This window comes from Melitaea cinxia, chromosome 24 (assembly GCF_905220565.1).
Source record: "Melitaea cinxia chromosome 24, ilMelCinx1.1, whole genome shotgun sequence".
Classification (NCBI taxonomy): Eukaryota; Metazoa; Arthropoda; class Insecta; order Lepidoptera; family Nymphalidae; genus Melitaea; species Melitaea cinxia.
In genome coordinates this window covers 6,443,013-6,504,861 of record NC_059417.1, presented here as the reverse complement: position 1 = coordinate 6,504,861, position 61,849 = coordinate 6,443,013, and the positions used below count along the sequence as shown (strand labels likewise).

The following is a 61,849-nucleotide window of genomic DNA, read 5'->3' as shown; positions in this document are numbered from 1 at the left end:
CTACTGACAATATTCATGACTAATACACTAAAAAAAAAAACAATATATTCCAAAAAAAAAACAGGTTAGTGAAAATTATTTTGCAAATATTTAACAAGAAAATGTTAAGCTTGTTTTGTTACCATGTGAACGAACCTATTAAATAAAATTTATTACCATTTTATAAATTTATGAATAGGCAATTGTAGCTCCCATTTTCACGTTTTATATATTCTACTAGCTGCCCCGCAAACGTTGTTTTGTCATATATTTTATTAACATTCTCAACCCACCCCCCATAACTTAGGGGAATGAAAAATAGATGTTGGCCGATTCTCAGGCCTACCAGATATGCACACAAAATTTCATTATATTCTATTAACCCTCTTGACGCCCCCCTCTCCCCTTATAACTTAGGGGTATGAAAAATAGATGTTGTTCGATTCTCAGGCCTACCCGATATGCACACAAAATTTAATGAAAATCAATCAAGCCGTTTCGGAGGAGTTTAACTACAAACACCGCGACACGAGAATTTTATATATAAGATATTTATGTATTCTATTAAAACAATCTATGTAAAGGAAAGATATAAGTGCTTGAATGTAGGTAATCAAGTTTGATTTCCTAATTAATGACTTGAAGAATAAAATGCCATCGTAACAATAGACGTTAATTATAATTGTTTGCTAGCAAACGAAAAAAACAGACTTCAATTACATCGACAAGTACCTTATACAATGTAAGTAGATGAAAAAAATTAAAAATCGCACTACTCGTAACTACGATTTTCGAGGGATCCTCTCGATTTCTCTGGGATTCTATCATCAGATCCTGGTTTCCTTATCATGACACCACCCTTGGGATACCTCCTTTCCAACAAAAAAAGAATTATCAAAATCGGTTCATAAACGACGAACATAAAATATATAGATATCGAAAAATCGGTCGAAGTGTCGTGAGTAACCTCCACCTTTTTTGGAGTCGTTTAAAAATATACTGTGTTGATTTGTTCAATAAAATAGAAATGCATGTTATGATGATATATTCTATGAAATCTTAAAAACTATCCATCTATTTATCAATGCCGCTTGTCAACGGAATATGATATCTTGTGGACGTCAGTGAATTTAATCGTTGTGCAACTGCAACTCAATTGGCCTCGGGGGTCGCTCTTGGCTACAGTGTCGGATTGTTTTCTCTTGTTCGTTCATGTGGATCTCGAAGATTCTATCAGGCAATGTGAGTACATACTGAGATTCATTGTAGACATATATGTACTTTGAATTAGGCTCACTTGACGTAATAAGATGGTCCTGTTAGTTTTCAGATAATGCAAAGACATTTCGATTCAATGCAAGACGTTTATAGGATTTTATAGGTAATTAGAACTAAGAGGAATGACTCATTTTTGTACTCCAGTCCAAATTTCCAAGGTACTATTCGTCATTCACATGTTTCCCGTCAACCATACCTATGTCAAAAGTTTTTCAACTAGAATATACCTATTTACTTTATGGAGTTTTAGAACGTACTCATCTGGACAAGTCCTTCTCCAAATTGGTCTTGGACAGATGTATGGCTACTATCAAGCCTATTATCCAAAGAACAGTGTTTTTTTTAATTCAATTAGAATTATCATGTTACTTTTCCTTCAATACAAAACAGGATTTAAGAAGAAAAACATATAATTTTTGAAATAGACTAATTTGTTATCTGTTTCTAAGCCTGGCCTGGTGACAAGAAACTTTTTAACATAATAGTTAAGGAGTTCAAAAGCGAATCTTTATGCGCTGTACCGATTAGTGATGTAAATTAATATTATCTCTATTTAATCAAGTAGACGTACACTAAACTACATGGATATATAAAAAAAAGTAATGTAAAAACTCGAAGTTTGGATAAGTAACTATAGCCTAAAACAGAACCTAGATATTAAACTGCGCTAACGGGCTAGTCATTCATGAAACTTATTATTTAAAAGCGCGAGTAATCAAAATTACCGTGTATTACTTAATTTTTAATTAAATATTCGGTTTGAAGATCAAAAATCTCGAAATGACCGTCGTCCGTTCACCCACAGTAGGAGTTAAGTGTGTATTGTAAACAAAACAATTGCTCGAGCAGCTGACATGAGCGGTAATGAATTAGAACTCGTTATGTGCCACATACACACTTATATATAGAACATACGCATAACAATGTAATGTATTACTTTGTATCTAAAAGAAATTACGCATTATTATGATTTTATATTTTTTTTTAGTTTTTACATTTAAACTGCACCAAAAAAAATTATAAATATTGGCATGCATAGTTAAATTGTAAATTATCTATATCCGCATGTAAGAGATATCTAAGAAAAGCGAAGTTTATAAGTATTTATTTATTACTATTGATTTATTTATTTTCCAAATTTATTGCCATTGCCTTGTATGTTTCCTCTAGCTTCAGAAATAATATGTCATTCCGATACACTAACTATGTAAACATTAGAGTTATTTACTCAACAAAAATATTATAGTAACAACGTAAGAGGATTCTTTTATACACACGAATTTCCTTTTAATATTTGTATTTATTGTGAATATAAAGACCATAATTAAAGTTAAAATAAATAAATATGTCCTTTGTTAACTTCAATTCAAGTGAAACGGCACGCTTCAGTCATTACCTACTAAATAATTCAGCGGTGATGTGTGAAAAAGTCCTTTATTATTGTTTTAAAATTTACAAACATGAAAATTTTGTATAAAATTTAGTATCATTTGTTAGATCTAAAAAATTAGGCTACCCTTCTTTAAAACCGTCCCTGGACACACTGAACTGAATTAAATCAACTACGAGATATAAACATAACACTAAAAAGATTATCAAATTCCAACTCATATAAATAAAGCAAGTAAGTTAAAAATTAATAACTAATAATATAATTGTACCGGTTTTAGAATTGTTTAATTGTTTTTTAACTAATTGTAGAGTTAATGAAAATTGTCATTAACTTATCATGAGCACGCGTTTGTATTTACCTTTTCTTATAAAATTAAAGTGACGAAAAAGAGCAGACTGCTCCAACTAACTTTAACTGCCGAACTAGATAGTACTGCAGGATATCATCATTAGAGGAGTTGCTGGTGCATTGTCAGCTTGTAACTAGTTTTTGGTGGTATAAACACAGGATTTAATTTTGTGGATATTTACGTTTCCGCCATCTTTTACTAACCTAGACTAGGTTAATAAAAGATGGGGCGAGGTGGCGAATGCCAGCGCGACCCCATCTCGCCCTACCCAGGCCGACGACTCACACGTGGTGGTTTTTTAGTCAGTAGGAGTCTGACATAACACTCTGGCGCCCCCGCGCTGGAGGGTATCCATAAAGGATTTTCCCCACATAAAAAAAGGTTAATAAAAGATGACAAGACAACATCCAACTGCTGGGCGAAAGCCTCCATTCTGTAAAGGATACAGACTGGAGGTTTACCAACTATGACGACGTCTTGGCTTGGTGTTACATCATGATAGCCGGTTCTAATGGAGAAGCATAATACATATCATTTTCTTAATATATATAATTTACGCGTCACGTTGTTTGTCCGCGATGGACTCCTAAACTACTTAACCGATTTTAAACAAATTAGCACATAGTGTGCAGTTTGATCCAACTTGAAGGATAGGTTATATTTTATTTTGATATATGTAATTATTATATTTAGGTCAGCTAGTCTAATAACAAAAATAAAATAAAATTCTCGTGTCACAGTTTTCGTTGCCATACTCCTCCGAAACGGCTTGACCGATTTTGATGAAATTTTTTGTGCTTATCCGGTATCTATGAATATCGGCCAATATCTATTTTTCATCCCCCTAAATGTTAGAGGTAGTCCACCCCTAAATTTTATTTTTTATATTTTAGACAAAAATTTTAATTACTATTTTTTTATGATACAACATTAAAAAATACATACAACCCTAAATTTTCAACCCTCTACCATCAACCCCTATTTTTAAATAGCGTTTAGCGGCAAGACAACGTTTGCCGGGTCAGCTAGTTATGTATATTTTTATAAGTCACAGGTGTTTGTCGAAGTCTGGGCGTTTGGGCTTATACATTGTGTGTGATCCCGACACAGGATTCACATTATACTGAGTGCCGCTACGAAAAGAACGCTTATTTATTTAGGCAATATAATATGCTCTTTCTAAACGATTTATTGAAATCGACATTATTAAAATTTACCAAAACTAAGTTCAGACGTCGCGTTGGCGCAACAGTTACAGCCATGAATTGTACCTGTTGCGCTGGCGGTTGCGGGTTCGATCCCTGTACATGACAAACATTTGTATTGGGGCCATACATGTGTTTCCCGTGGTCTGGGTGTTTGTGCAGTTCTTGTGGGTCTCCCCACCGTGTCTCGGAGAGCACGTTAAGCCGTCGGTCCCGGTTGTTATTATGTACACCTGATAGCGATCGTTACTCATAGTAGGGAATATATCCACCAACCCGCATTGGAGCAGCGTGGTGGATTAAGCTCTGATCCTTCTCCTACATGGGGAAAGAGGTCTATGCCCAGCAATGGGATATTACAGCCTGAAGCGAGCGAAGTTTAGGAAGATTTTTTTTAATTCTATTTCTAAGGAGATATACCTAATAAGGAATGTAAATTGGTTAAGAATTTTTTTAAAGCTAGTTGTTTAAACATTCTTTTTAAGTAATAATGAACCAAATTTAATATATATAATAAATAGTGTAGGTATAGGATGTCTTTTAAGTATGTACCTTATGAGGTCATTTGTGATAACGTAATACGATTTATTTAATCAGGTGATTATTGTTCTTACGCACTAGCAGTTTTGCTAGTCGGAACTAAGTTCACCGAGTTTGCTAAATTTGTTTAAAATAAATTCTAATATGTACGCACACAATACGAGACATTTATTACAATTGATCTTCAATTTTTGTAATTATTGCATCATTCTTGTATTTGTTATTAAAAATTTAAATATGCGCAAAAAATATATTTGTAGACAGACAAATATTATAGAACATAGTTCTGAGAAACTGAACGAATGTTCAATATAGTTAGTTATCTGCTCTCCAAATTCACTACAGATGTAAGAGGTATATACGTAGTATATATACGTATGTTTATATGTATTTATATACATAAATATATGTATATATGCATGTGAATGTGTGTGATACGACGCGTTGGCTGAACGGTCAACAATGGTTTGTGGTTGTTGCGCTGGCGGTTGCGGGTTCGACCCCCGCACACGATAAACATTTGTACTGACCATTCGATAATATAAGGGATAACACAGTTCTACTACCACCTTGGAACTTAGAAAAGACGACCGATGGCGGTATAACCATCAAACTGCTGGCTTTAAAATACCCAGGCGTCTTCGGTGCGACAAAGCCAGCCCCGCGGTCACTAACCCGCCTGCCCAGCGTGGTAGCTACAGGCAACACATGTGAGTTCACGCTATTTGTGGCGCGAACTTGTGGAGGCCTATGTCCAGCAGTCGACTGCGATAGGCTGAAGTGATGATGAACTTGCGTTGACACACTTGCTCCGTCTTATGTCAGGGAAACAGCCTTAAGAGCGGGAGCCGCTACGGAAAAGGCTGAAACGACTAAACGACATAAATATTCGTCACTAAATCCAAATTACATCTATCTGCCGTTTGCAATTGAAATCCCGAAACTTGGAGTAGCACGGCAAATTTTTTTTTAAAGAGATAACTCCTCGCCTTATTGCCTCTACTGTTGATAAGTAGGATGGTGCAATTTTTGCCCAGAGAATCAGTACAGCGATTCTACAGGGGAATGCTGCCACCATTCTTGGCACCATTCCACGCGGACATGTATTGTACCATACCTATCTGTAAATATTTAGTTCTTAAGTTGTGAATTGTAAATATGTTCAAATATTGTTTATGTATTGTCAACGCGTTGACGCAGCGGTCAGAGCAATGGCTGTTGCGCTGCCGTTGCGGGTTCGATCCCTACTCGCGACAGACATTTGTTGTGGCCATATTTGTGCTTGTTTATTGTGTGCGTTTCCGGACCACCGACGTAGCAGAAAAGCCTACTGGGGGCCGTTGAGTGTGAAGCGTTTTTGTTCTTGTTTATATTATATGTATAGGTACTAGCTGACCCCGCAAACGTTTTTTTTTTTTGATAAATAAGATATATATCTTATTAATCCCATTAATCCCCCCCCCCTACAACTTAGGGGTATAAAAAATAGATGTTGTTCGATTCTCAGACCTACCCGATATGCACACAAAATTTCGTGAGAATCGGTCAAGCTGTTTCGGAGGAGTTTAACTACAAACACCGCGACACGAGAATTTTATATATTAGATATAGTGTTAGTAGTGTATATATTATTATGTTTATGTTATATCCGCAATCTTTCTTCTTCTATTTCTGCACTAAGTACTTTGTCCCGCGTTCACATCATCTCTCACTACCCTGGGTTGACTGATAGAGATCTCTTTTAGACATAAGTTAGCCCTTGAAAATTTCTTAAGTAACTATTGTAAAATTATCTGGTGCATTTAAGATTATCGATGTAAATTTAATTCGTTTCTTTTTTGTGTTTTAGAAAAAAAAATTATAGTTATTGTACCTAATTGTGGCATAGGAATATGCGCGTATTTAAATAAAAGTTTTACGCGATTTTTACCAACTTCAAAAAAAAGGAGAAGGCTCTCAATTCGATTTAACTTTTTTTAACCGACTTCCAAAAACGGAGGAGGTTCTCAATTCGACTGTATTTTTTTTTTTTTTTTATGTATGTTACATCAGAACTTTTGACCGGGTAAACCGATTTCGACAAATTTTGTTTTAATCGAAAGATGGTGTGTGTCAATTGGTCCCATTTAAATTTATTTGAGATCTAACAACTACTTTTCGAGTTATATCTAATAATGCGTTTTTACTTGACGCTTTTTTCGTCGACCTACGTTGTATTATAGCGCATAACTTTCTACTGGATGTACCGATTTTGATAATTCTTTTTTTGTTGGAAAGGGGATATCCCTAGTTTGGTACCATGATAAGGAAACCAGGATCTGATGATGGGATCCCAGAGGAATCGAGGGAATCTCTCGAAAATCCGCAATAACTTTTTACTGGGTGAACCGATTTTGATCATTTTTAATTTAATCGAAAGCTGGTGTTTATCATGTGGTCACATATAAATTTTATCGAGATCTGATAACTACTTTTTGAGTAATCTTTGATAACGCGTAGTTACTTGAATATTTTTCGTCGTTCTACGTTGTATTACTTGTCGATGTAATTGAAGTCGGTTTTTTTTTCGTTTGCGAGCAAACACAATTATTTTATGTATGTTACCTCAGAACTTTTAACTGGGATTTCGATTAAATACTTTTTTAATCGTGTAAATTATTTTTTAACCGAAAGGTGGTTTGGTCCAATTTAAATTTAATTAAAATCTGACAAGTTATTTTCGAGTTATATCTAATAATGCGTATTTACTTGACTATTTTTTTGTCGACCTATGTTGTATAATACTCGTACCGTATAACTTTTCAATGGGTGTACCGATTGTTATTATTCTTGTTTTATTCGAAAACTGATCCTTGTCATGTGCTCCCATTTATTTGATTAATTAATTTGATTGACATATAATAGCTACTTTATGAGTAATTTTTGATAACGCGTATTTACCAGACTATCTTTTAGTGTGTCTACGTTATATTACTTGTCGATGTTACCGAAGTCTGTTTTTTTTTCGCTTGCAAGCAAATACAATAATCATTAGCCATAATATGTTAAAGTACGTAAGTCGGCTTAAGATAAAAACAGGAATATATTTCTGTTACGATTTTTTTAAGTATTAGAATACCTAAGTACGATTAGAAAATCAAGCCTTTTGATATAAGAACAGGTTGGCGGATTAACGTGAAATATTTGTTCCATTAGCTCTTTTTTTTGCTACCTTTAACAAGTATGTGATAATCTATGAGTAAAACAAAATTTACTAATGAGATGTTTATTTAGCGTGACCCTTGTAAGTAGGTATATTCGTATAATAATCGAAAATTGTCGCAAGATTAGTAGTTTTATTGTTGTTTATATACAAAAAGAATACATCAGTCAGTCCAGCCTATTGCAGTCCACTGCTGGACATAGGCCTCCCCAAGCTCGCACCAGACATCCCGGTTTTCCGCAATTCTCATCCAACCTACACCGGCAATTTTACGTAGATCGTCGTTATATGTATGAAACAAGCATTATAAGTATGATGATAAACTATTTCCCTACTATAGACCACCAACAGTAATCTAATAATTATTGGAAATCACCACGTCCATTATCTTAATAATAATTTATGAAATCATCAAACTTCGAATGTCAGTCTATTTAGCAGTTTTACGTGAAATATGAACAAACTTATGTACTTAAAATATATAATTAATTCAATAGTGACAAAACTTCCGTAAAATTTACGCGACGTACGTGTTTTTTTTTTGTCTTTACAAGTATTATTTATTAGCCGACTAAACAAAAATTTATTTCGCATGTTGAATATTCTCACCGTGGAATAGAGTACATACTAAATTAATCTCAAAGTCTCCTCGTGAGTAGAAGAAGAGTCCTCTTTCCACTCTAGCCCCGACATTTGCCACGGGAACATGATACTATACTTGAGTGCAGTATTATTTCTATGTGATGGTATTTCCCCAGTGAGCTTACTCAAGACTATGTTCATGATATGATAATTTCTATTGTGTCCTACCTCCATACAGTCTCCTAAATAAAAGTTTGCATGAAATAAAAACATTGGAGCATATTTTATACATTGTTATGAAACCTTTTTTTGGGGGACGAAAGGAAAAATGTGAGATTCCTCAAAAGTTTACTTTTTGAGTATTTTAACCAACTTCCAAAAAAAGGAGAAGATTCTCAATTAGGTTGTATTTCTTTATGTACCTCAGAAGTTTGACCTGACCAATTTCGATAAAAAAAATTTAATCGACAGTTTGCGTGTCATGTAGTCCCATTTTCAAGTTATATCTAATAATGCGTATTTACTTGACTATTTTCTTGTCGACCTACGTAGTACGTAGTATTATACCACATAACATTATACTGGGTGTACCTACCGATTTTGATGATTTTTAATTTAATCGAATACTAATATTTGTCATGTAGTCTTATTTAAAGAGATCGAGATTTAATTACTACTTTTTGAGTAATCTTTGATAACGCGTATTTACTAGACTATTTTTTTGTGTCCCTACGTTGTATTACTTGTCGATGTTTAACGTCAACGTTATTACCATGAATAAAATGTTTTTTTTAAGCTTTGACGCAACCAAAACTGGGGGAAATTACCAGTTTAAATAGGTAAGGAACCACTTTGTTCAAATTGAACGTTTGATGTAGGAAAAGAGAAATTATGTTATTTACAAAGTTACAATTATTTATTACGTAACGATCGCGAGTAACGTGGACTTACAAGATTTAAAAAAGTTTTGATTTAATTAAGTACTGGCCATGAGATAAAAAGAAAATAACATATATTATATAAATAAATTATTTTTCATTCAAACTTGAGACATAATTTACATCTTTGAATAATGAATTAATTTTTGTTATTTTAAATATTGACCGAAAAAAAAAACACATACGTACATAAATCTTAAGCAGGTTTATATCTATTATTTATACCAATACTACTTCAAACAATAACCCTCTTCAATATAAGTATGATTATTTTAAGACGATCTATACTGATTTATTTTAAATACAACTAAGGGTAACTATCCCCAAATCGTACATTTTTATTTCGTTGTTTTAGTGTTAAATTTTCTTTTTTTGCATGACGAGAGCGCTACGAATAGTGTGATCGGTTGAGGTGAACAGAAGTTGAGAGGAAGATATAAGTTAGTGACGATACAAAGAGAGAGAGATATTTTTCGTTATTAATTTTTTTTTATTTCAAAAATGCTATTTTTTACTAACTTTATCTAAAAATTTAAAAATTATTTAAAATTTAAAAATATCGTGTTAATGCAGCAGTCCGAAACCTAGTCTACATTTATTTAAATGCTGAAATATATAAAACCTAAAAACTCAATGATAGTAGATAATCATGAAAATTTTATTACAATAATTTCTACAAACAATTTAACTCGCAGCAGAAACTAAGATTGTTCCTAGAAAACGCTTATTTCTAAATCAGTGCTAAAAGCTCAAAGCTTCCTAATGAAGCTGTAATCATTGCGACCGAGGTAATGACCTCAAGTATCATTGCAGAAAAGATGCAGACTGTCATTTCTGCTAAGTGACTTCTAAGAAACGTCAATGTTTTACGTAAAAAGTATTTTGACTTTTAAAATAACGTTTAAAGTTTTAAGTTTGACTATTTATAAAAACTGTTAAATTCAAAAATATTGTCTTTTAGTTTTCTTGAAACTACACCATATTATAACATTTTGAAAAACAAGGAATAACAAAAATAATAGCTATCTATAAGAGATTTAATCTAAATATGAAATAAAAATACTCACTCAATACTGCAACAACAACTTGGTTAACTTTACTTCCCTCAGAATAATATTTTTTCACTGTGTATTTTAACATTTTAATTTTTTTTTAATATCACAGTTGAAATATATATAAAACCTCACGAAACTATTTGAAAATTACGTATATGTTTAAAAAAACGCGGGAACGCGCGCCTTGTCCCGTGGTCTTATTTCAAATGAGCTGCTTCCAAAGGTGATCTAACATCCAAATCATATATGTTACGGTCGTATTTGCGTTAGGTACGACTTTTGTAATGTAAGCTTTCTGAACACAAACATACAAATAATTATATTATTTAAATATATTGATATCCATTTTGGGTTTCTAAATAATAACCAATTTTTTTCATGTCGTGTTTTTGCCTTAATAAATTAATTTCTAAAAGTACTTCTATAAAAATAAAAAAAATTAAAAGATGTCATAAATAAAATGTAGTTTTTTAGCACTGTGTATATGGTCGAATTGAGTATACACATAGTCAGCTAGTCTTTTTTAAGTACATACATTTGATATATAAAATTCTCGTGTCGCGGTATTTGTGACCAAACTCCTCCGAAACGGCTAGACCGATTTTTATTCAATTTTGTATATATTGGGTAGGCCTGAGAATAGGTCAACATCCATTTTTCATACCCCTGGTGGTAATGGTAATGGTAAGGGTGACCCAACACTAAATACTTTCTTATGACAAATTTTTTATTTTTATTTTATTATGATTTAGCATTGAAAAATACATACAATTTCAAATTTTTACTTATTCAATGAAAAAAATGAAAAAAAAACGTTTGCCAGGTCAGCTTGTAGTGTAACTTTTTAAAATATAGTCTCATTGAAATAAAACAAATTCAAACAATATTTTACTCATTTATTAATTTTTTTTTTTTATTTTATATTTTATTATACACCACAGATACATTACAAACAATAAAATATAGTTACATATGTATTATGAAGTACAATGGGCGAACTTGTGTCTAACTAGCCATTTCTTTCAGACAGCCCAAGTTTACATTATAATTTTTTTTTTTACAAAATTTTTGAGCATATATTACGTACCAAATGTTTTCTTGTATAATAAAGAATGTCTTCATTTGATTTAAAAGGATTTTTGACATTTTAATTACAATTTGTAATTTAGACTACATAATTATGGAATATCGAACAAAATGTCAATCAAAACATGACATAATAAAGAACACGAAGAATATCATTAGATAATTGTGTTTGCTCGTAAACGAAAAAAGCCAACTTCAGTTACATCGACGAGTAAGTAGACGAAAAAAATTAAGAAACGCACTAGTCGTCACTACAATTTTCGAAGGTTTCCCTAGATTTTTCTGGAATTCCATCATCAGATCCTGGTTTCCTTATCATGGTACTACACTTAGGATATCTCCTTTCTAACAAAAAAGAATTATCAAAATCGGTTCATAAACGACGAAGTTATCCCCGAAATACGGTGGAATTGAGTAATCAGCTTCTCCTTTTTTGAAGTCGGTTGAAAAAAGGAAATAACTACCTACGAATCATCTAGCGACATCTATCGCGCGACATGCAAACTAGAGAAAAACTGACCCTACATCGTGCTATAAAAGTTATCAAGTGATTGAGTATATATACAAGAACCCGACAACAACCATTGGGGCAGTTGCCCGCCAGACACAATTCCGGTCTGGTCGAAGGATGCTCCCTTTTCAATGATGGATGAGGGACTTCACACCTCGTTCCTCGCAACCCCCAAACCATGTACTTTCTACAAAATATGAAAAAACTTTAAAAAGTAATTAATCAAGCCATATTCGACTTTTGCACTTAACAACGCATGTAGCGATTAATTTTTATTTACTTATACCTAAAGATTAATTTTGTCAAATGTCGATCGGTACTCGTCGTCGGCTTGTTACATTTTTTATTAAATATATAGATTTTGATTTTAACATTTTAAATTGTTATCTATAATATTAGACGTAAAATTCAACAGTTTCCAGGGTCTGAACAAGAACCAAGTGACCACCCTTGTTAGTAGAGTCATAAAAATACTTTTTGCTTTATTTAAACAATGATTATGTGATCGTATTGTGATATCGTGCACCTTATAATTGTGTTATTATCTTTTAATATCCCTTGTAGATTTTAAATTTTTAAATATTGTTTTAATTAAAATTATTTGTCTATGTTTTAAGTTTGAAAAATAAATATTACTTTTTCTAATTGTTATAATTATATTGGACTAAAAATCATGAAACCTGTGTAAACAAATTTTAATTATAAAACAAACATAATTTGCAATTCTACATAAAAACGATGAGAGAACCTGTTTTTTTTTTTGCTTAAAAATTTTAAGTTATACATAAATTATAATACAGAATTGTTCATATGTTAAAGAATTTTAAATGTTAATTATCTACTATCTATTTATATTTACATTTGATACAAAAATGTGTAGTCATATAAGTCGTCTGTTACCTATAACACAAGCATTAATTTCCTTACCTCAGGAATAGACAACCTATGTTAAGCATTATTGTTAAATACTGTTTTCTGATTATTTTTTGTGCAATGTTTTTTTTTTTTTTTAATTCTATAGGAAGAATGTGCTTGAAAACTTTGGAAGAAAATTCGGCTAGAATTTGTCCAACCGCTTTCGAGTTTTGCCAACCACTTTTGATTTTGCTAGAGCTATCTCTAACAAAAAGTTCGCTAAAATAATAAAAATAATAATTTGGTTATAATAAGTATATTCGTGAGCAAAAATAGAAAAATCATTTATAATATTCGAGATTGCTAATCTTATTATCGATTGTATACTGATCTGCGTGTGATATTCATTCGAAGACAACGAAATCTGAATTTAAAATATTGTTTAAACCGTCGTCTACGTCTGTCAAAACCTTATTTTATACACAAATTAATAAAGTAATAAAAATCTTGACAATAAAATAAATATCGAAATAGAATGTGCCAGGTTACCTAACTGGCATTTAAGATATAGGTAATAATGTTGCGTGAGGGTGATTCATAGCGTTTTAACAGCCGAACTTTTCTTCCAAAACAAACTACCTAACTACTTATTGTAGTAGGTATTATGTTACCGCTGTGCAATATTTTTTTTCATGTCATTTTCTAAGGTTGTCTGAAAGAAGCTGCATTTTTAGCGATAAAGCTTTTTTTTTTTTTTCGTTTACACCTAACTCTACTTAATATATTTTATTTGTTTTTGGTTACAGACATCTAAATTTGTAGTACGAAACCTTATTTGCATCCTTTCCCAATGTCATAATGTCAACAAAAAAAAAAACGATTCGTTAAAAATCAAGATTATCACACCAAAAGATTTTTTGAGTTCCCTTAATGATGTATGTAAAATAAAATCCGCAGTACATAACATCACATATCATTATATACACATACACATCTATTAATTTAAGTAAAACTTCTTTTTTTGAGATTAATTTTCTTGTCGGAATGTCGGTACTGAATCATTGTTGATTGCATGTTATAATTTTTAATAAAGAGATATATTTTTCATACAATAATTTACGATTTTCAATCAAATTAACATGCAATTGACATTCTAAGTTGAGAGCAGTTCATAGAACGGTACTGAAACATCAAAAGTTAATCTCGAATATATGTAGAATAACACCGGGAACCATGGTGTTTTTTTGTAAAAAAAAAAAAAGAAAAATATATAAAGTATTTTGAAATTCTGTTTATGGCTGTGCTTTTACATATAATACGTATACCTACTGTTTTATCATTTTAATTTGATTTTCTCAACTTCCGATACAAATAAAATAGACTTCATCTTTAAATATTTTTTCAAGTCATCGGCTAAGTGCCTTTTTTTTCAATCGATGCAACGTGATCAACTCTATCATATATTTAAAATTTATCTGAAGTTAGATGAGTTGATACATTTTACATAAATCCTTAAGTTTGGTAATTAAAAAAGCAACATACAAAAACAAGTATGAAGATATGAAGTGTGCCGGACCAAATGGTATTAGTTTAGATTTAGATCTCATTCATAATGTTCGTTAACCCTTCGTCGTGACTCGTTGACGAGTACCTACGACAAAATGCTATTCAAATTGGTATACGAAAGTATTTATAATTGCTCACGTAATGATTGTCTAAGTACACTAACTACCGGCGCCTTGACTGCAACGCTATAATTATAACTGATCAATTACTAGAAACTTTATGCGGTTTTACCCGTTTAGACAATGGTCCCCTTACAATCTTATATATAAAAATGAATCGCAAAATGTGTTGCTAAGCGCAAAACTCGAGAACGGTTGGACCGATTTCGCGAATTCTTTTTTTAAAATGTTCCTTGAAGTACGAGGATGGTTCTTACGGAGAGAAAAATTCAAAAAAAAAAATTTAAAATTTCCTGAAAAAGTCTAAAAACAACACTTTTCTATACTCCCATACAAAAGATTTGTGATAATACTTAAAAGTCAATTTGAACTTTAATACCATACGATAAAGTTTGTGTTAGGCGATACGAAGTTCGCCGGGTCAGCTAGTTTTGGGATAAAAGTTAGCCAATATCTACGCCTTCAATTACCTAGCTACTAAATTTCCTTAAACTCACTTTATTTTATTTATTAATTTACTTTTAATTGTACATAAAAAATGTAACATACAATGTATATTTATTATATAAACATACAATGTATATTTGTCTCATAAAATAAGTGATCTATTTCAGACAAAATAAAGTGAAAAAGGCGGAAAAAATGTACACAGTCTAATTATTCATAACCAATTAAACAATGTTAATTGTATTATTAAAAAAAGTGAATTTCAGAAATTGAAGGGTTAGTGAGAAACAACCATCCATTCATAGTAAACTTTCGCGTTTTTAATATTTATACTGACATGCGTTCCGACTATTGAATACGACAAATGAATTATTTTGCGTAAGGATTATAAATTTTAATGATATGTGCGTCATGAATTTAATTATAAGTATACATTCAGCGACTCATTTTTATATTATAAGAAGATTACTTCTTGCATACATATAATCAAACATTTTTATGTAGTAAAAAAGGAAAAAAAAAACAATAGTACAGAAATAAAATTAAACAAAAAGTAGTATTAAAATAAATAAACAAAAGAAAGACAAGAAATTAAATATTTAGTTAATAGGTATAAGATGATATGCACGAAACTTCTTATGTACACATATTTACATTTCCATCAAAGATGACTAAAAAAATTATGAAATAAATTGACATTTATTTTGTCTGATATATTGCGCGTCAAAGTAGAAGATTCATTTTTTGTTTAAATATTTCTGTGAATATGTCACAAACGAGCACATAAAAGCAATCAGTAAAACTGAGTCTAATTAGGAGATCTTACATAAAATGTAATAATGTTCTTGTTACTGTTATTATGCATTGGTCCATGTCTGGTAAGGACTTCAGACCTCCAGATTAAGATGCAAAGAGCGGATAAGATGTGCAGTTCCTATGGTTATCAAGTTTTAAACGCAAAGTTTGGGAAGGAAAGGCATTTGCTATGTTTAAAGCTGCAGGCTATAGGTACTTATGGAATGTTATAAAACATAACGTGTTACATTAGTCCCTCGAGTTTCATTATTAATAATATATAATGATTGTTTTGATTTTCATTCAGCTGGAAACATTCCATTGCTAGGCATAGGAAGGGAAGGTAAGACTTTAGATTAAGAACCGTCGAATTATCTAAGCTCAAAATTTGACCGTTTATCGACATAATTTCGTTCCAAAAAAAAAATAACCCTAACCTATCCAACTTCCAAATTAGACCGTTAATTGACATAAATACGTTACAAAAAAAAACAATAACCTTAACCTATCTACAAACCCCTTAACCTAACTCCAAATTGACGGTTCTTAATCTAAGCCCTAGTCGAAGGGGGAATATTACGTAACATTATTTCCGTCTTGTTTTAGACATTCGAGATTACTTGTATCTAAAACAAACTATCGTAACCTACTTGACCTAACCTAATGACTACCATACAAAATTAAAAAAACTTCTACGCTATGCAAAGCGCAATGAAATTTATTGCTTCAAATTTATTATTAGTTATTGATTTCAACGATTTTTATGTATTTTTTTTTTGCAATTATAGGTTCTTCACCCTTGGCGTCTCGCTCATGGTCACTACTTCTAAATCCTGATTTAAATGACGATTTCATTGGAAATCAGTTTCCTTTAGCAGATGTCACTATGGCGTACGGATTCCCAGTTGAGGATCCATCATCCGGATCAGCTGAAGGCTACATTGGCGATGATCATAATTTTTATGGTGTACTACATTTAGGTAACACTTATTAATTATTATTAATGCAAAGATTAAGATGAATAGTGTTGGTCGTTATTTAGAATTCTAGCCGTTTTCTTTCTTATTATTTTTCTGACTAAAACAAATTTTCGAATTAATAATTCAATAAATTTAAACATCCGTATTTTGATTAGCTCACCGGTAGTTTAGTTGTTAAATAAATAGGTCTGAAACTACAACTATCTACGGCAGTAAAGAATATAGCCCTCTCTTCCCGTGGGTGTTGTAAAAGGCGACTAAGGGATAACACAGTTCCACTACCACCTTGGAACTTAAAAAGCCGACCGATGGTGTAATAACTATCCAGCTGCTGGCTTTGAAATACACAGGTCGAAGACGAGCAGCAGCGTGCGACAAAACCAGCCCTGTGGTCACCAACCCGCCTGCCCAGCGTGGTGATTATGGGCAAAACACATCAGTTCGCGCCATTTTTGGTGCGGACTTGTGGAGGCCCATGTCCAGCAGTGGACTGCGATAGGCTGAAGTGAGTATCTACGTTCTACGACTATAATAGAAAGATAACGAGTGTAATATATGTGTGAAACATTCATGTAATTGAATAAAGATTGATTTAACGTAGTTAAAGAATTTGTATGATAAAAACTACAAGCATTAATTTATAATTACAATTAATGTCAATGGTGTAACTTTTATTTTACTTAAGGTAACCGAACTCTCTACGCTGATCCGTACGGAATAGATGATCCGAATAAATTTTTTGGTATACTGGAAAATGATAACATGGCTGCACCCCAGCGACCACGCCGAGATAATGCCCAGGTGATCAGGTGAAGAAGTCTAATATAATATAAATGATTTTGTTTTCATTTGAAAAATAATTAATGAAATGTTGAGTCACGGCCTACACTGAAGTTACAGTTGAAATTTAACCGTTTCAAAAGGTGATGATAATGAACCTAATATAATTTTGTCCGGTTTTTTATTGATTCAGCCTGTAATATCCGACTGTTGCGCATAGGGTCTTTCTCCAGATAGGAAAACGGTCCAATCATAATCCACCACTGCGGGATGTTTGTAATCGTATTGCGTATAAATTGCATTATAGTAATGGAAAATTTAATTCTATAGGACTTACCGACATTACCGTTTTGAAACTTCCGATATTTCAGTGACTTTACAGACACCATGGTATTTATTTATTACCGTAGAATCAAAAGTGTTCATAGTGACCGTGAAATTTCAAGTTTCAATCATTTCTCCAGTTAGGTGCAGGTTTTTACCAGTTTCCCTACTTCCCGTTTCGCATCGAGGAACGTCGGCGCGAGCCAGGTGTCGCGCGTGCTCGCATCTGCGATCTACTGCTGCTAGCTGATAAAGAGTTCTTTGAAAAAGTACATAAATTATCGATATCTATTTATATTCTCATTTTTATTATAATAGGAGTATTTACTATATTTTTGGAAAATTTCTTTAAACTATTTTAGATAGATAACTACATCACATTCGCTTTAGCCTATAGCACTCCACAGATCATAGGCATCCTCAAACACCGGGCCAAATATCACGGAGAATCGGGATATTAGAATAGATATATTAAATTAATTAATAATATTTATACAGTCAAAAAACAAAATCAATGACACAACTGACTATGAAAAGCAAAACCCACAAGTATCCTTTTACTGCCTTGTTTTTATATGGAATGTTATTTTATTTGTAGTCTGTACCATTTCAGGATGCAAACTCTAGCCTTAATCAAGTCGTCCGAAGAATGATGCATGCTGTTACACAAGCTGATATTATATTCAGAAATGCTGACTTCAATGAAGATGGTACACCAGATAATATTGGTATACTTAAAGGCATTTAAATATAATTACTCTGAATTATAAATTTTATTCATACGTTGTTAGGAAAACTATATTAACACATATTTCTTTAGGTTTCTCTGTTAAATACATTTTGGTCCTTACTTCCGAAGAGACTAATAATCGGGTCTTCGGAGACTTAGGGAAAGAACGAGCGGTAGACGGTAGAAATTACCTAATGCGTTTCGCAAGATTGAGGCGACTTTCCGAAGTCTGTCTTGGAGTCGCTTTCTCTGGTCATGCTTTTCATAATAGGACACTTGGATTGAGGTGATTAAATAAAGAAATATAATTTTCTGCTAAATATGCTTATTTATTAATTAATTATTATTATTACATTCGATGTTGGGGCCGTGCAAAGTATTCTATCGGGTCCTTTATCAGAATCTGCTAGAGTGATTTTTGATTTTTATAAATTATCCCTTTATATAACTAGATTTTAGTAATTGAGTAGTATTTTTGTTAAAGTTTTTTGTGCGTGTTGCGATTTTTTTGTAATAGTTACAATGGGACTGGCATATCCATGTACGACAAAGTCCCTAAAATTAATAAAATAATTTTTAAAAAAAATTTTAATATTACATGTTTTATCTTATTTTTGTTGTACATATCCCTGGTTCAATCCTGTTAATAAACCCTAAAGTTTACAATTTTACTCTTAAAACCTATAAATATTTTGGTGCTGTTTTACAAAGATTACTTAAATGATTGAACATTTATCAGTTAGAATTTAAATAACTAATACACGCTTTTCCACTGTGGGTTAGCAGAAATACTTTTATCAGATGTTCTTCTGAAGCAAGCAATGGAACACGACGAACGCTAGTATAAATTCTAATACTAATTAAAACATGTGACGTTAATAGCAATTACCGAATTGTATCCACTAGGCCTCAGTGCTTGTTTGAATTGTTCAAGTAATTTTTTTTAACCACCTTATTTCTCTTTTAATCTTATCATTGCTCTTCTGAAATACCAATTCCAGTTTTACCTCTCTTGGTAGTGGTATGGGCGGAGCTGCCGGAGGTCTATGTGACAGACGTGCGTACGGCAGATCTTTCAATACTCTTGCACTAGCACATGCTACGCTTAACGCTAACGAACGAGTTCCTGAGAGAATATCTGCTTTAACTTTGGCACATGAAATAGGTATTTCCGATACTCTCTCGTAGGTTTGTCTCTGATATAAAACAAACACCATATTATACCGTAGTTTTTTTGGTATTTTTACACTATAATTACTAACGGTTGTTATACTCGTATACCTATTAATACCAGCCGGTCATTTTGACCGATTTAGACTAATCTATAAGTTGTAAGTTGTCATAATTTACTTTTTTATTCTCAAATTAAAAAAATAATAATGAATGGTGATCAGTGTTTTATACATTATCACATATACCTATAATAAAAAAAGAAGGTCATGGATATAAATATCTACTCAAATAAATAAAATTGGAATGCCTGTTTGTAATATTAAAATAACCGCATATCCATATGTATTTAGTAAAATATACGTACAGTACATATACCAAATTAACATTTTTTACAATTTTTGCATGTATGTCTGTCTGTCTGTTTATTCCGGCTAATCTGAACCGATTTTGATGGGACTTTCACAGGTACATAGCTGATGCTAAAGTTAGCTACTTTTATTTAAGAAATTTATTTATTTTATAACTCTGTGCTATTCCGTTCTGCTCCGTTCTGTTCCATTCCGTCCCGTTCTGCCCCGTTACGACTCGTTCCGTCCCGTTCCGACCCGTTCGGTTCCATTCCGTTCCGTTCTGTTTCGTTCTATTCTGTTCGATTCTAATCGACTCTATTCGATTCTATTCTAATCTATTCGATTCTATTTGATTTTATTCGATTCTATTTGATTCTATTCGATCCTATTCGATTCTTTTCTTTTCTATTCGATGTTTTATTTTATAATGTATTTTCTATTCGATTTTGAATCGATTTTCTTAGAAAAAAGAAAAGAAGAAAATCGAATAGAACTGAAGAAAACAAAACACGGGGCTTACCCCAAGTTTTTTTCTGTCTGTCGGTCTGTCTGTCAGTCTGTTTGTTCCGACTAATCTCTGAAACGGCTGGACCTATTTTGATGGGACTTTCACTGGTAGACAGCTCATGTAATTAGGAGTAACTAAAGCTAGTTTTATTTTAGATTTATTTTATAACTCTGCGAACTGAACAATTACTTTTTTGTTAAATTCCACGCGGATAAAGTCGCGGGCACAGCTAATAGTTAAAAATATATGAAAACCTAATAGACCCAATTGTAGAACTTGTACGGTTTTCGAACATTTTTAGTGTTCGTGATATTATAACTAAACTATTTGACTGAAAAAAATAATTTATCTAATTTGACTTTTATCCAAGGTCACAGTTTCGGTGCTCATCATGACGACCACTTTCCTAATCGCGAGTGCCAGGGCTACCTTATGGGTTCACAATCATCACCTTCCAACAGCCACCACTTCGAGTTCTCTCTTTGCAGCAAACGACTCATATCAGCTACTTTGAGTAGTATGAGCTACTGCTTGTTGGAAGTGGATAAGCCTTTTTGTGGCAATGGTAATATTTCTTTTTGTTTTGATTTGATAAAAAATAGAAAATATGTACTAAAACCAACTAATAGCAGACTCTTGTATATTTCTATATTGTATACTTTTTGTATGAAATCTTAAGGTATTGTAGAAAAAGGAGAGGCTTGCGATTGCGGTCTCCCCTCTCACTGCATATTTAGAGATCCGTGTTGTACCCCACGTGCAGGAGGTGCTCTTGCATCTGAAGATAGGTTAGTTTTAAAAATGTGTATCAAAAGTCCTTTTTTTTCAATTTCGAAAGTAAAGCTAGCAAAGGTATATCGATTTTTGACCAATAATAATTAATATTCGGTCAATACTACAGTTGGTATATATCACAAAGTCGCTTCCCGCTGTCTGTATGAGATCTTTAAAACTACGCAACAGATTTTGATGCGGTTTTCTTTAGTAAATGAGTAACGATCGCTACCAGGTGTACATGATAACAACCGGGACCGACGGCTTAACGTGCTCTCCAACGCACAGTGGGGAGACCCACAAGGACTGCACAAACACCCAGACCACGGCAAACGTTTGTTATGTGCGGGGATCGAACCCGCAATCGCCAGCGCAACAGGTAAAATCCATGGCTGTTACCGTTGCGCCAACGCGGCGTCCGCCAACCGCCGCATATATCCGACAACCCGCATTGGAGCAGCGTTGTGGATTTAGCTCTGATCCTTCTCCTACGTGGGAAAAAAGGCCTATGCCCGTAGTGGGATATTACAAGCTGAAGCGTTCTTTAGTAAATAGAGAGATTCCAGAGGAAGGTTTATATGTATAATACATGCATACTATAGTAGAGGTGGAGCGATGTTTTTGCAACCGTGCGAAGCCAGGGCGGGTCACTAGTATATATATAACGATAATTGTAATTTAAACTATCAAAAATTTTGCATTACAGAGCTTTACACAAAGGAGGTTGCTCCGTTGCTCCTACAGCTATGTGTCATCCATCGCAGGGGCTCTGTTGTAATGCAAATTGTGAATATGCCAATCTGACTAAGAGTGGCATTGTAAGTATTAATATAACACTACAAATAATTTTATTGCTACGCGTGCTGACATTAAAAAACAGCAGTGAGAACAAAAAACGGTAATTAATTAGTGTAATTTAATTCGTTGTGTATTTTCTGTTCAAATGAATAAAAAAGAGAGGAAATAAGTTGTGAATTCCTTAATCAAAGCAGTGTTGTTACAGCAATACGAAAGATGCTGATTAGAGCATTTTGAACAATTCATAAATCAATAATTATAATAAGTCTTTGTACCTTGAAGCCCGATTTTAAACCAATACATTTTGAGGACTTGTATAATATAGTAAAAAATGGACTGTATACTTATTAACATATAGGAGTGTGCAGAGCAAGAAAGACAATGCACTTGTCCAAACTTGACATCGGAATGTCGTTGTGGCGTGGGAGGGCGATGTCTAGAAGACGGAACTTGCCATTCCGCTGAGTGCGCCATCTTGGGTCTTAGAGAATGCAGCTGTGGAAAGACTGGACCAGTAAGAATATATTTAAGTACATATTTTCATACCACTAAGTTGGCAAACATACTATCCAGATAAAGTTAAGCAGTTATTGTCGTAGCCAATAGACGTTAAAAATTGCACGAGCCTACCCTCGCTCTCCGCAAAGTGTATACCCAGGAGCTCCGGGTTCCGGCTATATAGGTTTCGATTATTTATCCTACTAGTGTATGGAATTGGTCGCTCGCTTGTGATAGTATTTAAACTCAATATCAACAGTAATACAATTTAATGAGCAAGTATAAATAAGATATATAGACGTGTGTTTGTACAATCGTCAACGAGAAAGAAGTGAGCGGGTCGCCGCAGCGGGTGCGTCCGATGAATCGGTCGACGTATGCAAATGTGTGTATGACACACACTTGCAAGGCGTTAACAACTAGGTTAATGAGTATAAATATAATCACAATTTTCCAACGTAACCTTAAATGTTTTGAGGTGAATGAAACCATTCAATCTGGATTTGTTAAAAATATTGTACTGTATAATATTCTATGGTTTTCTAAGAAGTTTACTATCAGTAGGACAGTAAACTTGTTAGCCACCCTAATATAGTATAAGATAAAAATCCAAAATGTTTAGAATGTGATGTAATTGAAGACTTGTACCATGTCCTGATCGAATGTGTTTGCGTTGAGTCGGAGAGGTGGGATTTTTATATTAAATATAATATTAACTTGTTCGAGTTGGGCCTGTGTAATGTGATTTTGAGCAATCCATTGTCAGCAGAGGCTGTAATGATGTATAACTTGTACAAACTAGTAATAAAGCGTAGATAAGTTTAATATAAGCCCCTATGAGGGTGACATATTCTGTGTATGAATAAACAGAGATTAAAAAAAAAAAAAAATAGAGATTAAAAAAAAGATAAAAATATTAAATCACCTACAGGGTGGCATGTTAAGCAAGAAAAAAATGTGTGGAATATGTTGCATAGTAAAAGCAAGTAGTAATGCCAAAAGTCGTTGTGTTGGCGTTGAGTTTGCGGCCAAAGAGTTTTTACATTCTAGTCAATTACCAACTACATGGCCAGACAAAGATTATAATGGGCGTAAGTATTTTTTATATGCTTTTCTTAAACATTTTTTCAAAGTAATATACTAAGAAAGAACCTCATCAAAATATCATTGTCTTCACACATTGGAGAATTTGCGTAGAAGACTAAACTAATAAAGGAAACTCTTAACAAACTTTCATACTACTTGAAACTGCGAAGGTATATAGTATTGTTATTATATCCACGCTCAAACTTTCTGGTTAAAACTTGTCGTCCATAATTTCATGCTATAATAATTGTGTTTGCTTGCAAACGAAAAAAATTGACTTCAATTACATCGACAAGTAATACAACGTAAGTAGACGAAGAAATCAACAAACGCATTAGTCGTCAGTATGATTTTCGAGGGTTTCCCTCCCTATGGAAAAAAATCTCATAAAACATGGACAAATGCAGACCAAATTTTCATACCGAGTTATAAGAATCTATCAAATCTCATAGACTCTCATAACCATAAGAAGTTGGTCTGCATTTGGCCATGTTTTACGAGATTTTTTCCGTAGGGCTCGATTTTTCTGGGATCCCATCATCAGATCCTGGTTTCCTTATCATGGTACTACACTTGAGATATCTCCTTTCCAACAAAAAAAAAGAATTAGCAAAATCGGTTGATCCACGATCCCACATATACACGGTCGAATCGAGTAACCTCCTCTTTTTTCGAAGTCAGTTAAAAATGAATGTAATCAAAGAGCTTAGAAAAAAATCAAGATTATGATCGATTTTATTGGATAGCTTACAGCCTAATACCAAACTATAACTAATGCAGAAGAAAAAGCTAAAAAGCTAATGACATGATACCACGTATTGATATTATTTATAGGTTTGATTGTTATCAGGTTATCACTTTCAGCTAACTTAACATTGAGTCTCTGTCTGAATACCACATGTCGGTATGTTCAGATAAGAGCTTGGCCTCCTGGAGAAGTTTGCGTTTCAATGAACACAGTAGGCATGTGCTCGCCTCGTGGTGTATGCAAAATGGTCGTTATAACACCTAGCTCAAACGTTTACCCGGATATTATGGTAAGTATAGAAAATAAACATGTTAATTTGTATTTATTTGAGGGACTATAGCCAGCTACAATTAAAAATCATCATCATTGGCCTTAGTCCGTCTATTGCAAACGATTTAGACAGTGTCAGACAGACACTGTGTCGCCTAGGATACACTTCAGGAAAACGCAGAGTCGCAATTAAAAAACAAGAAGAAAAATTATATGATAATAGGTTAACTTGCAAAAACCAGTTTCTTATATCTTGTTTATTATGAGCATTTTCATAGTGATCATTCCTAAATAAACTGCATTGCATACCTTTAAATAAATAATGACTATTTCACTAACATTTCTGGCCCGTTTAGATGTTTTGTAGTGTTAAGGTCTTTATCAATACAGTCTAGCTAATGAAAGTAGATACTGAAAAAACGTGGCATATTAAAAAAAACACACCCTGGCAACTTCAAAGACACGACATCTTGTTTATTTGTTTTTTTTTTTAAGTATTACCATACTCTAATTCCGATTCTTCCCAATCTCTGTTAAAATCGCCAAAATTTGTCAATATTTGTAACAAGATTTATGTTTCCGAGATTTATATTGTCCTAAATTCAAATTGTGTTTTCAGACGTAGTAGTTGGATTAATTAAAGTTTTGAATTGGTTTTAATATTATTTATATTTAAATCTTAGTAGGTCTCCGCTAGATATTCCCCAATTAAAGAGGTAATATACCCGATGGTGGGACCCTACAGACCCCACAGTGTTGTCATTTAAAAAGTATGCAAAAAATCGAGTTTCTACTTTCGTTAGCCAGACTATACATCTATACAAATAAAAGAAATTGATGTGTCTGTTTGTAATATTAAAATAACCGCTTTTTACTTAATGCATATGGATGTCACCATACCGCGGTCACCAACCCGCCTGCCCAGCGTGGTGACTATGGGCAACACACATGAGTTCACGCATTTTTGGCGCGAACTTGTGGAGGCCTATGTCCAGCAGTGGACTGTATAGGTTGTAATGATGATGATGATGATATGGATGTAAGCATGGTACATAATAAATATACCAAAATATGCTTTTTAACCATTTTTGTCTGACTGTTTGTTCCAGCTAATCTCTGAAACAACTGGACCGATTTCGACGGGACTTTTACTTGTGGATAACTGGTGTACTAAGGAGCAACTAAGGCTACTTTTATTTTAGAAATTTATTTATTTTATAACTCTGTCTTTTACTATTAAAAATGTTTTAACTGCACGATTGGGCACAGCAGGAAATTATCCTGGTCAAATATGGAGGGAACAGCTTGATTGCGGAAGTACCTCGACCTTACAGAAGATGATTAATATATACATATATACATAATACTACTTTAAAGCAGTATTGGTGAGAAAGGTGACCAGAGACCTTGGGGGGGATTGGGAATAGGGTCAGCAACGCGCTTGCAATGCTTTTGGTATTACTGGCGTGTTTGAGCTACGGTAATCACTTACCATCAGGTGAGCCGTATGCTTGTTGCCGACGCAGTTGTTATAACCAAAAAACCACCTGTGTCATGTTTTACAAAGATTTCAAATTATTGTCATTATAAAAGCATAAAATATGTAAGACAAACGATATTATGGATTAACTAACTATACTTTAATTTACAATTTCTTTTTAGACCTCGAAATTGATGAGGCATGCAACAAGTGCATCAATGAACTTTGAAGTCGAGATTTCAAATATATTTTTTTTATTAATTTTATATCATCTTATAACATCAAATTCTCTCATGTTTATTTACATTTATACAACATAAATTATTGTATTTCGTACGAAAACTCACTTTTATTTTTGTTGACTTTTAATTGTTAACTGTTTTCCGATTACGTAGCTTCGCTACTTAGGTGGTTGTATTTTCTAATATATCATTTATCGTATCTATGACTTTTTTCTTGAACTTCCTTATTTGACTCGGAGACATTTCATTCATTTCCGGAACTAAACTTAATAAAAACATTTTGTTAGCTTCTTTTTTAGCATTATATTCTTCTACTTTACTGTTTTTAGCTATGGAACATTCAGGAAAGGATTCATCAGCATCTTCTTGAAATCTTTTATTAGTTGTCTGACAATAACACAATTCTTTGGAAGTCATTGGTTGAGGGGATGGCAAGGGGTGGGGAGACGGAGAGGGTGAGGAAGTGGGTAAAGATGGTCTTGGAGAAGTTGACTGTAATGACATAGATTGTGGATAAGAATTAGTTACTAACATCTCATCATTGTTGGTATTTAACATATTTTCTTCGATTTTGTCACGTAGCTCTTGCTTAATTTTAAGATGTAGCTGCGAAGCATGTATAGGCATTGCAACTAAAAAGTAATAGATTATATTTTATTTATTTCCAAGTAGTAAAAAGAGTTTCAGTACTAATAGTTTAAACTGTGGCGATGGACATATGCTACATATTTTTAGCAGTCTGCTCATAACAACGCACGGGTAGAGCCACAGCAGGCAACAACAACCTTACTACCTACCTATTAATTAAGTATAAATATTATGTACATTTTATTTTAACTAAAGATTGCATAATTAAAGGTTAACTTACTATTCTGGCTATTGTGGTCCTCCAACAAAATATCAAGTGTGTGGTCTATAGCACTTTCAGGCTAAAAAAAGATATTAATTTTAAACAAATTAAATTTAGATAGTACCAAGGTAATAGGTTATGTTATAGACATTCTGGTGTAGAAACTTAGAAACAGCTAGTAAATACGGAAGGGTTTAAACTAACTTGAAAGCCTTGCTCTTGAACGCCAGCTTGACCAACCACCGTAGAAACCTTAATAACTGCCACCACCCTTTCTTCTAAGGCAGTCAAATTTATTTTCTTGCTTGGACCACCACCAGTGCGACTTGCTTGAAGCCTTAAGCTTAAATACTTTTTTTTTGTTTTGGTTTTCCAGTCAGCCCATACCTAAATAAATATAGTTATTTAAAAGCAGTTTATATGATAATAAGTATGTAAAGAACTTAAAATAGAAAAAGGTAATAATTATTAAAGGTTATTATTACATAGGTAATTACTTTTTTCCATTTATATGATGATTTTTTAACACCACCTCCAAGGGAATTTAATATATCTGCTAGTTGCTGCCACAGCTGATCACACTTAAGCCGTCCTTGAAGACCTGACTGGGGTCTTGACAGATCTCCATGTCTAAAGCAAAAAATAGTAATAATAATAATGATAATAATAATATTCTTTATTGCACACCATTAAAAGATACAAACAAAAGTAGTACAATTAGAGGAATATGTACAAAGGCGGTCTTATCGCTACAAGAGTGATATCTTCCAGACAACCTTTGGGTACAGGACAGGGGATAGAAAAGCGGTTAGGAAGTATACAAATTGTTGTTATAGAAATTAGAAATAAATTACAATAGAATATAAAATTATACATATATAATACATACACATGCATACTTACATACACACACATACACCAAAAAAAAAAAAAAAAAAATATATATATATATATATATATATATATTGGTCCACCATAATTAAGTGTTTGTGTGAATTAGTGATGTTATTGTTTATATTACGGTATACGTACCTAGTGGTTTTAAGTAACACAAAAATGTAATAATAATAGGTACCTTTCCATGAAGTCTATTAAAACAGAGAATTGTTCTGGACTTGCTCTCAGCCTTGCTTCCATCACTAAAACAAAAGGCTATGATGTACATCACAGGTGACTAATTTATGGGAGGTTAAATTTTTGTTATTTCTGACTCTCAATACTGCCATTTTGTAACAGTACTAAGATGCATACATAGGAAAACCTATTATTGGCCTTATTAATGTTAATGTTATGTTAATGTTATGTTTTATATATATATATATTATATATATATATATATATATATATATATATATATATATATATATATATATATATATATATATATATATATATATATTGGTCCACCATAATTAAGTGTTTGTGTGAATTAGTGATGTTATTGTTTATATTACGGTATACGTACCTAGTGGTTTTAAGTAACACAAAAATTTAATAATAATAGGTACCTTTCCATGAAGTCTATTAAAACAGAGAATTGTTCTGGACTTGCTCTCAGCCTTGCTTCCATCACTAAAACAAAAGGCTATGATGTACATCACAGGTGACTAATTTATGGGAGGTTAAATTTTTGTTATTTCTGACTCTACCTTAGTTCCGGTGCTGCGGGAAGTGTACTCATGCTCCGTTCTGCGACTTTCACACGTTATTTTCGAGCAAATGTACGTAAAAACCATCTTTACTGCAAGATCAAAATACGATAAGAACTGACCTTTAACAACTGACAAAATGTTGTCCGGGGGAGGAACCCACACTCCCTCCCACCTCCCACCTCCCCTTTCCCCCCCAACCCCATTAATTTCTTCCCGGCGGGCGGCGATGTACATGATTACCAAACAAAAATAAATTACTTACCTACTCAGTAACCTTACAAACTTTAAACGTCCATACATTTTATACCTATGCGAATACTGTATATTTTATAATGAATAGAGATAAATTGCAGTACAACGACAAAAGTTACAATGAAAATGATAAGATTTCATCCAAAACCTTTAAATAGTATTTAATTGTACTTACCAAATACTTTTATTTATTTATTTTATTTGAAAACCAACAGAATTACAATTCGTATATATATATAAAAAATTTAACATAACATTAACAATAATAAGGCCAATAATAGGTTTTCCTATGTATACATCTTAGTACTGTTACAAAATGGCAGTATTGAGAGCCGATATTAAAACGATTTGAAAAGAAAAACTTTGAACCTTTTTTTTCGTTTGATGTTCGAAGAAAACTCGAAAAAGTGAAAACACTATAATATTTTCATAACGTACTTTATATTTTTAAATGACGTTTTAAAATGAAACCACAGACTACGTTCGCTTTTTAGCGTATGATAGAATAGACTGAGCGTTCGACAAATCCTTGTACGCTTGTCTATCAAATTGTTAGCGATAGCGACATCGCTAAGGCATTAGCATCTTTCGACACAATAGATTCGGAGCGTTTGCCACTGATAAATTCAGTGTACTGTACTGTAAGAACTTTATAAAAGGCGAAATAAACCGCATTGCGTCAGCTAGGTAAAACGGTTTCTTTACTTTTGAGGCTGATTAATTTGCGCTGCTTTTATATGACGAAAAAATACGGTGCGAATTTTCGTATCTTTCCTTGCATTCGTTACCTACAACAATTTTCTTTATATAACAATAGGTATGAAAAAAGCGCACTTCAAAGCGATAAAGAACCAGAAAACGTTTTTGCCAGAAGGCCATTGTGTTTGCTTTCTAAGATAGGGCAAAATTATTAATTCTAATTACGCCCATGGCAAAAAGGAGACCTTCGAGTTCGTAACATACAAAGTAATTCAATCAATTATAGAGATGGGACTATTGCTCTAATGATTTTGATGGTAAACATGTTTTGATAGAAAATTTTCTCAAGTCAAGGTTCATCAATGTTAACAATTTATTATAGCATTCAGTCGCAATAACAAGTTTTGTTTTGATGTTGTGTTTACGTTAATTAAAACGACATACACCAAATACCTGACATTGTTGTTTTTTTTTAATATATCTTAACAGAATACAGAGTAACAAAGACAGTTAGACAATTAAAAAAAAACATTAAAACGGTTAATTTCTACAAAAGCAACTTCTGGAATAAGCAGGTAACTATTTTTATAACAAATTTTAGGTAAACTTATAACGCTAATCCTATTTTTGATTTTCAGGTAATCAACAATGCTAATCTAGGCAGCCATTAATTGTATAAAAATTTAAAATTTGAATAGTTTGGCACACAAAAGGAAAATCTAAGTAATAAGTTATTAATGAATGAAATGAATTTTGCTACATGACAACATGTAAAAATGTTGTTATTAATAAGTATAATTTAAACCTACTTTATCAAAAAGGTACACTTATTGATAGTTATCAGAACTTCTATAATGAAAATAGTCTTGTGGCAGATAAAGATTGAGCTTAGCCTAATATGTTTGCTTCACCTTGAGTCGACGTCCATGCTCGTACGTGTATCATCGATATTTTTACGACGTGCTGCCGCAGTGGCTAGAGCACAATTGCTCTGTCGATGCGCTAGCGATCATGAATTCGATTCCCGCACATGATAAATATTTGCATTAGCCATACAGATGTTTGTCGTGATCTGAGGGTTTGTGATTGTGTTGCGTGTGTTTTCAGATCTCCAACATAGGATACACATCAAAATTACTGTCAAAACATTCTAATTTCCTCACTTTTCCTTACCAAACACGAATTAATTTTTATCAAAAATTTACCGTTAGAAAAAACACACACTGAATCATTTCGACTCAATTATCTATAATCTATCTATCTATCTATATCTATATTCTATATACATATATAAAAGCGAAAGGTCACTCATCACGAAATCTCCGAAACTATAAACCATACGAACTTGAAATTTGGCAAGTAGGCTCCTTATAGGACGTAGACATCCGCTAAGAACGAATTTTACGAAACTCGACCCCTAAGGGGGTAAAACGGAGGTTGGAAGTTTGTATGAAAGTCCTATGTTTTTGAAGTAAGAGACTTGAAATTTAAAATGTATGCCTCATAGATGATGAGAAGGTGTCCAAATAATGTATCTTTAGAAATCAACTCCCCTTTGGGGTTAAAACGGGGGATGGTAGATTTACTCACTCATCACGAAATCTCCGAAACTATAACACATACAAACTTGAAATTTGGCAGATAGGCTCCTTATAGGACGTAAACATCCGGTAATAACTGATTTTACAAAACTCGATCCCTAAGGGGGTTAAATGGGGGTTGCAAGTTTGTATGAAAGTCCTATGTTTTTGAAGTAAGAGACTTGAAATTTAAAATTTATGCTCTATAGATGATGAGAAGGTGTCCAAATAATGTATCTTTAGAAATCAAATCTCTTTTGGAGTTAAAACGGGGGATGGAAGGTTGACTTACTCATCACGAAACCTCCGAAACTATAACAGCTACAAACTTGAAATTTGGCAGGTAGGGTCCTTATAGGGCGTAGACATCCGCTAAGAACTGATTTTACGAAAATCGACCCCTAAGGGGATAAAACGGGGGTCGGAAGTTTGTATGAAAGTCTTATGTTTTTGAAGTAAGAGACTTAAAATTTAAAATATATGATCTATAAATGGTGAGGAGGTGTCCAAACAATGCATCGTGATCTGTATATATAAAAGAGAAAGGTCACTAACTCACTCATCACGAGAACTCAAAAACCGCTGGATGGTCTATCCATCCAGGTTGGTTAAAGATAAAATTTGGCAGGGAGGTAGATTATAATTAGCAGATGTCCGCTAAGAGCGGATTTTACGATATTCCACCGCTAAGGGGGTTTAATTGGGGTTGATAGTTTGTATGAAACGTATACAGCGTGAAAAATAAAACTAAAAATGTGATGTATAGAGAGGCTTTATAAAAATAACTATTAAATTATACTATATTGTGCCTTTTAAAAAGTTACGCAGTTTGATAAGCATTTCAAGTGACTGAAATAAAAAAATAATTTTCGTTAAACATGTTAATAGTAATGCATATCTTCATAACCACGCGGACGTAGTCGCGGGCAACAGTTAGTGTATTCTAAAAAAAAGTTCCCAAAAGTGTTTGTGATCGATTCGCTCAAAATCTACTGAACGGATTTTCATGCGGTTTCACCAATGGAGAGAGGGCTTCAAGAGGAACGTTTATGGAACGGCTAAGCCGATTTTGATGAGAGTTTCACAGGAAGTTTGCCGGAAAAACTTTGTGACACACTAATTTCAACGCGGGCGAAGCCGCGGGCACAGCTAGTATAAGTATAAAAAAGCGAAAGGTCACTCATCACGAAATCTCCGAAACTATAACACCTACAAACTTGAAATTTGGTAAGTAGGCTTCTTATAGGACATAGACATCCGCTAAGAGCGGATTTTACGAAACTTGACCCCTAAGAGAGTAAAACGGGGGTTGAAAGTTTGTATGAAAGACCTATGTTTTTGAAGTAAAAGACTTGAAATTTAAAATGTACGCTCTATAGATGATGAGAAGGTGTTCGAATAATGTATATTTAGAAATTAACTCCCTTTTGGGGTTAAAACGGGGGATGGTAGGTTGACTCACTTATAACGAAATCTCCGAAACTATAACAGCTATAAACTTAAAATTTGGCAGGTAGGTTCCATATAGGGTGTAAACACCCGCTAAGAACGGATTTTACGAAACTTGACCCCTAAGGGAGTAAAACAGGGTGGAAGTTTGTATGAAACTCCTATGTTTTTGAAGTATGATACTTGAAATTTAAAATGTATGGTCTATAGATGGTGAGAAGATGTCCAAATAATGTATCTTTAAAAACCAACTCCCTTTTGGGGTTAAAACGGGGGATGGTATGTTGAGTCACTCATCACGAAATCTCCGAAACTATAACACCTACATACTTGAAATTTGGCAAGTAGGTTTCTTATAGGGCGTAGACATCCGCTAAGAACGGATTTTACGAAACTCGACCCCTAAGGGCATAAAACGGGGGTTGGAAGTTTGTATGAAAGTCCTATGTTTTTGAAGTAAGAGACTCGAAATTTAAAATGTATGTTCTATAGATAATGAGGAGGTGTCCAAATAATGCATCGTAATCTATATATATAAAAGAGAAAGGTCACTAACTCACTCATCACGAGAACTCAAAAACCGCTGGATGGTCCATCCATCCAGGATGGACAAAGATGAAATTTAGCAGGGAGGTAGATTATAGTTAGTAAACGTCCGCTTAGAACGGATTTATTGATATTTCACTGCTAAGGGCGTTTGATTGGGGTTGATAATTTGTATGAAACATGTACAGCAGCTATAAGTTCGCCTGCTAGGTTATTTATACTGCAGCCTGAAAATAAAACTAAAAATGTGGTGTATAGAGAGGTTTTATAAAAATAACTAATAAATTATACTAAATTGTGCCTTTTAAAAAATTACTCAGCGTGATAAGCATTTCAAGTGACTGAAATAAAAAAATAATTTGCTTAAACATCTTGATAGTAATGCATATCTTCATAACCACGCGAACGTAGTCGCGGGCAACAGTTAGTGTATTATAACAATAAGTCCCCAAAAGCGTATGAGATCGATTCCCTCAAAATTTACTGAACGGCTTTTCATGCGGTTTTACCAATGGAGAGAGGGCTTCAAGAGGAACGTTTATGGAACGGCTAAGCCAATTTTGATGAGATTTTGAGTTTCACTGGAAATTTGCCGGGAAAACTTTATGACTCTCTGATTTAAACGCGGGCGTAGCCGCGGGCACAGTTAGTAATTATATATAAATATATTGTTATATGGCGGAAAACCAGGATGTCTTGCGCGAACTCAGCGAGGCCTTTGTCCAGCAGTGGACTAACTGACTGACTTGATATAACGCTTAAACAGATAGTCGATTCCGTGTTCATCATCATCATCATCTTCACTTTAGCTTGATACAGTCTACTGCTGGACATAGGCCTCCGCAAGTTCAAGCTCCTCATGTGTGTTTGCCATAGTCACCACGGTGGGCAGGCGGATTGGCGCAGGGCTGGCTTTGTCGCACCGAAGACGCTGCTGTCCGTCTTCAGCCTGTGTATTTCAAATCCAGCAGTTGGATGGTTATCCCGGCACCGGTCGGCTTTTTAAGTTCCAAGGTGGTAGTGGAACTATGTTATCTCTTAGTCGCCTCTTACGACACCCACGGGAAGACAGGGGGCGGCAATATATTTTATTGCCGTAACAACACAGATATTTTATCCAAATGAAAGTCCAGTAATAAAATAAAAAATAAATAAAACAACTACCGCAGGTTAGCTGGAAGAGACTTCTTCTAGAGTTATCTCTACCGGCTTTCTACATATAAATTCATCATTATCATCATTACAGCCTATACAGTCCACTGCTGGACATAGGCCTCCACAAGTTTACGCCAAAAATAACGTGAACTCATGTGTTTTGCCCATAGTCACCACGCTGGGCAGGCGGGTTGGTGACCGCAGTACTGGCTTTGTCGCACCGAAGACGCTGCTGCTCGTCTTCGGCCTGTGTATTTCAAAGCCAGCAGTTGGATGGTTATCCCGCCATCGGTCGGCTTCTTAAGTTCCAAAGTGGTTGTGGAACCTTGTTATCCCTTAGTCGCCTCTTACGACACCCACGGGAAGAGAGGGGGTGGCTAAATTCTTTAGTGCCGTAGCCACCCAGCATACACATATAAATTATATAATGTGTATCTTCTTCTTCTTTTACTTTGGCTCCCTGAAGGATTTGCCAATATCTGAGTGGAGTAACGCCTGACTGAGCGCAGTAGTCAGTGGTCGTCGTCCGGGCTACATCTGACGCCCGTTAGCAATAGTTTTCATTCATTAGTTTTGTTTCATTGCATATTGGAAAATTACTAAAATCGGAAACATCGACATTTTTTTATTGTCCGCTTAACTTAAACACGCCAATACGCCAACACGCCAACAGTCCAACATGCCAACACGCCAATACGCCAATACGCCAATGCGCCAACACGCCAACACGCCAACACGCCAATACGCCAATGTGCCAATACGCCAACACGCCAACAGTCCAACACGCCAACACGCCAATGTGCCAATACGCCAACACGCCAATACGCCAACACGCCAATACGCCAATACGCCAACACGCCAATACGCCAACATGCCAACACGCCAACACGCCAACACGCAAATACGCCAACACGCCAATACGCCAACACGTCAACACGCCAACATGCCAACACGCCAACACGCCAATACGCCAACGTGCCAACGCACCAATGTGCCAATACGCCAACACGCCAATACGCCAACACGCCAATGTGCCAATACGCCAACACTCCAATAGTCCAACACGCCAACACGCCAATGTGCCAATACGCCAACACGCCAATACGCCAACACGCCAATACGCCCATACGCCAACACGCCAATACGCCAACATGCCAACACGTCAAAACGCCAACACGCCAACACGCTAATACGCCAACACGCCGACACGCCAACACGCCAATACGCCAACACGTCAACACGCCAACACGCTAATGTGCCAATACGCCAACACGCCAACAGTCCAACACGCCAACACGCCAATTCGCCAATGCACCAACACGCCAACACGCCAATACGCAAATACGCCAACACGCCAACAAGCCAATGTGCCAATACGCCAACACGCCAACACGCCAATGCGCCAACACACCAACATGCCAACACGCCAACACGCCAACACGCAAATACGCCAACACGCCAATACGCCAACACGTCAACACGCCAACATGCCAACACGCCAACACCCCAACGTGCCAACGCGCCAATGCGGCAACACGACAGGACGCCAATAAAAATAACAAACCTGTTTAATAACGAACCGTTATTATATTTATATTATATTATATCTGTCCAGGTCCGGAAGAAGCCACTTCGCCATGTAAGGACATCGTGGCAGGATAGGAAATTGACTTACCCTTTTTGCGCTTGATAAAGCTCCAAAAAAGTTTAGGGTTTGAAGACAAAGTTGTTTCCAGGCTATTCAAATACAATTATTTATAGTTTAGATTATAAAGCTTCGCGCAACGCTCCCTGAGGAACTTAAAAGTAATTAAATCACGAGGGTTGCCATTTTTACGATATTTAAATTTTTCATTGATGACTTTTATCAGTGCTGCAGAAAACCATAGCGGATATTTACTAGACCGTGTTTTGGATTTGGGCACATGTTTAGCAATGATAATTCTTAGAACAGCAATCATAACTCGACAATTTCTTCTCCCAAGAATATTATTCAGGGCACTTGTAATTTTGTCATAGTCAGCTTTGTAGAAGCGGAACCTAGCCCCAATACAAGATTCGAGCTTTTCCTGAAAGTTAATTTTAACGGAAAACTCAATGTTGTTGTTGTGTAATGGTTCTATCCCGGAAAAAGGGTCCTTGCTTTCGCTCAATTGGGAGATAACCAGAGAGCTAATTACTAGGTCTAAAACGCGATTTTGATTATTTTTACAACAATTATACTGTGTAAGAGCATTTAATGACATTAAATCAGTAATCATGTTATTCAACAAATTATTCGTTGTTATCGGAGTCAGTGCAGGGCCAGTCGTCTAGTTCCAACACAGACCACCCAAGTTAAAATCCCCAAGAACGATTATGTAAAAGGAGCTAAGATTATCAATTATATGATTTGTATTTAAAATGAAGTGTTCCAAGATATGTTTCTGTACCGGAGGGGGAATATAAACGGTGCAAATTTACAAATAATCAGTTTGACCATTGGTATTTAGCAGTTCAAGTTTAACCCATAAATCCTCACAGTGCGATATACATTTTATGTGGAGTAATTGTGAGATTTTTCACAAATAGGAAGGCAAACATCTTAACCTAAGTGTATTAATATAACATATGATATGATATTTGAGAGCCAATTCATTAACGAAAGCAATCTATAAAATATTACGCTACAACGATTAATAAAAAGTCATCAGTTTTTGCAAATTAGTTTTGGTATATTGTATAAAGCTTGAGAGTAGAATTAAATTAAGTTATATGGATCGAGGAAAAAATAGTCAAGTAACTACGCGTTATCAAAGATTACTCAAAAAGTAGTTATCAGATCTCAATAAAATTTATATGTGACCACACGACAAATGCCTTAGGTTCATCCTGCGCAGATTCTGGCCGAACACTATCAGCAACGAGGATCTCTGGAATCGATGCCACCAAATCCCGATCAAGCAAGAAATTGCTCAGCGGAAGTGGAAGTGGATAGGACACACCCTCCGAAGACCAGAGGACAGCGCCGCCAGGGTCGCGTTCACGTGGAGGCCGCGCGGGAGCAGGAGACTGGGCCGGCCGGCGCACACGTGGCAGCGGACTATCGACGCCGAGCTGCGAGCGGCCGGGCTTAGTTGGAGGGACATGGAGCGAGAGACACAGGACAGGAGCGGATGGAGACGTCTCACGAGGGCCCTTTGTACCACTAGGGTACCTTAGGACAGCAACAACAACAACAACACGACAAACATCAGCTTTCGATTAAATTAAAAATTATTAAAATCGGTACACCCAGTAAAAAGTTATTGCGGATTTTCAAGAGTTTTCTTCGATTTTTCTGGGATCCCATCATCAGATCCTGGTTTCCTTATCATGTTATTAAACTAAGGATATCTCCTTTCTTACGATAAAAGAATTATCAAAATCGGTACATCCAGTAGAAAGTTATGCGGTATAATACAACGTAGGTCGACGAAAAAAGTGTCAAGTAAAAACGCATTATTAGATATAGCTCGAAAAGTAGTTTTTAGATCTCAAATAAATTTAAATGGGACCAATTGACACACATCACCTTTCGATTAAAAGAAAATTTGTCGAAATCGCTCCTCCCAGTCAAAAGTTCTGATGTAACATACATTTAAAAAAATACAGTCGAATTGAGAACCTCCTCCTTTTTTGGAAGTCGGTTAATAAAATAGTAAGTAGCCAAGCAAAAGTAGGCCAAACAGTAGTGGGGAACCCACCCCGAGTGAGAAAGAGATGAATGAAAGAAAGAACAAGTATGCGGCATGAAAGTACGAGAGGCATGAAAGCGAGAACTGGAATGAAAGAGTAAATAGCAGAAAACGCGCTCCGACCACTATATCGGAGGTATAGAAAAAAAAAATGATTAATAAAATAAAAATATTCCAAAATCGAAAAAATGTATCTCTTTTCGTAGCATAACAGATGAGATAATATAAAAAAAATATCCCAACTGTTATGATAAAAATAAGACATGATAAATATTTATAATATTTTTTATACAACTAGGTCGCCAAACAAGAGTACGGCTCACCTGATGGTAAGCGATTACCAGAAGCATTGCAAGCGTGTTGCCGACCTTACCCCGAATCTCCCCCAGGAGCTCTGGTCACCTTACCACAGAAACACAACAATCATTTATTTATACTAACCTATATAACCATTTATCCATTCCGTACTCTCAGTTATTTTATGATATTGTAAAATTAAAACGAAAAAGGTCCAATGAAAATAAAAAAAAATACATTTAAGTTGTTACATAGCGAGCAATTAACACTTTGTGACTGTCACAAACAAAAAAAAAACTGTATAATTAGTATTTTATTTATTTATTGACAATTGACTTATATATAAAATTCTCGTGTCGCGGTGTTTGTAGTTAAACTCCTCCGAAACGGCTTGACCGATTCTCATGAAATTTTGTGTGCATATTGGGTAGGTCTGAGAATCGAACAACATCTATTTTTAATATGTACGATTTTATTTTTGTGTACCCACACATTAGGAATTCTAAACATTTTTGAATATCATATCAAAAGTTGACCGCTCCAGCGGGATTCGAACCCGCGTCTCCGACTGACCGTGTCGGCGCTCTAGCCAATTAAGCTATGGAACGATGTACCCGCTAGAGAGAAATTCTTGATATGATGATTTTTATTTTCGGTTTAAGCGAACCGTGGCGCCGTCTATAGTGAGTTCTTTACAGACATCATTTATTTTTCATACCACTAAGTTAAAAGGGGGGGATTAAGGGGGTTAACAAAATATATGGCAAAACAACGTTTGCGGGGTCAGCTAGTCTATAATATATATAAAAGCGAAAGGTCACTCACTCATCACGAAATCTCTGAAACTATAATACCTACAAACTTGAAATTTGGCAGGTAGGTTCTTTATAAGACGTAGGCATCCGCTAAGAACGGATTTTACGAAACTCGACCCCTAAGGGGGTAAAACGGGGGTTGGAAGTTTGTATGAAAGTCCTATGTTTTTGAAGTAAGAGATTTGAAATTTAAAATGTAAGCTCTATAGATGGTGAAAAGGTGTCTAAATAATGTATCTTTAGAAATTATCTCCCTTTTGGGGTTAAAACGGGGGATGGTAGGCTGACTCACTCATCGTGAAATCTCCGAAACTATAATAGCTACAAACTTGAAATTTGGTAGGTAGGCTCTTTATAGGACATAAACATCCGGTACGAACGGATTTTACGAAACTCGACCCCTAAGGGGGTAAAAGGGGGGTTGGAATTTTGTATGAAAGTCTTATATTTTTGAAGTAAGAGACTTGAAATTTAAAACGTATGCTCTATAGATAGTGAGAAGGTGTTCAAATAATGTATCTTTAGAAATCAACTCCCTTTTGGGGTTAAAACGGGGGATGGTACGCTGACTCACTCATCGCGAAATCTCCGAAACTATAACAGCTACAAACTTGAAATTTGGTAGGTAGTCTCCTTATAGGACATAAACATCCTGTAATAACGGATTTTACGAAATTCGACCCCTAAGGGGGTAAAACGGGGGTTGGAATTTTGTATGAAAGTCCTATATTTTTGAAGTAAGAGACTTGAAATTAAAAATGTATGCTCTATAGATAGTGAGAAGGTGTCCAAATAATGTATCTTTAGAAATCAAGTAGCTTTTGGGGTTAAAACGGAGAATGGTAGGTTGACTCAATCACCACGAAATCTCCGAAACTATAACAGCTACAAACTTAAATTTGGCAGGTAGGTTCCTTATAGGGTGTAGACATCCGCTAAGAACGGATTTTACGAAATTCAACCCTTAAAGGGGTAAAACGAGGGTTGGAAGTTTGTGTGAAAGTCCCATGTTTTTGAAGTAAGAGACTTGAAATTTAAAATGTATGCCTTATAGATGATGAAAAGGTGTCTAAATAATGTATCTTTAGAAAGCAACTCCCTTTTGGGGCTTAAACGGGAGATGGTAGATTGATTCACTCATCACGAAATCTCCGAAACTATAACAGCTACAAACTTGAAATTTGGCAGGTAGGTTCCTTATAGGGCGTAAACATCCGCTAAGAGCTGATTTCACGAAACTCGACCCTTAAGGGGATAAAACGGGGTTTGGAAGTTTCTATGAAAGTCTTATGTTTTTGAAGTAAGAGACTTGAAATTTAATATCTATGCTCTATAGATGGTGAGAAAGTATCCGAATAATGTATCGTAATATATATATATATAAGAGAAAGGTCACTGACTCACTCATCACGAGAACTCAAAAACCGCTAGATAGTCCATCCATCCAGGATGAAAAAAGGTGAAATTTGGCAGGGAGGTAGATTATAGTTAGTAGACGTCCGCTAAAAACGGATTTTGCGATATTCCACCTCCAAGGGGGTTTAATTGGGGTTGATAGTTTATATTAATCATATACAGCAGGGTTGTTTTAAAGGAAAATAACTGCGTTTGGAACCCTGTGTTCAAAAAACATTTATATTGATTACTTAATAGTACAAAAAAAATTTTTTTACAATATCTAACCTTTACGTTACTAGAATACTTTTTTACTTGCCCCTGTCTTCACGGAGTCACGAAGAAGCGTGCGTTACGCTGTTCCGTTGCATAAATTTACGTAGAACCATATTAAAAACTAAATTGCATGTAGTAAATTTTAAACATATTTACACTACAATACTATAATATTACTACATTATTTCATACCACAATTCTGAAGAATTTAAAGAAACATTTTTTTCTATGCGACGCGCGCTTCACGCGGACGTAGTCGCTGGCAACAGTTAGTGTACAATAAAACAAAGTCCCCAAAAGTGTATGTGATCGATTTCCTCAAAATCTACTGAACGGATTTTCATGCGCTATCGCCAATGTAGAGGGCTTCAAGAGGAAGGTTTACGGAACGGCTAAGCCGATTTTGATGAGTTTTCCTGGAAGTTTGCCGGGAAAACTTTGTGACACACTGATTTCAACGCGGGCGAAGCCGCGGGCCCAGCTAGTATATATATATATATATATATATATATATATATATATCGGGCTTCAAAATCGCATTTACAACAAAAATCGTTTCATTGAGTCATCATTTTGTCAAGATACATTTATTTTACAGTTACGGTTAATTTCTGAAACGGTTAAACCGATTTCACGAGAATTTTGTTTAATATACTAAAAATTATCTTAGAATCGAAAAATACATAAGTAATTTTAAGATACGCCAAAATTTTATGTTGTATATCTTATAACGAAACTTTTTAAGCTTTTTGGGGAATGAACTCATTTTACCTCCTTGTGGTTGAATATGTTCCAAAAACGTAACTATACGTACTATAAACTATTATACATTAACCAGGGGAGAACTGACGCTAGTAAGACGAGTCTTGGTGTTAATGTTTTTCAATAGATTCTTTCAATAATACGTATTAATAAAATTTGCGATTTTCTCATAAACAGTGACCTAGTTTAATCAGTAACGTGCCTACTTAACACGTTATTATACTATAAAAGGTGGTAAACGAGTGTTCGGTCCGCCTGATGATAAGCTGATACCGTAACCTATAGACGACTGACACCACAAGAAGCACCTCGAACGCGTTTGAAACTGTAGATAGAAATAGTATATGCTTTATTGCACACCACTCAGAAAAGATTTACATAAAAACACTTATTTACACATAGAGATAGTAATGTACAAAGGCGGTCTTATCGCTTAGTAGCGATTTCTTCCAGACAAACTATCCTATTCATATGGCAGTATGAAGATCTGGCAGTTATATAAAATTATTCAAAATAAAAAAAAGCGTTCTAGGTTTAAGAATTATTTATTTAACATTGACAAAATGTACAACAAAGCTAAATATACAATTTATATACATCATTATTAATACTTGTCACATAACTTCTCTAACATTTTAAAATAACAGTATTTTATGTCAAACTCCATGTCATACCAATAATTGACAGCTATACAGCCATGGCTCTGTTTGACATGATGGAACCATAGACTAGGAAGGTAGAGGCAATCTCCCTTATGTAGACGCGCCTTAAATATGTGTGCTTTTTTGAACTCTGGATATTTTGTAAAATCTGGTTTAAGTGGATCTGAAACAGTGAAATTTAAAATATTTAAGTTATGTAACGCGGGCAACACGAGCGACACTGCAAGCTCGCCAGAGACCACGGAGGTTACCGGCTCGTTATCTATGAACTGTCAATTTTGAATATTAAAAAAATTATATTTAAAAAGAAAGGAACTGTCGATTGTCGAATTATTATGATTATTATTCTTTGTCATTAAAACTGTAAAAAACATTATTTTGAAAACATTATTTGTTGTTTGATTTTTATCGACTACAAATTGGCGCCCAAATAGAGGCCTGAACCGACGGTGTTCTCCATTGCTACATCGGAAGAATAATCATGACGCGAACACGGCGACAATCTCGCCGACAAAGTGTGTACGGCGACGCGGGAGAAAACGTGGACGACCATGAAGAGGATAAAATGACGGCGTCTGGCTAGCATTATGGCCGCCGCGCAACGCTTGCAAACCGAAGCGTTCGAGCGGATGTTCGAACGGCTGTTGGAGCAGCGACCGCCGACTCCTGCTGTGGCCGCCCAGCCTTCGAGCAATTTCTCGATGTGTACCGCTCGTTTCGCCGCCGCTGCCGACGAAGACATCGAAGATTCATCAACACCGCTGAATGTTACTAAAGTATTTTCCAGTGACATTAACATGTTTACTTACAGCCCGATATCCAGTGAGGAGTATAGTCACCTGTCACCCGTAGATGATTTTTCTAGTTCGACATACTGTGATGCCTACTACGACGCAACGGTAGATAGTGATCACCGCTGTTCCGACTTGGAGTATTTTAATTATGACGACTCGTCTGATGGGGCAAACGCAACAATGGTTGACCCCAATTTTGATAATGTAAATTCCACAATAATTGACCCCGATTTTGATGAGGTGGAAAGCACTATTCTCGTCCCACTTTCTCTTTCGATGCCAAGTCGGAGGCCCACGTTAAGTATAACTATTAGTAGTAAGAGAGGCATTGCACTTATTGATACCGCTGCTAAAAGTTGTATAGCTGGTCATAAACTTTATAAATTGCTTAAAGATATGGGGCAAACGTTTATGACACGACAGGTAAATGTGAAATTGGCTGATGGCATAGTACGCCCACGGGATGTTTTGGTAGCCCGTGTGGATGTGACTATTTCTGTTAATAGGACAGTTACCACAGATTTCGTGATTTTCCCAGAGGCCGACAACAACGAGACCCTCTTAGGGATAGACTTCATAAACGCCGCTGGTATGGTAATAGACTTCGCAGCTTCTACGTGGCATTTCTCAGGTAACCAACAGTTTTATCCTCTGGAATATGAGGGGGATGAGGAGATACCGAGAACTTCTGTTATGGCTTCTTCGATTGTACTGAAGGAAGACGAAGGAACCATGCTTACCTGCGAACAACGCCAACGTCCAGAAGAGCTGCTGCAGCGACATGAAGATACCTTTCGGCCAGGAGGAGAAGCTACTCCATTTGCCGAACACCGGATAGATACGGGCAATCACGCACCCATTGCTGTACCACCTTACCGTTTTACGCCAGCGAAGAAGACAATTATGGAAGCGGAGCTGAAAGAGATGTTAGAAGACGGGATCATAGAGGAGTGTAAAGCTGCATGGGCCGCACCAGCACTGTTGGTCCCTAAAAAAGATGGTACTTACCGATTTTGTGCCGATTACCGTCGCCTGAATGCTGTAACTAAAACAGATAACTCCCGTCGACCAGCGCCTGACTTTCAAGAGGGTGACCTCGTATTACTGACGACGCATGTCCATAGCAACGTGCAGAAGGGCAAGACAAAAAAGTTCATGCCTCTACGCGATGGACCATATAAGGTACAACGTGTGGTTAGTCCATGCACATACGAAATAGGCGATGTGCAGGGGCAAACCTTAGGACGTTTCCACACCTTTGACCTTACTCCTTTTATAGGCATGACGGGGCAATATCTTCCTGTACAGCCTCGTCGATTACGTGGGCGACTTCGTGTTCAACCCGACACCCCCGTAACACCTCGTGTAGACGCTCACCCATCCACACTCACTCCACCTCGACACACTTACACCAACTCACTTTCGGGGCGAAATCGTGATTTGGAGGAGGAGGATGTAACGCGGGCAACACGAGCGACACTGCAAGCTCGCCAGAGACCACGGAGGTTACCGGCTCGTTATCTATGAACTGTCAATTTTGAATATTAAAAAAATTATATTTAAAAAGAAAGGAACTGTCGATTGTCGAATTATTATGATTATTATTCTTTGTCATTAAAACTGTAAAAAACATTATTTTGAAAACATTATTTGTTGTTTGATTTTTATCGACTAGTTATAATTTCAACAATAATCATATTATATTAAATATGGTAAAAATTAAGTTTGTTTATTTAAACGTTCTTAAGATCTAAGTGGCCAATGTTCTTAATTAATATTAGGCAATTTTTATTAATTTTGAGTAATGGTATCTTGGTTGTATAGATTATAACACAAACTCAAGTTTTGATTAGTCTGTTGGTACAGTTTGTAGTGACCCTGCTTTCTGCTCCGGAGGTTGTGGGTTCGTTTTCCACCCCGATTCTGGGTGTAATATACACTCACAGGCGCGGAAACTTTGCCAAGTATAAAATTTGTGATAACTTCAGTTTTTTTTTTTTTCAGTTTACACTGCAAATTTAAGTCAATTTTGATCGTTGTTCATCATATTGACGTCTTTAATCATTTTTAAACATAAATAATGTTTTTTAAGTTTATAATGAAGTTTAAGCGCAAAATCACATTGACGCAAAATTAAACACTGCAGTTTTGAGCACTAGTAATTAAAAACTGTTTGAACTGTTTGATATTTGGTAAACTTTTTAATATCGCGTGTTTCCTCCTCTAGCCCTTATGACCGCCTGCATTCGATCTGGCATGCTTTGGATGACATTTTTGATGTCCACCTCGAAGCTAGCTAAGAGTTTGTGGTGGGTCCGATGCTGTTTTAATTGTCCTTTTTAGCTTATCCCAAATATGCTATATTGGATTTAAGTCAGGGCTGCGAGCTGGCTACTGCAATTTTTGAATACCAACCTCTTAAAGGTACTCATTTACGATATAAGCGACGTGTGGACGTGCATTATCATATGCATTAAAATGAATAAGTCATATCTAATAAACCCTCCAAAGGGTACAATATGTTCTTGAAGGATATCCTCGACGTATCGTGTTGCAGGTAGAGCGATATTGGCGATGATCAATTTTTTACGTGCATCAGAACTAACGCCAGCCTGGTTATAATAAAAATTGATACGTAGATAGCTAGAAATCTAACATAACAAATAGGCTTTATCTCGATACTCTCACAAAATCGGAAAGAAAACCGCGAGGTGTAGCTTGTAACTAATATTTATAACTACATGGGTTGACCAGTTATACTAGTTATAGGATAGAGATAGGATGAAACAATATTGTTTTGAACTAAATCTACAAAATATAATTCACACATTTACAAAATATAATTCAAGTTTGGGTCAAAAATCATAGTTATCTAAAATCCTCATCTATTCTAGTCTATGCCAACAATCTTACGTAGAATATATATCATATATGTACGACTGTACATAATATAGGTCTCATTAAGTAGACTATGCATTTAGTAGGCAGAATAAAATATGATTACGATATTCTAAATAATAGTGTATACTCACCAATACATATCCATGGTAATCTCATATCATTATTATTATCACCATCGGAATCTATACAATCTTGTGATTTATTAATGGGTACAATATCCCATTCATCTCCATTTCTCTTGAACTCTGCTTGGGGGTATCTCTTGTATGGTACATAGGGTAAGTCAGTCGGAGGAATTAGTATAAAATCTTTGTATCCGTCTATTACACAGTATATGTTCTCGTATGGATCTTTATGCACTAAAAAAACACTAAAATAATCAATTATAATTTTAAGAAATTTTAGTATTCGTGTCACAAAACTTGAAAGATTGAAATAGCATTTACTTATTTGCCGTTATGTTTAGAAATAAAACATTTAACAGACTCGAAATTAATAAAATTACACTCGTAACAATCATAACAAATTTACACTTACTAAACACTCATACCAAGTTTCAATCTACAAAATATTTAATTATAGTGAATTACTCATGAATAAGTAAGTTTAAAATAATATATTTTCAAAATTAATAAGGAAAGTTAGTGTTTTTCCTTAATAAAGAATTTTGATATAATAAATGTTTTATACTTGATGTGACGGCTCTTTCATCCCCCATCCAGAAGTTGACAGCATCGGGCTTCTTATTGAAAGCCTCACTTGCAAATCCAATATAATTTTCAACATCAGTCATTAGTTCACTAAAATCTTGTGTAAGGTTCGAATTTTGTCGCTGTATATATGGTATTACATTTTCACTACAAAAATATATTCTTATTAACATTAAAAAAAAAATAGTATGGTTAAATATTATGAAGACTAATTCTTTAAGCACTCTGAAAACTTAAGGAAATGAAAATTAATAGTTACGTTCAACATTTAAATCAAAAAAAAAACAAGACGACATTTAAATGACAAAAAAAAGATTTGTTTTGCTTTCTAATTGTTTAATTTTGAACACGACATGTATGAAGTTGAATGGTTCGTGTGCAAGTATTTTTTTTATTAATGTTGGGAATATGCTTAAGAAAACCTTCATCAATTTAGTCTAGTCTTTTATAGGGTTGATAGTAATTGAGTTTTTAAGCATTTCATAAAGCTACATGCAATTATAATAAATCTAGAATTTACTATTGTGTCAAGGTTATGGAAACTCAGAATACTCAAGCACACACCCAAAACAAACTATATGACCAGACCACAACAAACTATATGACCCATACAAATGTTTGTCATGAGCAAGAATTGAACTCGCAACTGCAAGTGCAACAGTTATCGCTGTGACTGCTGGGGCATTGTGTCATCAGAAATAATATGTCTCTAGATATATTTATATATTTATATGTCTCTAGATATATTTTTTATTTATTTGTATACTATCTATACAAATAAATAAAATTGGTCTGTCTGTTTGTAATATTTAAAATAACCGTTTTTTACTAAATGAATATGGATGTATACACGTTACATATACCAAAATAACATTTTTTTAAATTTTTGTCTGTCTATCTGTCTGTCTGTTTGTTCCGGCTAATCTCTAAAACGGCTAGACCAATTTTGACGGGACCTTCACTGGCATATAGCTGATGTAATAAGGAGTAACATAGGTTACTTTTATTTTAGAAAATCATTTATTTTATAATTCTGCAAACTGAACAATAAATTTTTGGTAAATTCCATGCGGACAAAGTTGTGGGCACAACTAGTCCTATACATAATAAAGTGTAAAACTAATATTTAAGTACATACTCTTGGGTATCTAACATATCTAGAAATTCAGATATAGTCATATTAACTTCCAAAGGCATGACAAAATATTCCACACCATCTTTATTTTCAGTTATGCCGTCAGCTAGGCCATTTGGTGTTAATGCAATTGTGACCTCTTTGCTTCCAAACTTTTCCCTGCAAAATATTAATAAATAAAAACTCACAACCTTAAAACCTTAAACTATAACTTACTATTTTTCAATTATTTTTTTTTTATATCGTTGGATTTTTTTTAATTTTTATTTATAGTAATAATTTTTCTTCTTTCTCTGTATACTGTATACTTACGAGAGTTTGTAGAATTGGTTACTTTAAAAAATCAGGAAATATTAGGTCAGTTAAAATATTGTACAATTCTTATTTAACCACATTTAATATAGCCACCCTCTCTTCCTGTGGGTGTCGAAGAGGGGACTAAGGGAAAACACAGTTCCACTATCACCTTGGAACTCAAAAAGCCGACTCACCATCATCATCATTACAGCCTATACTGCTGGACATAGGCCTCTACAAGTTTACACCAAAATAACGTAAATTCATGTGTTTTGCCCATAGTCGCCACGCTGGGCACGAGGGTTGGTGACCGCAGAACTTGTGGAGGCCTATGTCTAGCACTCGACTGCGAGAGGTTGAAGTGATTGACTAAGTGACAATACAATTCTTATAAAATTAAAATTTACAATTTACTTTTGTTATATAAGTATCATAGGTATAATATATTATATGACTAGCCCATTGACAGTTTGTAGGGGCCCTACTTTCTGCTCCGCGAGTTACGGGTTCGATTCCCGCCTGAGTCTGGGTGTAATATATGTACAATTTCCATCTATTTTTATCAAGAAAACACTAGCTATAATAGTTGGCTGTTACCTATAACACAAGTATTAAGTTGCTTACCTTAGGAACAGACGACTGTATGTGAATGTTATGGAGTATTTATTTATTTATTATTTTAATTGATAATGAACTAAATACCTGAAAAATGTTGAGTTCCATTTTCGTGTAGCAGACCATTTCAAACAGCCTCCTCTGATAATAACAGGAATATTTTTGGACACATAATCCCGATGAAATTGTAGCGGTTCTAAACAATCAGTTTCAACTATTTCACCGCCCAGATACAAATCTATTCCAAAAAAATAGTTTAAAGACTTTATATTATATCAAATAAATGTTTTATTACAAAAAAAAACCTGTTGTTTCTTCGTTGAGAACTCTAAACGCGTCGATTATTTTATTAGACATAATAATTATATTTTACAAATTTAAACAGCTTAAAACATTTTTATTATTTGTAAACATAACCTCTTTTGACCTTATTTAGCTACCTATAATGTCCGGCCGCTCATGCCTTTCTGACACCTGTCAATACATCATGACTAGTGATGTAAAATAAATAACATTAATAATATTTAGTAACATTATTTATTGCATTTGTTATGCATATTTATTCAATTTAATTTATATGTTGCTATTTTTTATCGCAATTATATTTCAATATATTCAATAAATTTTCACAATGTAAATATTTTTTTTATGAATCCGTTAATTGAATTGATTCGTAATTTCTGAATGTAAACGAAGGGAAATAAATAGAAAGACTGTCATCTTCACTAACGTGTATAATCAAATTATTGTCAATCATAGTATCTATACGGATATCGCGGACAAAGTCATCAAATATAATCTTTTTAGTTTTTTCAATCACCTTCATCTAGTCATCTCTTGTGACTTTTTCGCATGCTTCTTTTAAAAGCATCTTCATCTTTTTCAAAATGAAAGTGATAAGTTATTTTATTTTCAACGTTTTTTTTTAAATTAACCGACTTTAAAAAAGGAGGTTACTCAATTCGAATGTATATATTGACTGTCCCTAGGTATAATATCGAAATTGAAAAAAGGCACTTTACAAGAGAGCACCATGAAGTTAATTTTGTGTACAAAATTGTCGTTTATTATGCTATCTGACAATAATTTCAAATATATCCTAAACTTTTATCGGCAATTAAATGTATATGTCTTTTTATCCAAAATTCTTCATAGTTTTTGAGAAATGTTAGTTTCAATAGTTTACTATGTTCATCAATTAGTGTGAACAATCGAACGAAGTTTCGATTATTTTCTTGGGAATAATTTTATCAAAGTTTATCGAATGTGACTCTTTCGACATTTTACGGTGTACATACGAGTACATGTATATGTTCGGGGATAACTTCGTCGTTTATTTTGATAATTCTTTTTTTTTTGTTGGAAAGGAGATATCCCTTGTGTGGTACCATGATTTTGATGTACCGACTTTTGGAGTAATCTTTGTTCTATCTACGTTGTATTACTTGTCGCTATAATTGAAGTCGGTTTTTTTCGTTTGCCTGCAACACATTTATTATTCATCTGACTGATATCATGACACTAATTTTTCTAAGTTTTGTTTGGACGTACCAGCTTTATTATATTATTAACTAACTATTATATATTATAAAATTTTATTTTATATTATACCGACAGTGCTGTGTGGCTACGGCACTAAAGAATTTAGCCACCCCCTCTCTTCCCGTGGGTGTCGTAAGAGGCGACTAAGGGATAACACAGTTCCGCTACCACCTTGGAACTTAAGAAGCCGACCGGTGGCGGGATAACCATCCAACTGCTGGCTTTGAAATACACAGGCCGAAGACGGGCAGCAGCGTCTTCGGTGCGACAAAGCCAGTACTGCGGTCACCAACCCGCCTGCCCAGCGTGGTGACTATGGGCAAAACACATGAGTTCACGTTATTTTTGGCGTAAACTTGTGGAGGCCTATGTCCAGCAGTGGACTGTATAGGCTGTAATGATGAACGACACCGTGCATGATCGATTGACCATTGACATACTTATTACAGATGAGGTGCTAATAATAAAAACTGTTCATACAGAATTATAGACCATTCTGGACCAGTATATGGCAACAAACAGTAGCTGCTTTATTATTTTTGCTTTTTTTTTGCGGTGTCGTTAATGACATTAATTACAAATTTATTTATTTCTAAGTATTATTTATACGTATTTATAAAAAAATGTATCTATCACAAGCATTACATTACTTACTTGTAGAAAGAGACGACCGTGTGTATGTTATAAATATAAAAAAATAAATAAAAATAGTAGGTGTGTAAAATAAAACTTTTGGTTGATGCTGTTTAATTTTATAATTTTCGTCCGTTTTCCACAAACATTCTGAATTTTTTATATTTATATTTTTATATATATATTTTTCAATAAATTCTGTCATTATGACTCGTCTAGGGGACACCAACGCCGACATTTTAAAAACAAAAACTACACTAGTGGACTCTCAATCACCGCGGACGCTGCGAGTAGAATGACACGATTGGTTGGAACGACGATTACACACACACGGGCAGATTGGCGCGACGCGCCGGGTTGGATTTACGTGGCGTGTCGTCAGTTAAAACTCTGGAGCGATGGTTCTACACTCACGATCCAATTTTGGAGAGCGCGAAAAACTGATCAGTTAAACTGACGCGAAAAACTGATCGTCAATGGCCACCTTTAAAGCGGCCGGACTTGATTGGCCGGTCTGTGACGTTATTACCCTTCAAGTTTCAGGTATATTACTTTTCTTTATGATTTCAGGCCATAGAGTAGAATAAACATTAATGTTTCAGGCTTTCAGCAAAAAGTATATAAACTTTCAGCTTTTAAACCTCAAGCCAACTTCCAACCAATTTCAAGCAGTAATAAACAACAAAATATAACAATAATTAATGTGAGGGTAGAATAACAATTACATTGTGTTCAATCTAAAATGTTTAGTTTGACAACAACAACTATAAACCTATTCACGTTTCTATGTATTATTTATTTCAGTTTATTTTTTAGATATAGTTACTATGTATTGTTTACAGATTTTCCATTTATATTTATATATTATGCATACTATTGTTTGTACGTTAGGTGTTTGTGGGTGTGTGTGTGTGTATATGTCGTGCATGCATGCGTGCGTGCGTATTGTGCGTGTGTGTTTAAGTGTACATGTTTGTGTTTAAACTCATGTGTGTGTGTGTGTGTGTGTTTACTTTATTAACGTGAACATCTTTTCAATATCGTAGTTAAGTTTTTCTTCACATTTTTTGGTATTTAAAGGGTAAATGTTAATAATAGCATTAATCTTATTATAGAGTGAAGGGCCCAGATAGGATTGAAATTTTTGCGCAAATCTTGTTTTATGGGGCGGAAGATAGCAAACTTTGTCTTTACGACGAAAATTGCCTAACGTAACGTGTAATGATAATTTAACTACATTTAATTTAGTCTTTATTGTACACATAAAAAAAGTTTACAATTTATAAAACAATTCACAAAAAGAAATGTACAACAGGCGGTTTTATCGCTAAACAGCGATCTCTTGTCTGATATTGTTGTAAAAGAAAATTAAAAAAAAACTGTCTCAAAATATCAAGGAGATTTTTTTAAGTATTTAAAGTTTCAACAAACAAATAATGTGCAAACGATAAATATAGTTTAATTCAAAAAGAAAATTGCTAAGTAATAAATATGATTCAAATATATTTCATTGGCATAGGTCTTTTAAGTATTCCTTTAAGAAGAGTTCCTTGCGAGTCTCCGGCTGGTTTTTTCGATAGAGGTGGCTCCATAAGGGGAACTTCACGTGGTGATGGAGCAGTCTTATTGCGCCAAAACGCCCGAGGCATAAAAGTGTATGTTGAATCTATTGCTGAAACTAGATAAAATATTTAGTAAGATATATAAATATAAGTTTTTTTTTTTCTTTTCTATGTATTAAAGATTATATATTTGTATACTTTGCTGTAAACCACAAATTATTTGTCATTCTTAAAGATAGTATAGATTGTAGGTACGAGGGAGCTTTTAATTATTTATGTTATGTTCTTTCTTTTTTTTAATATTGAGATAACATTACTAAACTTTATATAATTATACTAGCTGACCTGGCGAACTTTGTACCGCCTTCTTTATTTTTTTCTTAAATATAATAATTAATATATCAAAATAAAATATAGCCTATCTTTCAAGTTGGATCGAACTGCACATGGTGTGCGAATTTTATTATAATCAGTTAAGTGGTTTAGGAGTCCATTGAGGACAAACATTGTGACACGAGATTTATATATATTAAGATTATACTAACTTTTTGGCTTTTGATTAGAGAACTCTGATATAGACATAGCGCTTTGCGTTCGTGGACCAGGCAACATATTCAAATCGAAAAAATCTTCGACGCCTTGACGAGTCATTGTTATTTTATTCTTTTCATTCAATTGTCGTAATCTTACAACTTTATCGAAGTTTTGTAGAAAAGTCCTAGACGTGTTATGGATTGCCACGGTATCTAACACACCTAAAAAAAAAATCTGCCTTATATTCGTCAATATTTTTATTCAACGTTTAGTATTACATATTAAAATTAACAATTCTTTTTTTTTTAATTGGGAAAGTAGATAATCTCAATCCAACTCTCTTGGATACCTATACTTAAAAATATCATTTATTGTAACATTTAGTTCTTACGTAATGGGGCACATCTTGCGATTATTATTTCTTTATACCGATGTTTTTTACACATCGGATTTCCGATAAAATTTGCATCTACAAGGCAAACCAATGTGCAGAGATCATCTGCAACTGACTGAAAATATATAAATGAAAATGAGGTTAGACACTTAATAAAATAGAGCCAATTATATTTTAGAAAAAAATATTAGTTATAAAGGATACCTCGGCATGTTCCAATTTATTCTTTTTAGCAATTAAAACTTCTAATCGACGTAATGGCTTTGCCCAGGTCATGTCCGAAATCTTGTTTTCGGAAACATTTAAAACTCTCAAGGATGCCTAATAAAAATCAATAAAAATAATATACAATTTTGGTTATGACGTATAATTTTGATCCTCGTTTTAAATTTAAGTAAATAAATTAATAATTCTCTTTTAAAAGGAAAATAAAGATATTGTACAGTGAGTACAATTATTTTTATGAATAAAATAAATAAAAAAATTATATTATAACATATACAAACACATAATTACACACCCCAATAAAAATCATAGTTTTTGGATCAAAGCATAGTGAATCCGAATCCTCCATAGTCTGTTTTTCAATATGCAGTTCCTCTAAATATTTCAAGCCTTCTAGATTTTCGACTACAGTGATTCGATTATTACTTAGGTACAATTTTTTTAACTTTGTTAAATTATTTATGCCTTCAATTTTTGATATTTTATTCCATTGTAAATGCAAATGAGTTAAATTGTAGAGTACATTCAAATTTTTGATTTTTGAAATATAATTGTTATGATAATAAGCATAAATTATATGATTTGGATGTTTCGGCTTAGGCTGTAAAAAATTTTTTCGTTAATCAAGCCTCAAAAAAATAATTTGAGGCTTTACTTTAATAGAAAATATTTTAAACCATGCTTTACACCACTTACAATTTCAACAAGAGATTTTTCGTGCATAAACATATGCGTCGGTCTTATATTTAGACTGTTTTTGTTTCTAATTAACTTTTTGGCTTTCTTTCGCAAAGTCTCATCGCTTTGTTCTGTAGTTGCAGGTTTATTTTTATCTGCCATAATTTAAATTGTAAAGTAAATATTTTTAGCTCAATCAATAAATTTTTATAACATTCATCACCGAATATAACCGTTGTTTATTTCTATAGTAACAAAATCAGTGTTTACGTTACACCAGCTGCAACATAAAGAAATATTATAAATTAAATTTTATAGATAAACTATAGCAACGACACGTAATTACTTTCCCATGAAACAAAAATAATATGCAATAGGAGAGCAATTTTTATTCAATATATTAAATTAATTAAATGCATTAATATAATTTTTTGCACCTTTTGTACATATAATGTATTAAACAAAAGTGTGTGGTTCGTTATTTGTCTGTGGTGTAAACTGAAACGTCAGAATTCAGAAATCATGCAGCGTTGCAAAAGCTACCGATTTATCGGTAGATCTACCGATTTTGGCCCTTGTCTACCGATATACCGATTTAGCAGTGCTATCTACCGAATTTTTGAGTTTTCAACGAATGTAAAATAATTTTCTAAAAAAAAGGTAAAATAATATTCTTAATACGGTAACACTAAAAGAAAATGGTAACACAAAATCAATGCACGGGGACTTCCCGAAATTCTTCCCACCACGTCGAATATGACCGTTCAAATCCACGGTGTGTTAAAACAAATTGTACTAACACGTCATATAATAGAGTTCTGCTCGCATATATCAAAGGGCATGTTAATATTACATGCTCAGATAATTAAGGAAAACCTGTTATTAAGTTACTATAAGATTGTAGAGTGTGTGTGAGTGAGAGGAGTAATAAGTTTAGTAAATAAGGCTGTTGGTTTTGTAAACAAAATAAATAAATTACTTCTTTTTGTCTCCATTGTATGGACTACTTACTTCTATAATTAATGTTTCTTAGTGATAAAACGTATTGCTTTTGAGTACTTTCTTTTTCTGTAATGTAAATTAATTATAATTATAAATGGAACAAAAATTTGCACGCCGTTTAAGGTAGATTATATGAGACATTGCAACTAATAACCCCTCATGTATAACACTCATGTATAACAACTATATTCATGCAAATAAAGAATTTAATTTAATTTAACGGAACAAATTTAAATAAATGAACGCATTATTGACTTAAAATACTTTTGTTTTTCTTCGAGTAAAAATCTACCGATTTCTACCGATTTTTCGGAGCCAAATATACCGATTTTTTATTTTACACTTTTGCAACACTGAAAATACTATTTGTTACTTAATATTGTTGTTGCTTTCTGTGTTAAAGCTTTACATAAAAACAATTATTTTATTTAAAATAAATTCATTTAAAGACTTGATTCCTATAACAGTACCAGGTTTGTATCGTCATTATAGTAAACTAATTATACAAAGCTATGTTAAGATGGTAAAGTAAAACAAGGTAATCAGTTAAAACTGTAAACATTTTTTGCAGCATTATGGGAGAAAGATACAACATTCACAGTCAATTAGAACATTTACAGAGTAAATATATCGGTACCGGTCATGCCGACACAACAAAATACGAATGGCTCACGAATCAACACAGAGATTCCTGCTGCAGTTATATGGGTCATCCTGATCTGCTAAGCTACTTCGCGGTTGTAGAAAATGAATCTAAAGCACGTGTTAAGTTCAATTTAATGGAGAGGATGTTGCAACCGTGTGGACCACCGCCAGAAAAACCAGAAGATTAAACATTTTTAGGTTATATGAAATGTTACTTTAGACTACTTATTTTTTAAGTAATTCTTCGTGTGATTTATAATAAAGTAAGTGAGAAATTATCGAATTTAAATTATTTTTGTATCGATGAGTTCTAATGACATATCTTAAGGTCTCTCTTTAATGGTAACGATCGAATTTAATTGTAAACGATCAAATTATTCATCAAATTTTGGCAAATGTGTTTCTCAAATTGTGTAGTTTGACGTGTTTGTTAAATAATAAAAAAATAAAAGACAAACCTGTTTGATAGTGTGCAACTGTTTGTCAAATAAAATCTCAGTTATTGTTATATGTTCCTTTATAATTGTAATAAGTATTTTGGGTATATGAAACATAAAAATACTTGTTATTATTATGTAATATATCTATTATATATTTGTTGGTTTGGTTTCTAGAAGTCATCAGTTTATTTGATCTATTGGTTTGATTGTATGTGCTTTTGTTTGATGAAAACGTGAAGTTCGACAAACAAATTTGACCACGTACAAGGCCCTTAAGACTCTAGGTTTCTGATTTACAAACTTTCTGGGACAGTATTTGAGTACTTCTAAGTATGATTGAAAACGAAACTTTTAGTGCTCGCTTAATGTCATTGACGTGATTTGAAGATAATCATAATTAAAAAAATATTCCAATAGCCTAAGCTTATGCTGCAATACAAGATCATAATATTATCAACATTTTTGTTAGGTAAGTAACATTGGATTTTATGCAAAACACAACACTATTTTAACCAACTTCAAAAAAAGTAGGAGGTTACTCAATTCAACCATATATATATATTTTTTTTTATTTATGTTCGGAGATAACTCCGTTGTTTATGAACCGATTTTGATAATTATTTTTTTGTTGGAAAGGAGATATCCCTAGTTTGGTACCATGATAAGGAAACCAGGATCTGATGATGGGGTCTCAGAGAAATTGAGGGAAACTCTCGAAAATCCGCATAACTTTTTACTGGGCGTACTGATTTTGATGATTTTTAATTTAATCGAAAGCCGATGATTTATCATGTGGTCACATTTACATTTCATCAAGATCTGATTACAACTTTTGGAGTAATCTTTGATAATGCACATTTACTTGACAATTTTTTCGTCTACCTATGTTGTACTACTTGTTGATATAATTGAAGTCAGTTTTTCTTCATTTGCCTTCAAACACAATTATGAATTGTATATTGTCATTTTTTAAGAATAGAGTTACTTGCCTATAACGCTTAATAGAATCTGCATTCCTGTTTGTTAATTTGAGATTAAACAAAACAATATATGGTGAATTTATTTTGCTTTTATGATCGTACAAGTTTTTTTTTAAAAGAAGGTCAGCAAACAAGCTTACGGCCCACCAGAAGGCAAACGATTACCCTAGCCTATAGACGCCTGCAAAACCAGAACCATGACAAGCTCATCGGCGACTCTACCCCAAATCGCTCTGGTCACCTTAATATAGGAACACAACACTGCATGAAATCAGTGTTATTTAGCTGTTATCTTCTGTTAGGGCGAGGTACTTCCCCAATCAGGCGCTCCAGATTTGAGCGGGAGTTTTCCTACTGTGCCCTACCTCAGTTCATAAGTTCACATTGGTGTATGATAATTATGTAAATACCTTTTAGGACAGCTTGGTTATACCCATACTTAGTTTTTTAAAACTTGTGATAATTAGAAAGCTATTTATTCGATTACCTATGTTGTATTAGTTATCGATGAAAATTAAAGTTATTTTTTTTTGTTTGTGAGAAAACACAATGAAAAAGCTTCACTTTTTTTAAAGATAAATTATAAAAAATTAAGTAAAATAAAGACGTGAAAGAATCGATAAAATATCTCAAGAAATGAGAAAGTTGCGCTTGTAACATTGATTTATAAAAAACCCTACATGCAGTCTCATACAAAAGTAACACCTAAAAGTCTCCAAATAAACATAAGACCTTATGGTCATATAGATATACTTTTTTGGAAATTCACCTTACGCGCATTAAAGTTTAAAGTTGTATTTACAAAGCAGTGTACAAAAAGTAACAAAATTTTATAACTGAAGGTTGCCGGTAGGACAAGGCATGAAATGGATACCTTGTTGTCATAGCTCATTTGGGAAATCGGCCGGTCGGGATCGACCGAGAAGACCACGGTTCAAATCCCATGTCTCCAAGATCGATGACTTTTTCCTTTTTTTTCTAATTCCACTAATGATTTTTTATTTAAATAAAAAGTTCATATTTTTTATTATTGTCGGTAAAATCGAAAAATATTATTCATATTTTATGAATATGTAATTCGATTTAAATATGGAGCAGCCCGACTGGGGTAGTACCTCGACCTTACAGAAGATCACAGCAAAATAATACTGTTTTCAAGCAGTATTGTGTTCCTGTTGGTGAGTAAGGTGACCAGAGCTCCTGGGGGGATTGGGTCGGCAACGCGCTTGCGATGCTTCTGGTGTTGCAGGTGTCTATAAGTACGGTAATCGCTTACCATCAGGTTAGCCGTACGCTTGTTTGCCGACCTAGTGACATAAAAAAAAAAAAATATGATTATCAAAAAACACGATTTACTAAAACCCAGCACCAGTCACTCAGTCACCCAGGTACTACTTTTATAATATTAGGTATTGTTTATTGTTAGCGAAACTAAATAACAACTTAGGTTAAAACTTACAATTTACTTACAAATTACAATTCTAGGATTAAAACAACATGTTTAAATATAGGAATAAAGTATTTTTTTTTCCTTAAACAATCTGACTTTGCTGATTAACTTTTTGCAGGAGACGTAAAGGTCCCTTTTTATTCGAGCTTTTCGAGGCGAATCCAAAATTTAATTGTTTTTATCTCTAAGCAGTTCTCCTACTCTTACTTACTTAAAAAGTTTAACTCTTTTTATTTCAGCACTAACATAAGAAAGATTTGAAGAAAAAAGTCCATCACTGTGTGTATATCAATATTAGGCAAATTATCACTTCGTTCTTTGTCCATTATAATGAAATTATTCTTTCATTAGTGAAATGAAATCTACACACTCATAAATAAAAAAGAAACAAACAACTGTACATAAATAAACTCGAAAGAAGCAAGAGCCCTATCGAATTTTAAAACTACTACTTTAATGATTCGTGGTGCAGTGATATTAAATAGGTCAAATTAGCTCACAAGTTAGTCAGAAGCCACAGACATCCTGTACTAAAATATATAAATTTCAATCATCTATTTAGAAGTCATTTATTGATGAAATTCAAAAATCTTTCAATGATCAATTACTTTTGATCCATATTTTAATACCGTTACGTTGAATATAGTATTAATATTATCATGAAACATCTCCATTACTAGAATTAACTCAATAAAGGACTATGAAATGAAAAACGTAAGTATATTTCATCCGGCGTTTAATACTGCTTTCCACTCCTCCATCTTGGCATTTAAAGCAGCCTCCCTCTCTTTTGCCTCTTTTTCTAATTGCTTTTGTTGTTCAAAACTATTTACAACATTCAAAACTAAAATTTGTTGAATGTTTGGAAGAATTTTCTCACATTCTTTCTGTAGTACTTCCATTGCTTTTATAATACAATTGACATCCATTGAACCAATTTGTCTAAAATCAGAAATTTGCCTTAATTCTGGCATTACTGCCATTGTAATGAGACCGTTATTTATTCCATCTTTTTCTGGATTCATTAATGCTAGATTCTCTTCAGCTTCTGAAGGGTCGACGAACATTTGATCACCGATAACCGCAACAGAACAGGCAGTGATTATGTCGTACATTGGTACAGCTGCGTCAGCAAGAGCTAATCCAGCGGCGTTTATTGCAGCAGCTAAACATGCTCCATCGTGTTCTAGAATATACACATAGATGTCTAACTGAAAATAAAAATATATATGTATATATGAAACACAATTTATAATTCAAATGATTATGAAAGTAATTACAAAGCATAGCCATACTAAGACCAAGTATTTTTGTGAATTAATTACAAAAAAATAAGAAATTTAATATAGTTTACACATTGATATTCATCATCATCATCATCATCATCATCATTTCAGCCTATTTCAGTCCACTGCTGGACATACGCCTTCACAAGCTAGCACCAAAAATGCTGTAAACTCATGTGTGTTGCCCATAGTCACCACGCTGGGCAGGCGGGTTGGTGACCGCAGGGCTGGCTTTGTCGCACAGAAGACACTGCTGCCCGACTTTGGCCTGTGCGTTTCAAAGTCATTGGATGGTTATCCCGCCATCGGTCGGCTCATTGCTATTCAGTCAAGACAAAATTAAATTCATATAGTTGTTACATCAATACGTGTACTTTTTAAACTTTAAAATAAACTTTGTTAATACCTGATAATTAGGAAATAAATGTCGGCATACTGTTGGTTCAAGAGCCTTTCTTAAAGCTACTGATAATGCCTTTTCTTCTGCATCAGGGGCATGAGGACGCCTTTCTCTTGGACAAGAAAAAGGCGCGAATTTAACTTCGCAAAACAATTGGCCAAGTGCACTAAAAATAACAAATAGATTATTGAATATAATTGTTAGAATATTTTATTTACTAATGATTAAAAGATAAGTTCACCATTACCTATACTCATTTTGGTGCATAATTTCTCTGGGATCAAAAACTGAGCACACAACTTTAGTTTTCTTTAATTCAATATACGCCGATCCTTTCGCTTGAGATATCATATCAGTGCGGGCAACTAAAACCAAAAAAAATATATTTTTTATATCTTACCGGGTTTTCTTCTTTAACAAATAGTAAATAATCACAAACACATACAAAACCTACACAAGCTTCGCGCCTCATCCAAACAGCGCCCATCCTTTCGGACTCCGTTTTCATTAATTAATTCACTATGTAATTCATTATAGCTCTTCAAATATTCGTTCGTGAAACGATTATATGGAATACTATCATCAGGTCCATTAAATCTTCGATAGTCGAGGGGCATGTTGAGTTTTTAGGTTGGAACAAAGAGGGTTGGAAGTTTGTTATAAATTAGAAGTGGACGATATACATCGATGTATTAAAAACACTCGATGTATAGTAACGATGCATCGAATAAAACCGATATATTGTTAATATTTCAACATCAACTATACATCGATGTTTTTTTATTTGATGCATTGAAAAGGGAAACAAACCTGCAAAAAATATTCTTTAATGGATATTGAATGGATTGTATCTTTACGGTTAATAGGTACCTATTTTTG

At 34.0% G+C, this 61,849-nt stretch overlaps 5 protein-coding genes and 1 long non-coding RNA gene across 6 annotated transcripts; 2 read left to right on the top strand and 4 right to left on the bottom strand.

Moving 5' to 3' along the window:
* The first annotated feature begins 16,010 nt into the window (after nucleotides 1-16,010).
* On the top strand, nucleotides 16,011-26,840 carry LOC123665337 (disintegrin and metalloproteinase domain-containing protein 10-like). Its single transcript, XM_045599650.1, has 14 exons — nucleotides 16,011-16,113; nucleotides 16,689-16,880; nucleotides 17,566-17,681; nucleotides 18,146-18,253; nucleotides 18,598-18,712; nucleotides 18,805-19,000; nucleotides 19,716-19,879; nucleotides 21,116-21,310; nucleotides 21,425-21,533; nucleotides 22,226-22,337; nucleotides 22,676-22,831; nucleotides 23,747-23,906; nucleotides 24,766-24,938; nucleotides 26,582-26,840. The coding sequence occupies exons 1-14, from the start codon at nucleotides 16,011-16,013 to the stop codon at nucleotides 26,717-26,719; spliced, it is 2,037 nt and encodes a 678-aa protein (XP_045455606.1). The 3' UTR covers nucleotides 26,720-26,840.
* On the bottom strand, nucleotides 26,472-28,672 carry LOC123665575. The gene is made up of 5 exons (XM_045599863.1): nucleotides 28,567-28,672; nucleotides 27,989-28,121; nucleotides 27,696-27,878; nucleotides 27,510-27,570; nucleotides 26,472-27,273 (listed from the first exon to the last, which is right to left on the bottom strand). Exons 1-5 carry the CDS (start codon nucleotides 28,626-28,628, stop codon nucleotides 26,804-26,806), a joined length of 909 nt encoding a protein of 302 aa, XP_045455819.1. The 5' UTR covers nucleotides 28,629-28,672; the 3' UTR covers nucleotides 26,472-26,803.
* Nucleotides 28,673-42,611: 13,939 nt separating this feature from the next.
* On the bottom strand, nucleotides 42,612-49,556 carry LOC123665336 (bifunctional peptidase and (3S)-lysyl hydroxylase Jmjd7). Its single transcript, XM_045599649.1, has 6 exons — nucleotides 49,505-49,556; nucleotides 49,287-49,437; nucleotides 48,291-48,446; nucleotides 47,133-47,299; nucleotides 46,574-46,801; nucleotides 42,612-42,910 (listed from the first exon to the last, which is right to left on the bottom strand). Exons 1-6 carry the CDS (start codon nucleotides 49,554-49,556, stop codon nucleotides 42,690-42,692), a joined length of 975 nt encoding a protein of 324 aa, XP_045455605.1. The 3' UTR covers nucleotides 42,612-42,689.
* Nucleotides 49,557-52,853: 3,297 nt separating this feature from the next.
* Nucleotides 52,854-53,685, bottom strand: LOC123665442. The gene is made up of 2 exons (XR_006745038.1): nucleotides 53,482-53,685; nucleotides 52,854-53,052 (listed from the first exon to the last, which is right to left on the bottom strand). It is a non-coding gene; the product is annotated as an uncharacterized LOC123665442 (long non-coding RNA).
* A 2,419-nt stretch (nucleotides 53,686-56,104) lies between these two features.
* Nucleotides 56,105-56,692, top strand: LOC123665441 (splicing factor 3B subunit 5). The gene is made up of 2 exons (XM_045599747.1): nucleotides 56,105-56,242; nucleotides 56,341-56,692. The coding sequence occupies exon 2, from the start codon at nucleotides 56,345-56,347 to the stop codon at nucleotides 56,600-56,602; it is 258 nt and encodes an 85-aa protein (XP_045455703.1). The 5' UTR covers nucleotides 56,105-56,242; nucleotides 56,341-56,344; the 3' UTR covers nucleotides 56,603-56,692.
* Nucleotides 56,693-59,277: 2,585 nt separating this feature from the next.
* LOC123665439 (exosome complex component MTR3-like) lies at nucleotides 59,278-61,645 on the bottom strand. Its single transcript, XM_045599746.1, has 4 exons — nucleotides 61,416-61,645; nucleotides 61,218-61,335; nucleotides 60,977-61,136; nucleotides 59,278-60,495 (listed from the first exon to the last, which is right to left on the bottom strand). Exons 1-4 carry the CDS (start codon nucleotides 61,585-61,587, stop codon nucleotides 60,010-60,012), a joined length of 936 nt encoding a protein of 311 aa, XP_045455702.1. The 5' UTR covers nucleotides 61,588-61,645; the 3' UTR covers nucleotides 59,278-60,009.
* Nucleotides 61,646-61,849: the final 204 nt, after the last annotated feature.

Bases quoted from the DNA above. Each gene is read 5' to 3' on its own strand.
- LOC123665439 (XM_045599746.1), bottom strand. From the start codon at position 61,587: ATGCCCCTCGACTATCGAAGATTTAATGGACCTGATGATAGTATTCCA. The intron at 61,137-61,217 runs GTAATGGTGAAC...TGTTATTTTTAG, and splicing joins ATGCACCAAAATGAGTATAG to TGCACTTGGCCAATTGTTTT. The intron at 60,496-60,976 runs GTATTAACAAAG...TTTTATTTTCAG, and splicing joins ATTTATTTCCTAATTATCAG to TTAGACATCTATGTGTATAT.
- LOC123665337 (XM_045599650.1), top strand. From the start codon at position 16,011: ATGCAAAGAGCGGATAAGATGTGCAGTTCCTATGGTTATCAAGTTTTA. The intron at 16,114-16,688 runs GTACTTATGGAA...TTGCAATTATAG, and splicing joins TTTAAAGCTGCAGGCTATAG to GTTCTTCACCCTTGGCGTCT. The intron at 23,907-24,765 runs GTAAGTATTTTT...TATCACTTTCAG, and splicing joins AGACAAAGATTATAATGGGC to CTAACTTAACATTGAGTCTC.
- LOC123665441 (XM_045599747.1), top strand. From the start codon at position 56,345: ATGGGAGAAAGATACAACATTCACAGTCAATTAGAACATTTACAGAGT.
- LOC123665336 (XM_045599649.1), bottom strand. From the start codon at position 49,556: ATGTCTAATAAAATAATCGACGCGTTTAGAGTTCTCAACGAAGAAACA. The intron at 48,447-49,286 runs GTATTTAGTTCA...AATATTTTGCAG, and splicing joins TGGAACTCAACATTTTTCAG to GGAAAAGTTTGGAAGCAAAG. The intron at 46,802-47,132 runs GTATAAAACATT...GTGTTTTTTTAG, and splicing joins TGAAAGAGCCGTCACATCAA to TGCATAAAGATCCATACGAG.
- LOC123665575 (XM_045599863.1), bottom strand. From the start codon at position 28,628: ATGGAAGCAAGGCTGAGAGCAAGTCCAGAACAATTCTCTGTTTTAATA. The intron at 28,122-28,566 runs GTACCTATTATT...TTTTTGCTTTAG, and splicing joins TTAATAGACTTCATGGAAAG to ACATGGAGATCTGTCAAGAC. The intron at 27,571-27,695 runs GTTAGTTTAAAC...ATCTTTTTTTAG, and splicing joins TTCAAGAGCAAGGCTTTCAA to CCTGAAAGTGCTATAGACCA.